The 72,089-nt window shown below is 39.8% G+C and overlaps 1 protein-coding gene across 2 annotated transcripts; it reads left to right on the top strand.

Moving 5' to 3' along the window:
• Positions 1-11,757: 11,757 nt before the first annotated feature.
• GALC (galactosylceramidase) lies at positions 11,758-70,729 on the top strand. 2 transcript variants are annotated; one of them, XM_045807699.2, is made up of 17 exons: positions 11,758-11,967; positions 19,750-19,818; positions 20,054-20,117; positions 21,674-21,787; positions 23,922-24,061; positions 26,112-26,150; positions 28,850-28,980; positions 38,829-38,984; positions 42,203-42,327; positions 44,254-44,381; positions 53,588-53,677; positions 54,479-54,565; positions 56,660-56,810; positions 59,003-59,183; positions 63,306-63,469; positions 64,838-64,914; positions 68,913-70,729. In XM_045807699.2, exons 1-17 carry the CDS (start codon positions 11,773-11,775, stop codon positions 69,057-69,059), a joined length of 2,058 nt encoding a protein of 685 aa, XP_045663655.2. In that variant the 5' UTR covers positions 11,758-11,772; the 3' UTR covers positions 69,060-70,729. The 2 variants fall into 2 exon arrangements, with proteins under 2 accessions (XP_045663655.2, XP_045663656.1); XM_045807700.2 differs by lacking the exon at positions 11,758-11,967 and adding an exon at positions 12,033-12,473.
• The last annotated feature ends 1,360 nt before the right edge of the window (positions 70,730-72,089 follow it).

The following is a 72,089-nucleotide window of genomic DNA, read 5'->3' as shown; positions in this document are numbered from 1 at the left end:
ACTAGGGAGAGTCCCTGTGGGGACGAAGCGGAGCTCTCCACCCGCAAGAGCAGAGAAAGGGTTTTTCTGCCTGGTGGGGGTGGGACGCGCAGGATTGTGAGAGAGGAAGTTATGAGAGCTCAGATGTGGCATCTGAGACAGGGACTTGGCATCCTGACTGCTTGCACCCCCCTCCCCAGCGAGCCCTGCGGTGAGGTGGGGCGGCAGTTACTCCAGATGAGGTGTCAGATCTGGGGAGGAGGGTGGACCCGTGGTTCGGGTCCAGGGTGAAGGCCAGGTGGTAAGACCCAAGGGTGTGTGTGGGAGAGGCCAGAGACAGCCTCAGCAAGCTCCCCTGTGCCTAGCACAGCACAGGGGGAGTAGAATCATTTCTGGAAGGCCACAGAGGGCACACAGAAGTGGTTGAGATCCAAGGGTTGAGCTATTACCCTCCAGCATTGACAACATGAAAAGTCCCTGGATCTTTTTTTTTCCATTTTATTTATTTATTTATTTATTTATTTATTTATTTATTTATTTATTTATAAATATTTTTACCTTTTGCCCTGAATCTTTTTTTTCCATTTTATTTATTTATTTATTTATTTATTTATTTATTTATTTATTTATTTATTTTTAAATATTTTTACTTTTTGCCCCTAGATTATACATTTACATTTCAAGTTTATTTTATTTGTTAGTAATCTCTACACCCAACGTGGGTCTTGAATCCACAAACCTGAGATGAAGAGTCACATGCTCTTCCAACTGAGCCAGACAGGTATCTGGCTGTTTTCATTTTCTTTTATTTGTTTTTCTTTTCTTTCTTTTTTTAAAATTTAAATTCAATTCGCCTACATATAGTACATCATTTGTTTCAGACGTAGAGTTCAATAGTTCCTCAGTTGGATATAACACCCAGTGCTCATCACAAGTGCCCTCCCTCATGTCCATCACCCAGTTACCTCACCCACCTCCCCTCCAGCAACCCTCGGTTTCTTTCCTAGAGGTAAGAGCCTCTCATGGTTTGTCTCCCTCTCTGCTGACGTCCCATTCAGCTTTCCCTCCGTTACCCTATGATCCTCTGGGCTGTTTCTTATATTCCACACATGAGTGAAACCATATGATAACTGTCTTTCTCTGATTGACTTGTTTCACTCAGCATAATATTCTCCAGTTCTAGCCACGTTGATGTAAACGGTAAGTATCCATCCTTTCTGATGGCTGAGGAATATCCCATTGTATATATAAACCACATCTTCTTTATCCATTCATCTGTTGATGGCGATCTGGGCTCTTTCCATAGCTTGGCTATTGTGGACGTTGCTGCTATGAACATTGGGGTGTAGGTGCCCCTTCAGATCACTACATTTGTATCTTTGAAAACTCCCTGGATCTTAGCTGGTATTGTGAGCTGAATTGTGTCCCTTCACTCCTCCGCCAAAGCTCGTAGGCTGAAGTCCTAACCCCCAGTACCTCAGGATGTGATTGTATTTGGAGATGGGGCCCTTAAAGAGGCAATTAAGTTAAAATGAAGGGCCTTAATCCAGTATGACTGGCGTCCTTATCAGGAGAGGATATTTGGACACATAGAGATACCAGGGAAGCACGCACACCCGGGAAAGACCACATGAGGACCTAGGGAGAAGCTGGCCACGTGTGACCCACAGAGAGAAGCCTCAGAAGAAGCTAAGCCTGCCAACACTTTGGTCTTAGACTACACAGTCTCCAGAACTGTGAGAAATTTAATTTCTGTTGTTCAAGCCACCAGTCTGGGCACTTTGTTGTGGCAGCCCTAGCATACGAATGCAGGCAGAACCCAGGGGAAGGTGAGTTTGGACCCCAAATGAACTGGGATTAAGTTTCCACCACCATGGCAGAATGAGAGATTGAAACACGATTTTAGCTGAGTTACAGAAAGATAAAGAATGTTCTATTTCTTGCATCTGTGGTTCTGGCCTGAGATTGGAATCACCTACATCCATGGTTCTCCAGGTGTGGGTCTCGAATTAGCAGCATCGATGTCACGTGACTGATGTCATGTTCGAGAGCTACAATTACCCATCCGTCTCCAAGCGTAGGGTGTCAGAAGCTCAGGTGGGAGTCTGGCGATGTGTGTGTTCTAACAAGCCCTCCGAGAAGTTCTGATGTTCCCAAGTTTGAGAACAACGGTGTCTGGGATGGGTGCCTGGCTAAGAGACTGTGACGAGGAAAACAGAACCCCTGAAAAGAGAGGAGTGAGGAAACACCTTCTTTTTGAATTCTTGCCCTTGGTTGCTTTTCCCACTGTCCCTTCCTCAGTGATTAAATTCCATTTTGCACCGTTGTACCATTAGTTTATTTGACTCCAGCATTTTTCAAAATCTTGAGCTAATACAGCCTGTCATTTCAGACTTGTAAATACCGTTGACTCAAAGTCAAGTCAGATCACCTTAAGTAGAGTAATAGTCAAAAGGGAGATATGTTATCAAACTAAAGACTAGAGGCTTTAATACACTAAATACCTTTTTAGGAGACCTAATATGTATTTCTTGATGTCTATAAATTACATAAATAACTTTAATGGCCTTTATTATATGCACAAATGTTAAGAAGGATATTAACTCCAAATTCGTTTCCTCTGATGTATTGTAGGTGTACAGACTGATGATTAACTTAATTTTTGATGTCAGGATAGTAAGTGTACATCTCTCTCTAAAATAAATAAAAATACAAATCTTTAAAAAAAAAAGAAGAAATAGCTGCAATTTTATGGAAAATAATGCTAGTCTTTATTCTCCCTGGCACTTTTTTAGAGGTTGCTAAAATATCTTTGCAAATGTGCAGTAATTGAGCACATTTCTTATGGTGTTTTATAATACTCATTTCTTTAAATTAATTCACCAAATATTAGTTACTGCAGTATTTAATACTGTATTGTACGAGTGTTTGCTGAAATCCGTCATGAGTGTGTGTAGCGATTTTAAAATATGTTCACACATTCTTTGACACTCTTCCTTTCGAGACGTAAAGCCTATTTCCCCACCCCTTGAGTGTGGGCTAGACTTGGGAACTCACTCCTAGTGAATAGAATAAAGCAGAAGTGATGGTGTGCTATTTTGGAGATGAGGTCAGAAAGATCCCGTGACTTCCTCCTCGCTCTCTGTCTTTGGTCTGAGGGATGCCAGCTGCCGTGCCATGAGAAAAGGTCCACATGCTGAGTCTCTGAGTGCGCCATCTTGGAAGTGGATTGTCAAGCCTTCAGATGATTACAGTTCCTCCTAACAAAATTACTGTGACACCATGACAAACCCTGAGCTGGAACCACCCAGCTAAGGGGCTCCTAAATTCCTGACTCACGGAAACTGAGAGACACTAAATATTTGTTGTTTTAAGCTAGGATTTTCAGATAATCTGTTACACAATAACAGATAATTAATTCAGTATATATATTGTTGAGTCCCTCTGAACATTGTGACATGGAGAATGGGTGCCAGTAGTCCGATGTAGGAGGAAATTATGAAATCAGGGTTAATTCAGGCAAGTGTCAATATTCAAGAAACGTTCTCTTTTTATAACCTAAATATTCTGTTAATGCTCTGGGTTTATGGCATATTTTAAGTCATTTGAAACTGAAGTTTCTAATAATCATGGTTACTTATTGTTGATTTAAAAAAATTATATGTTAAAAAAGAAGAAATTTCGATTCCATGGTTTGGGCATGCAAGAAGCATAGATGGTAGGTGTTTTAGTCATCTCAGGCTGCTGTGACAACATACCATAGACTAGGAGGCTTAAACTGATTTTCTCATAGCAGGGGAGGCTGGGAGTCCAAGAGCAAGGTGTCTGTTATTCCGTTTCTGGTAGGGGCTCTTTTTCTGTCTTGTAGACAGCTCTGTCTTTATGTGTTCGGGGTGGGGAATAGAAGGGTGGGGAGAGAGAGAGAGAGAGAAGGCTTGTGTGCACACAAGTGTGCTAGCATAAGCACTCTGGTCTCTTCTTACCAGGGCACTAATCTGATTGTATCAGGGCCCTACCCTTATGATCACATTTAACCTTAATTACCTCCTGATAGGTCCTGTCTCTAAATACAGTGACCATGGGGGGCTAGGGCTTCAACATATGAATTTTGGGGGAAACAATTCAGTCCATAGTATTAGGCAATAAAGTCTGAGATGGGACTGGGAAAGCATGTTGTTGTCCAAATTCTCCTTTCCTGATGTTGGGGAGTGGGGCAGTAAGGGGTAATAGGAACCCAAACAGTGTTTGAGGCTTCTATTTGGCTTCCATTATCCAAAACTGTTGGTGTCAAAATCAACTAAGTGAAATAGGGAACCAGGGCTGCTGAAGTAGCCTCTAAGTGGAGGTGGAAAGCCAAAAAACAATATTGACAACAGGAGTATGGAGCCAGGGATCGAAAATCTAGAGAGCAAGATCAGAGAGCAGGAAGACGAAACGAATGCGGCAGGTAGTTCTTGCAAACAGGCATAAGTACAAATGCTGGGCTTGTGTTTGCTGCAGGCTGGTGCGTGGGAGGACCGGCTACTATTATGGTCTGTTTCTACCCACGTTGAACACTTCTGATACCACATATGTGGGATTTCCCATTACAACAACAAATAATTGTCCAACACTCAGACGCCAGCTACATGTCCTACAATTTAATTCAATTTTGTTACTAATTACCTGGAGTGAGAATTAGATCCCACAAGTTAAGGGCTCAGTCCCACAAGACTACCCTCCCTTCAGATGCCAGTCAAAAGTCCTGGGCCTCCACTACTTCTGACCAACCAGCAATAAAGGGGTCCTACAACCGCTTCCTCAGATTCGATAATTACCTGGAATGGCTCCCTGAACTCAAGAAAGCATTTTACTCACATTTATCAGTTTATTATGAGGGATAGTTATATAAAAGATTATGTAAGGATATTTTGAATGGATACAGATGAATGGCCAGATGAAAAGGTATATAGGAGAAGTCTACAAGTGTCCTGAGCTCGGGAGCTTCTGTCCTGTGGAATTGGGGCACTCTACTTTCCCAGTATGTGGTTGTATTTACTAACCCAGAAGTTCTCCAAACCCAATAGTTTACTTTTTTTTTCATGGAGATTTCATTACATAGGTATAATGATTAAGTAAGTCATTGGGAACTTGGTGATTAACTCAATCTCCATCCCCTCTCCTCTCCTAGGAGGTCAGGAAGTTGGACTAAAAGTTCTAATCCTCTTGGCATGCCTTTGTCTTTCTAGTGATCACCCCTCATCCTGAAGCTCTCCAGGGGCGATAAGCCACCAGTCATCTCATTAGGATAAAAAAGGGATTCTCATCACTCTGCTGATTCCAAGAGTCTTTAAGCTCTATCAGGAACCAGGGACTAAGGCCAAATGTTATAACCAAAGATGCTTCTACCACCTCGCTCACTCATGAAATGATGAGGGTTTTAGGAACTCTGTACCAGAACTGGGGGCCAAATATATATTTCTTACTATATCACAATACCCCAACCACATTAAATGGGATAGAGATGAGGTGGACAGTTGCGGGTTCCAGGTAGTCAAACCATTGAGAGCAGGACTCTAGGTGGCAGGCAGAGAAAGAAGTTTCTGGCCTGGTTCCTGGGGAGTAGGCAACAACTAGGGAACATGTCAGGTCCAGGTGAATGCCCTGAGGTTGGGCTAAACTCTAATCCTGGCTCCCAGAATTACAAATAAAAAAGAGACAGAAACCCAGGCCGAGGCCAACCCAGTAGAATTAGGCTAGAGTCATTTCCAATAGTTCATTTTTCCATAGGGTCTTTGTTCTGACCAGGGTCCGCTCTGAGTCCAGTGATAAAATTGGTTAAGCCTCTCAGTTCTGTTCTGTCTTCCACTCCTTCCCTGCTTCTCTCAGATGCTCTCGACCTGCTCGTTTTATTCCTTCCTACTGTGCCCCAAATGTGATCTCTTGAAAGATTCTGTGGCTGATGTATTTTAGCAACATCTTGAACACGTGGGCTGACTCCCCCAGGGTGGAGTTTTGGCAGCAGGTAAAAGAGGTATTATTTTGAGCCTTCAGATTAAATATTATTTCAGCAAATCTTTCCACAAATATTTATCAACACTTACTAGGCGTCTATTATAAATGAACACTGTCTGTGCCATAGCATAACACTGTGATGCTGTAATAGAAATTATAATGAATCATACATAGGACTTAACCTTTGTCCAACTTTAGAGTCTTATACAGAAGATGCATGAGACGTTAGAGGGAGGGAAGTTTGCTTTAAACATACATCAAGGGAAACATAAGAAGGAGGCAGCATTCAGATGTATCTTTAAAAATGAGAAGACTTTAGACATTTAGATACGGAAGAAAGGATATTTCCAAAGCACAACAGCATGAGGTAAGTCATACAGAAGAGCACCTGTCAGCTGTGTCCTGGGAAGAGCAAGTGATTACCTTTAACACAGTCTGTAAGAAGAAATCGGGAACTAGGATTTCCTCCTTGGAAGGAAAATATAGTTCCCGACTTATGTGTGCACAGTTGTGAATTCTCAAAACAAACAGAAGTATGTTGTTTATGCAACAGATTTTCCCTCGGACACCAAAGTGTACATTTAAGTTTTCTGAGAAAATTCTGAGTTCTGTTGACTTTGGCTGGAAGTTTATTGATCAGAGATCAACCATATACTCAATATGAGTGTGTTATGGTTGAGCAATGGGGTGATACTTATCCACGGTGAGAGATTGTACGGGCTGAATTGTGTCCCCCTCAAATTTGTGTATTGAAGCCCCAACACCCAGTGCTTCAGAATGTGACTGTATTTGCAGACAGGGCCTTTAAAGAGGTGATTAAGTTATAATGAAGCTGTTAGCATGGGCCCTCCTCCCATCTGACTGATGTTCTTATAAGAAAAGATTTGGACCCACAAAGAGACACTGTTGACTTGCAAGCACGGAGGAAAGATCATGTGAGGACACAGAGAGATGTAGCCACCTGCAACCCAAGGAGAGAAGTCTCAGAAGTAACCAAATCTCCTGTCACCTTGATCTTGAACTTCAGAACTGGGAGAAAGTAGATTTGTGTTGTTTAAACCACAGTTTTGTTGTATTTTGTTAGGGTGGCTCTAGCAAAGAGTGGAAATTCTTCAGCCTCATCCTTAGCCACAGAGGTAGACATTTACTGAGTGCGCCCAGCCCAGGGCCCACCATCCACCAGATCTGGTCTGTCCAATACAGGAGCTGCTGACCACCCGTGGCTATTGCGCACTTGAAATGTAGCTAATACAAACTGAGATGTGCCGTATGTGTAAAATACACTCTAGGTTTTTGAAGGCAGTATGATAAAAAGAACACAAAGAATTTTATTAATACATTTTATATTGATTACATATTTGATCATACATAGATATTTGGGATTAAATAGAATATATCATTAAAATTGATCTCATCTGCTTTAAAAAAAAAACGTGTACTAGAAAATTTCAAATTACATGTGTTGGACAGCATTGCACCAGATGTTTAAAAAAAAATCTTTCGGGTGGTGGAAACCTCTTGCACTGTCATTTTCTTCATGCTTAGGATTTGGGATTAGGTGGATTCTAAAATTCTTCCCTTGGCAGGAGTGCAGAAAACGGTATTGACAATCCAAAGAACAGACACATCAAGGGTGAAACGTAGGAGGAGTGCAAAACTTCCTGGAGTTCTCTTAGTTGAGCAAACCACACAGCCCCAATGACCGGGGGAAGAACGAGTGGTGGCAAAGAGAGTGTTTTAAAGCCGAGTGGTGGCAAAGAGAGTGTTTTAAAGTCGGGGAGTGAGGGTGGGGGTGGGGGGTGTGGGTGGGGAATGCAGATAGAGGTTGAGAATTCTTTTGGATGACTGCCTCCGCTCTGGATCGCAGCCTGGTTCTCTGCTGAGGGCAACAGCACCATCTGTGGCTAACTTGAGCAGAAAATGAATGACTTCGAAATCAGGATGGGGTGCAGAAAAGCTGCCGAACCAGCCTTGTGAAACAGGCCGGAGCCAGAGGACCAGAAAGACAGCCCAGGTCACCGTGCCTGAGCCATAGATTAGGATGGCACTTCTGACCCTGCTGTTCCAGGCACTCAGGGCTCCTCTGATGGAGCCTCCTGCCGGTGCCTCCTCTGGACTCTGACATGGCTCCAGGGTGCTTTCTTGGCAGCCCTGACTTACATCTAGCTAGTTTCCCTTACAGGATCGAAGTCGCAGGTTCAAGGAACTGGCTGAGGGAGGCTGGTCGCTGCCAGAGCCTCTGCTGCTGGGGGCAGGAAGAAGGATGATCTGGCTCCTTCCCTCCTGAAAGAGTGGAACCTGCCTCCTACCAAGACTCCCCTGGGGAATCAGCCAGAGGGGGCAAGGGTTTGAATGACTGTAGATTACACTAACGGGGGAGGGGGGAAATATTCAGATTAGTATGAAGACAGGAATTGTCTTAGTTTTGTGGCGAGCCGTGAAGTAGGCTGGGACTCCAGGGCTGATTCTAATGACTACACCACCTTGTTCTCTGCTCTAGCAGTTTTTATCTGAATTCTGCTTAAGAAAATGTTTAGTAAGCAATATATAATTTATTCCATTATGTGGGTTCTGTCCTCTGAACTATTGTTATTGTCTTTATATAAAGTCCTGAATTAACAGAATTCCTACACATATTTTAGAAGTCACTGAACAGAGGGACATTATTAGCAAGTGCAATCAAGCAACGTACGTCAAAGTCGAAAAAATCAGATAAACAGCAGATGTTACAGGATAGTTCATGAAGGAAATATACTTTGTGCTCTTTCATGCCCCAGGAGATTCTACTTTAAGAAATGTTTCCACTTTCTTTTGTAAATAATCCTTCTTCCTTATCCCCTAATATGATTATTCGGTGAATTTATTAGTATTTTTTAAAAATTTAAACAAGATTTTATTTATTTATTGGAGAGAGCACGTGCTCGAGTGCACAAGTGGGGAGGGGCAGAGGGAGAGGGAGAAGCAGACTCCACACTGAGTGGGGGAGTCCAACCCCACCTGGGCTCCATTGGCTCCATCCGATTGATCCCAGGACCCTGAGATCGTGACCTGAGCTGGAGGTGGGTGCTTAACTGACTGAGTCACCCTGGCGCCCCATATTCAGTGATTTTTTTTCAATTAAACTTTTATTTTTTTATATTGAAATATTAAATCATATTTAGACCCCCAAGTTATTCAGGAATTTACCCGTGTTTGTATTAGAAGTAAGTTTTCATATTTTACATTTAGAGCTCTGTCCATTTGTAGTTTATGTGTGGTGTGAAGCATAAATCTAAAAATTTACCCGTGTTTGTATTAGAAGTAAGTTTTCATATTTTACATTTAGAGCTCTGTCCATTTGTAGTTTATGTGTGGTGTGAAGCATAAATCTAAAAATTCCAAATAGTTATCCAGATGTCTCCACATGTTTCAAAAGTTCCATACTTACCCCAGTAATTTGAGGCATCATTTTTACAGTGATTTTTTTTTTTTAAGTTCAATTTCACTAATACATATTGAGTACCTACTGCAGTTTGGATATTGCCCTTGGGAAGTACAAAGAGGAAAAAGACTTGGCTTCTGCCCTTGAATTTGAGGGCTGACTTCAGATTTCTAAAAGTAGAGCCATTTTCTAGAGACAACAGACTACTATCAGACTTTATCAGTAACTTTGCATTAAAAGGCAAGATCTCTCATCTTTCTCAAGAGACCATATGATTTTAATCACACTTTTCACGTTGGAAAAATGAGAAATTTGCTGTGGGTGATGTGCAGATGAGATACCCAGAAACGCTGCTCCTTGAAGACAAAGACAGTCTTTACTTTCAAAACTCATCTGAAATTTGAGAACTGAGAGGCACTTCTTTTCTTGTTTATCTCAAGCCCTAGACCGCAGGAGCAAGGGAAGCTGAACACATGATTACTTGTCTCATAACTGCTATTTTCTTTTATCTCACCTCTTGAGCAGATCTGACTCCTGCGTCCAGCTGTCCATGGATCTCTCTTCCTCCGTTTATATTTAATTGCCTTTTTACTAGAAGCTTTCTTTTCTAATGGTTTCCTGAACATAGATTAGAAATTTGAAACAAGAGATATTTTTCTGTGTAAGGAATTACTTTGATATAGGAACTAATAAGAACTAGTGATGTAAACTGGGGATGAGAACTTTTTTTCTGTCAAATATTCTGTGTTTCCTCTTCTATAGAAATCACAAAGTATACAAATACTTGTGATGCGCCTTTCAAATACAGGTGCAATGGTGTGTTACGGGATCATGTATGGTGGGTACTGGTTTCAGCTTCTCAGTTTCTTGTGTATGGTATTTTCTTCTATTTTCACCCTGGTACTTCCTTTCTAGTTGCATTATTATGTGTATGTTATATACACATCACAGATACAAAATCTCAGAATTGGTAGGGAGCTTAACATTCATTTTCTTTATCATCTGTGGCTTGCATCCACTGATGCTCAAATTCTGGCTTAAAAGATTATATTAGAAGGGATGGATCAGCATGAGTTCTGGGAAGGTAAATCTATGGAACCCGCATAGTTCCTGACTTGTATCATAGAATGGTGGTGGTGGTAGAGAAGATACAGTTCAGACATGTGCTGTACCTACTGGGAAAAGAAGAAATGGAAGAAAAAATGACCCATATGTAGGGAGCTATATAACTTATCATTCAAGCTAGAACACTTTTGAGGGCGAAAGGGGCACTATTAATAATTATACTAGAACAATAGACATAAGCTGGGACTGTTCCTGGCAAACCAAAATAGATCTACAGTAATTTAAGAGGAGAAAAAGCAATTCTGTTCAGAATGCAGGGATAGCAGAAGGACCTGACAACTTCCTTCTTGGGACTGCACAGATAACTTTTCTTCCTAGTATAACTGTGATTCTGAAACTTAAATTTAGGTTTGTAGTTAAGGGGCAAAACAACCTGACTCCGAATAGGACCCTGAAGATAAAGACTTGTGTGTCCAATAGCTTTTGGGTCTTCTCTTTGCCATTTTGGGTCTCCAGGGCTTGTGCAGACACTGTAAACCAATTCCATGGATCTACAAAGGGAGATTTTGGGATGAGAAATGCTTTCTCTGCAGCCACTCAGTCTCTTCAGTTTGCTCTGATAAGAAGAAAATCAGAAATCTCTGACGCTGAATGTGGCAAAATCCCATGAACACAACTTTCCTACCAGTGTAGGGTTATCTGCCTGGAACCATGTCAACCGGCAACGGAGGGTAGCTGATGAAGCTGAAAGCTAAATAAACATGGTGGTTACCAGAATGGAGAACCTTGGCCGCTAACGTTTGCCAAGTGTGTAATGCACTCAGCGCAGATTTACTGAAGGCCTATTACCCTGTATTTCGTTTAATCACATGTTCCCCTCTGGCTGCTCTTGTTTCATCTTCCACACAAAGAAACTCAGGCTCAGAAAGCTGAAAAGACTCAACCAGGGCCACACCTGAACTGGGACCTAGTTAAGGGCTGCAAGCTGGGTCTTCTTACTTGCTCTGCCACAGAACGGCACGTGGTAAATGCTCTCTGAGATGCTGAGGGAGGTTCAGTTCCCTAAGGCGGCCTTGGACATCCACCTCCCCTTCGTTAACAGATGGGGCGGGAAGAGAAGCAGGGAAGTGAGTACACTTGAAGGCCCCACCCCGAAAAAGTCAGGACCAGAAAAAGCTCGCTCGGCTACTCCACAACACTACTGTCGCCCGCACTCAAGATGGCGGCTTCGGCGTCAGCGCCCTATTGCCCTTCCCCATCATGGCGACGGCCGGACCCACCTCCCTGAGCGCCGAAGTCATGTGACCCACACAATGGCTGAGCGCCTACTCCAGGCTTCCCGGCAACGCCGAGGGAAAGCCATGACGGCCGCCGCGGGTTCGGCGGGCCGCGCCGCGGTGCCCCTACTACTGTGCGCGCTGCTGGTGCCCGGCGGCGCGTACGTGCTGGACGACTCCGACGGGCTGGGCCGGGAGTTCGATGGCATCGGCGCGGTCAGCGGCGGCGGGGTGAGCGGCGGGCAGTGGGATGCGCGGGCGTTGCTAGGGGGCGTCCCACAAGCCCCCGCGGCGCAGCCCCGCGTTTCGATGCGCTCCAGTCGCGGTCTCGCTCCTGGCTGGCGCCCCTCGGCCGGAGGTCGGGGCATCTGTAGTGTTGGAAGCGGCACTTGCTCGTTTTAGATGAACCTATAGAGGCAATTCGTTTTAGTAGAGTAGGATGCGGAGGTCCACCGAATAAGTGACAGGTGTAGATAGTGACAAGGCAGGGGCTCGTACTCTCACCCCTGGCAATGGAGCTTGGGCTCTCTTTGCCGCAGAGAGGGCATTCCTGAGGGTCGCTCCAGAAATGGCCAGGGAGCCTGCGGAGCATTTCTCTTCCCAAAAAGATGCTCCACTGCGGGTCGGAAAGTCGGAAGCCCGGGACCACTAGTGTAGGGTGCGATTGGCTAACTTCAGAGGGGCCAATACGTTTTTGTTTGGAGGTGCGACAGGTGCCTCAAAGCCTCTTTAGGAAGGTAAGAGGCCAGTCTGGGACTGTTTTATTTTTTTAATTGTTTTTTTTTTTGTTTGTTTGTTTTAATGGCAGGCTATGCTACTATCAACTGGTAGTCTAGATTGTTTACTGTTGGGGGGCTGTTTCTTGGGAGTCATCAAGGCCTAAGGTGGGGTGAATTGCCCACCGGAAAGGTTAGTGCCTTCGTTTCTCATTGATGGCTGTTTTTGTGTGCAGGGAGGGGGGCACATTGGGTCAACAGCCAAGGGGGCTCACCGCCTTTTGGGTGTATAAGAATCACCTGGTATGCTTGTTAAAACGCACTCCCCATTCTGACTATAGTTCTGGATTGGGGCCTGAGAATCTGCATTTTAACAAATACACCAGTTGATTCTCAGTATACTAAGTAGTGAGAGCCTTATTCTTTTAAGTATACTTAATTTCAGAATAGTTTTAGATTTCAGAAAAGTTTCCAAGGTAATACAGATTTCTCATAGACTATGCAGCCATTTTTCTGTTATCAGCATCCCACATTGGTATGGTACATTTGTCACAACCAGTATTGATAACATATGAAAATCCACACTTCTTATTTCCTTAGTAGTTATCTAATGCCCATTTTCTGTTCCAGGATCCCATCTAGAATACAAACTGCATTTAACTGGCGTGCCTTAGTCCTCTCTTGGCTGTGGCAGTTGCGATGAATGAGTTCATGTTACGTGGGCATTCCATAAAATTTACGTGATGGGAGACAAGAGGGCCATTCCAGCTTTGTGTAAAATTGTGTGGGCACAGCTGGTAATTGTCTGAGTTTCCTGGTCATGCTGACAGGAGGCCTCTAGGCCTGGGAGCTTTCTTTAGTAGCATAATTCTTCTTGGCTGTAACAAAATTTACTTGCTTCTATCACATGTCCTCTGTAACATTTTTCCTGTCTTTGTTATCCCCTTCCGTTGTACCCCAAATTACAACTAGAGCTGATTTTATTTGATGTTGAGGCCTAACTCTTGAATGGGTGGTTTGTTGGGTTGAGTCAGATGGAGCTTGTATATTCAGATGCATTTCAGAACTAGCTTGACTGCTTGCTTGCTGAATGGATGTTTTGTGCTGATCGCAGTCTACTGATAGCTAGTGTTGTGGCTGGACTGGCCCTAGTGGCTCTTATTATGATAAGATGTCCTCAGCAATAACCATCAGGAAACTTTAAAAAAAAAAAAAAGAGGCTTACTACTCACTGATCTTGGCAAGCACATGGCACACCTGGGGCCACAGAGCACTGTTGTGGGTTGGGGCGGGGAGGTGGGGGGAGAGAGCACTAGAGAGAGCAGTGTGGGAGCCCCTGGGGTCCTGCTTTATAGCAGGCTCACTCATTGTTTGGATTTAAAATTTAGGGGGAATTTAAAGTGCTGGAAGAGAAAAATCAAGCAGCCTAAATGGTCAGTATCCGAAATCAACCAAGATCTTTAAAATAGAGAAGGCTGGGGTCTTCCCTCTGGGCAGCCTGGCTGGTTATCTAGGTGTGTGGCTGGAAATGTGTTTCCTTGAAATAGCTATCTTTGAAGTGGATGCTTCTTTGAAGAGTCTGCCCTCAGGCTCTTGCTTTGCAAAAAAGAAAAAAGAACTGGGTTTACACTACAGTCCACCTTGATGCTGAGGCATTAGTCAGTGGTGACCGTGGATAGCTGATAGATTAAAAGCCAGGGGTAGGGTATGTTGTAATCCAGAAAGTACACATCTAAGTAGGATTATATAGCACTTCGATAATGATTATACAGACAGTAGTCTGAAATCCAGTCTGTTGTCACTGTCCCAAGCTTTAAGAGTCCTGCCATGAAACCAGGTCAGTGATCCTGGGGCTCAGGAATGTGTTCAAAGATTTGGGTAACTTTGTGAAATATTTGAACATCTTTGACTATCTCATGTAAGTAGGTCTGATCAAATAGGCTTTTCTAAGTGTGCTTTGCTGGATTTTTTTTCACAAGGAATCTCAGATTGGACTCTAAAAGTCTCCCAGTGCTGGGCAGTCAAGTCAAGGACTTGCCTTCAGACTTCATCTACAATACCTGTAGATTTGGGTGAATTCTTCTCTTCGCAAAGTCCCCCAAATATCCTGATGTTTTTGGGCTTCCCAAGAAGTGGCCTCCTTACTTACCTGGTGAGGCTGCCAGGAACACTTAAAGGCTTAAAGATAGACCTGTTAAATACCTGATGGGAGTTGATTATAATGCAGTTGGCAAGAAACTTTGGTTATTTCTGTGGCATATAACATTCTCAGATAATAACTAGAATTTTAAGTGACCGCATCATACCAGGACATAGCAGATGTCTAGGAATTTCATATGATTTCTGGAACACTTACATCAATCTCACATACCCATACAAATTTAACCTAAAGAAGGTTTCTCATTATTTATTTGACAATGCTTTCCATGTAGTTTAACATCTCTCTTTTTATAAGGAGAAAGAACACATCATTTGAGATGTTCCAGGACCCCTGGGAAAATCCCACAGTTAGTTCAAGGTTTAAAAAGACTTCATTTAGAATTTGATTCTGGGAAATGTGTCAGGAATGTCAAAAGGTTTTAAAACACTTGATTACATTGGATCATAGATTCCTGTGAAATATGAGTAATCCATTTAAACTTTTACCAGAATTACAGTTAAAGACTTCATAGGCAAATTCAGAAAGCTACATAGTTTATTAAAAAAAAAAAAAAAAAGAACTTTAGCTCTTTAAATAGAGAAGACTTGTTTTCTTAAGTATCAAGGGCATGATAAAGACAACTTGAAACACAGGAAATTATTTTGTAAAATACAGAATCTTTATTTCCTAGGCAGATTACTTAAAAGGTAAAGGAAAACCTTGCACAGTCACCAAGAATAGACCAGTAGTCCAGGAAAACTGTCCTTTTAGTAGATGAAAGAAAATTAAGCTTCAGTTTTCATAAATACACTATTAGAGCTTTTTAAAAAACCTTTATAATAAATTATTTCATTTTTAGCCAGCTTGTCTACACAAGATAAAATCTCACTCCCTCTCTTTTTTTCTTTCTTTTTCCTACTTTCTGTATCCATTCAGTTTGTCTACTTTAGAATATTACTTTCATTTGCCTTAACAAAAAATGCATCTTCATACCTCATACCTTAGCTAAAATACGTCCTACTGTCCTTGCCTGGAGTTCTCTTATTTCTTGTACTTTTAATTACATATATTAGCATTCTTAACTCTTAGAAACCTTAATTTCTAGTGAAAACTAGTGAGTAAGCAGTTGTGAGCTGTTTATTAGCATTCTGTATATTGGCAAATTTATGAATACATTTCATAATTTCTACAGGCATATGCCTCTTTTAAAAAAAGTAGTAAGTTTTTCAGTATAGCACAGGACATGTTTACTAACAGATCCAGATGTCTTTAGCTTCTCTGTTACAAGAAACCAAAAGTAGACAAACCTGTGTTCAGTAATTAATGTTTCAATATTGTATACTTGGCAATGATCTATATATGTAATGAATTTCCATCAGTTGAACTTGGCAAAACTCTAAGGTTTCAAGTTACCAAAGAGATTTGGGTAATGTTTTAAGTACACATACCGTAAAACATAATTCTTGTTGAAAAGTGGATGCCTTGGCAATCAAAGTTGAAGTCATATTTGCATTACAAAAAGAAAAAGCCAACTGTTGTGGCTTACATGAGAATGGATGACCCGGTCTGTAGCTGATCTGACCTGCTTTGTGTGGGGGGGTGGGGGCGTAGGGGCTGTTCAAGTGGGGAGAGACAAACCTTTTCCTTAACCCAACTTACTCGTCTTGATTTTTATGCTTTTATTTTCTGATGTTGCAACCTTCCTCATAGGTGCTAGATCATATTTCGGGGTAACCTGGACTAATGGGTCAATGTGTGTGTTTCACTACAGTCATTCTTCTTTTCATTTTTGTGGTTTAAACCTACAGTAGACTCATCTGTTCTAGTATCTTGTGACATTAAATCCAATATTTGAACTTGCTGAAAAATGGAAGTCTTTGTTATTTTAGATTTATTAACTCAGTTTAAGATTATTAAAATGAGAAGAATGTTGCATAACTCAGAGTAGGATACTCTTATCTATTCGATAGTGTCCCTGTGTATATAGTGTGTTCCTCATCTTAGAAGCTTAATGAATATTGATTGAAGGAGAATGGTTACAACAGTACATTTGCACATCACTTTAGATTTCTGTGCAGAGTCCCTGGTACGTAGCACAGTTTGTGGTAGTAGTTTGGAATGTTCTCACTTGATCTTCCAATCTGATAGGGAAGGCAGTATGGGGCAGTAGTTAAGAATGTGGGTTTAGGTGGGGCGCCTGGGTGGCACAGCGGTTAAAGCGTCTGCCTTCGGCTCAGGGCGTGATCCTGGAGTTCCGGGATCGAGCCCCACATCAGGCTCCTCTGCTATGAGCCTGCTTCTTCCTCTCCCACTCCCCCTGCTTGTGTTCCCTCTCTCACTGGCTGTCTCTATCTCTGTCAAATAAATAAATAAATAAAAATCTTTAAAAAAAAAAAAAAAAAGAATGTGGGTTTAGGAACAGATTGTAATGGGTCCATTCTGGGCCCTGCCGTTCACTGTACGGCCACGGTCAGGTTAATTAACCTCCCAGTGTCTCAGTTTCTTTTCTGGGGAGACCTTGAAACCTGGTGGGAGCATCGTGAGGATAGATGTAGAGTGCCTAGGATGGCATCTGGCACATGATTATTTTGGTTAATATCATCCTGTTTCATTGATTAGGAAGGAGGAAGTTACCTGAAAAACTTAACTTGGGTATCAAATGTCTGCCATTTATTGAGAACTTACTGTGTGTCAGCTCTTGTGCTAAGGCTTCTTTGTGGGCTGGTTAGAAACAGCCCAGACCTTTTTCAGGGAGTGTGACTGGTAATTTGTTATTCCTTGATGGTGCATTTCAACATTTGGCTATACTACTCTGAACTGACTATTGCCATTGACTAATGCTTTTGCATTGAGAATGACATTGGCTTGCAATAGCATAAGGATGTGGTGTGTTTGCTTAAAGTCGGCACTTTCTGTGTTAAGGATAGGATTGCATAGAGGCAAAATAACTGCCAAACAGCCAAACACACTGTTCCAATGACATAATTCAGGGTCGGAAGCATTGTTTCCCTTTGAGCAAGGATGGGTTATTGTGTGTATATACGCTGTTCATTCATTTAAAGAGTGCCTGCTTTAATATTTGAGCCTCCGCCAGTCTGTAAGGTCTTTGAGAACAGTGACTGTATTTTTAAAAATGATTCGTACAATGCCTGTCATTTATTTAGAGCTTACTGTGTGCCATCTACTGCGCTATGTCCTTCACATACATCTTATTTTAGCCTTAGAACGGCTGAAGGAGTTGGAAGGAGTAAGGTAGCCAACAGATTGCCATTGGTCACATAGCTTGTAAATGATGCAATCAGGATGCAAGCTCCTTTTGACTCAGATCCTCCTATATTATGTTGCCTGTGCCAGTGCAACAAACAATACCATAAAAGATACTAAATGTTTACTGAATAAGAGAATAAATGGAGAATAGGAACTGGAGTAAGACATGGTCCTTGCCCTCGAGGAACTCAGAGGTGAGACAGAGAAGTACGGCAATGAGGAAGGTGCAGGATTAGAAGAGTTACAGTAGAGATGTAGACCCAAAGCCAGAGGAGTCCACAGGAGACCGTCTACATCAGACCAGTGGGGAGAGAGCAGGAGGGGTCCTTCCTGAAGAGGATGAATTGGAGTTGGCCAAATGAGGGTGTGGAATGCATTCCAGACAGAAGAAAGAGAAAAAGTAGTTTGATATATCTAGATAGAAGGTGTGAGAGTGGTACTGGGTAAAGTGTCAGAGTTAGGATCCAAATAGTTAAGAGCTTTGGGTATAAAACTGAGCAATTTGAACTTTATCCTGAAAGCTCTTGGCAGAGAGCAGGTCTTGGCGGGGTTTAAACAAAGTACTTTCATGGTTGTGTTTGTGTGTTGGGAAGATTAATGTGGCAAGGAGTGTGGTAGTAACAGCACTAGAACACAAGGAGGCGAACGGGAGGCCCGGAGACCATTTAGGCTATTCTAATGATTGAGGGGGCCTGGATGAAGGAAGTAGGGTTGAAGTGAGGGGATGGATTTGAGAGATACTAAGGAAGTCTTGGTGACTGAAGATGGATGGGACTTGGTGAAAGTTTATGGTTTAGGCGGATGGTGTTCTTTACTAAGATAACACATGCAGGAGAAGGAACAGACTTAGGAAAAAGTGCCACGTTTGATGGGGATATGTTGAACTTGAAGGGATGAGAGGGGAGCTCCATGGGTCTGCGTGGCAGTGGCAGGGGCTGGGAAGACTGTATGTGTGTGAGGGAGATAGGTAAGGGTGCCACTGGAACATCAGTGGTAGCATATGTGAGAGTCCAGAACAGAACATTGAGCCCCGCAAAAGTCAGGTATCTTGCACTTGGTGTCAGTGCTTTGAACCTAGGGCCTGTCTGGCTTCCAAGTCTAGGGACATGCCACTGTTTCATGTTAAAACCTATTTGTTTTATTCCCCTTGTATATATTGCTCCCCAGAAGATAGCTTATTGGTCCACTGTTGGTTTGTGATTTCTTTGTTGAAGTAGTCATTGGCCATGGGTTAGGTGTGACCAGGTGGTGTTCTCTGCACCCTCCACCTCTCTTTTCACCCATTCTGATGCCAGCCTTGGGTGAGGTTTCTTCAGTACAGTTTGGCCTGGGATCATTGTATGGTCATTCCTAATAGTAACAGCACTTATAAATCTCTAGGAAAGAATAGGGGAATAGTGATTCCTTTCAGCATTGCTGCTTGTAATAATTTCTTGCAAGATGTTGAAGGGGAAAATGACCTGATATTCATCCTTTCCATCCTTGCCCCCAGGTGTTGTGGTTGACAAATGGTCTTAAGATAGAGAACATAAGTTTCATTTCTTCTAATAACCACTCTCTGAGTTAAGGTCCTCAAGACAAGTCTGTAATCATGATGTTCATCAGTAGACTTGGTTAGCTTACCTCCCAGCCAACCTTCATCTCAGTAGAAGAGAAAACTGCTGTGGCTTGAAACCTGTGTTTTAGCTATCGGACAAACAACAGGCCTGTTTGCCCAAAGATGGGCAAAACATAGGCAGGTAAACAAATAACCTGGGAAATGACTTTCCGCCACTCAGCTTTGCCCAAGAGTTGGCTAAACATGGGCCTGCCGGGTGGCGTGCCTCAGCACTATGAAAACATGGTCATGACTGGATTTGTTTTTTTCATACTTTCGAACTTTTTTTTTAGGCAACCTCCCGACTTCTAGTAAATTATCCAGAGCCCTATCGTTCTCAAATATTGGATTATCTCTTTAAGGTAATGAGAAAATAATTACTTAATGGCATCTGTGGTATTTTTGAAACTATGGTGAATTTTAGTGGTAGAATTGATTGCCTTCACAATTCTAGCTTTAAAAAAAAAACAAACGGCAAATTGCTTTTGGAATAAGTTGCTATTTTTTGAAATTGGTTTTCTCATCTGTAATTGTCTTAATGTGCTTTGTCCTTCATGCAGTGAATCGCAGTGTTAATACTCCTACTTCTTTCCCCAGCCAAACTTCGGTGCCTCTTTGCATATTCTGAAAGTCGAAATAGGTGGTGATGGGCAGACAACAGGTAGGAGCTTTGGGAAATGGGATTGTTTCCCTTCAACGTTTTAATCTATACTTAAACTTAAGGACTGTGAATCAGAATATAAATGATACTAACATTTTTGATGTTGATTTTGCTTATAGATTGTTTCTTATAGTTCCTTTTTTAGTCTATTAAAAATATATCAAAATACTCATTTTTTTCTCATAAAAATAGCATTTGGACTTTAGATTGTTTATTTAGTTGAATTTATCAGTAGTAAACAAACCCAGAGTTTAAAAAAAAAACTATATTCACTAGATAGAGCATATAGACGGTTTGAAATTTTTATTGAGAAGTTCAAAAAAGAAACCTCAATGTAGAAAACATGTAAAATGTTATTATGTTATTAGCTTTAAATAAAATGACGTGGCAAACATATAAGTCATCAGTATTTCAGAGGTACAGCTTTTTTCTCTTTTAAAAATAAAATTATTTTTAACCATTAAATTTTCTATCTTCACTGTCATCCTTTTGATTGGCTTTGTGTGGTCCATGTAGTCAATTAATGTACAGGAAGAAGAAAAGTCTCTCGGTGATAATGCAGCTTTTTATTTACTGGCCAGATTCCATTATAGTGAACTTTACAGTATTGTCTGTATGTGCGTGTTCCTATTGGTGACTTGGGGGTAATTTTTGTTAAGGAGATATGTCTGTGTGGTGGCATTAGTGTTTAATTAATACTGAAAGAAAAAAATGCAAATCAAAAACAAAAGAAACCTCTGTAACACAAACTTCCCCCAAGCTACCATAAGAGGACATGTATTTTATTGTCCACTCCTTTTATGCAGAATTGGTAATGGCTGGCCATCTACATTTGCTGAAGCAAAATTAGAGGTCGAGATGCAGAAGCCGGTAGTTCTTGTGAATCTGATGTTTATCTTTAAGAAGAAAAGGGCAAGACCGGTCTCCTTGTGAGGCCCTTCCTAACAAGGGCAGATGTTTGTGAAATGTAGTAACACATGAGGACTGATATCAGCCATCTACCTCGACATGCCATGGAGGTTAGGATAGAATTTTCTTATAGAGGGGATATGCAGATGTCTCTTTCCTTTTTTCTCTTAAAGCTCTGTTGTCTTGGTATAACAGGGCATGTTATAGGCTCAAGGCCTGGGGTCTGAGAATGGGAGCCCGGCGATTCACATCTAGCATTGAAAAGCCGGAAGTTGAGGTGATCTGAACCCAGTGTCAAACATGGGGATTTGAAAACCCCAGAAAGACCAGACCAAAGCCCAAGAGAATGTAGTCCAAGGACTTTTCAGTTACGTGAATTGATAACACTTCTCTCAACGCTGCTTATAATAGAAAGTTGTGGTTTTGTTTTTCAAGACCTTTTTGATACTTAGAATAATGAAAAAACATGAAATAGTACGCTTTGATCATCCATCTTCAAATTATATAAGATCATTCTTATTTGCCCCACGTCGGGATTGGAACCAGAATATGTCTTCTCCAAAATGTGCGCATGTATAAGGGAGAGTGGCCCTATGAAACACCATTAATGGGGCAGTTTCCTTTCTCTTCTGCTCTCTCCCATGCAGATGGTACTGAACCCTCCCACATGCACTATGCATTAGATGAGAATTATTTCCGAGGATATGAGTGGTGGTTAATGAAGGAAGCTAAGAGGCGGAACCCTAATATTACACTCATGGGTAAGAAGTGAAGTTTGCCGTGCTTTTGCAGTCTGTTTAACGTTCGAATTCTGAATTCTGTATGTGGAGTCACTGTTAATACTGAAGTACTAATAATGTTGTTAATACTACAGTTATCTTACCAGCAGCAAAGCATGTGCCAGGCTTGATCCTTTCTTTGCCCTTATGTATTATGTCTGCTTTTTATATGTAAGACCTCTTCCCATTTTATAGAAGCAGTAGAGGCTTAGGTTACGCCACTGACTTAAGTTCAGATATTTAGTAAATGGCAAAATCAGATATAGAACCTAATTCCACTCTGGTTGTTTTTGTGATTGCTAAACTATTATCCTCAACAAAATTTCTTATCAAAATTTATTAAAGGGCAATACTATCTAGGAAATTGTATATTAGGTGCAGTCGTATATACCAATTATTTGTAAAATTATGTATTACATGCAGTAGTAGACCCCATTTCTAGAAGAGGTACAGATAAAAGTGTTTATTTTGAACCTCAGCCATGTGGTGGTCACTGTTCTAGGCATTGGCGATGTGGAACAATCCAGCCCCTAATTCCCGTCCTTGTGGATCTTAAGTTCTAGTGGCAGGATCATTGGATTTCTCAAGTAGGACTACTGTGTTCCATTCCACCGTTCCCATGTAGCAGTGCACAGACCTGTAAGATACTGCAAACATACCCAGTGATGGCATACAGTCATCATTGGAAATGAATTTGATTTTTTGAAACAGGCTTCCACATCCAGTCTATGTGAGATCAGTGAGATCCATTTTATAGGCTTGATTTCAGATTATTTTAAAGATCATTTTCAACAATCAAATTAAAGGACAAGCATAAGTTTTTCTAAATTAAAAAATGAGGAGTTGGTGTGTTCTTTCGAAATCGTCTTTTGTAAGAGATTCCAGAAATGTTTGGAGCAGTAAAAAAAAAAAAGAAGCATCATTGACTTCAGCCATTGGGCTGCTTTCAAGGTTAGTTCTCATTTAAATGTAGAAAATCTGGCACATTAACAAAGACTTACACATGCTGGGCCTTTAGAATGTATTTGGCATTTCATTGTTCTAAAATGTTCCAGTATTTTAATGTCACATTTCTTATGGGGTACACACTTAGGTATTTCTCCTGAGTTTAGAAAAATAAGCATTTTGTTCTTTTGTTCATTTTGATTTTTTTCAGTGGTGAACTAGATTGGTGGTATTTACTAACAGTTGAGGAACTTAACTGGTGAGCTTATTTTGATATATTAGTAACAGACTTAGGATTTAGAATTGTAATTAGTGCCTCTCTAGGATTCTCATTTTCTTTTCTTTTCTTTTCTTTTTTTTTAAAGATTTTATTTATTTATTTGGCAGAGAGAGACAGCCAGCAAGAGAGGGAACACAAGCAGGGGGAGTGGGAGAGGAAGAAGCAGGCTCCTAGTGGAGGAGCCTGATGTGGGGCTCGATCCCAGAACGCTGGGATCACGCCCTGAGCCGAAGGCAGACGCTTAAGGACTGCACCACCCAGGCGCCCCCTCTCATTTTCTTACTTAAAAAAAATAATTAGGGTCCTGGGAGAAGGTGGGTTATTTGATGTAAATCATACCACAAAGGCATATTTTCCCATTGAGTCATTGGCATTTATACTGATATGATGACAAACTAGTTTTGTTGAATTTGAGTTTCTGACTAATTAGTATTTTAAGGAGCCTTAAGTTTTAAGAAGTTGTACTAGTGAATGAGGAATTTGTATTATACTTAACCTGTAGGAATGGTTAGATATAAGCCTTTCAGAATTCTTTGATTTGACTTCAGAGGAAAGAAATTGAATATTAAATATCCCTATAGCAGGCAGTGGGGCAGGTTAAGTTAAATTGCATGTTACATTTCTTTCTGTTGGTAAGTATCTTTGAGAGGTGTTTGCTTTTATTTCTTTTTCTTGAAAGAGCATTTGGAATTATGGAAGCTGATTCTAGGGATCAGTAAGAAGTTGCTTCATAAACTGGAAGGCATTTTGAGAATTTGTGCATGGTATATAATCTTTAGTAAGATCGGGATTGGCTCTTTGCTTAGCCTGTGTTCTTGGTTTCTTTTGCCTTGTTTCTGATGGTACCAGCACTGGTATACCCACTCCACCTTGACCTTTTCCTTGCTGCAGGGTTGCCGTGGTCGTTCCCTGGATGGCTGGGAAAACATTTCAACTGGCCTTATGTGAATCTTCAGCTGACTGCCTACTATGTCATGACCTGGATTGTGGGCGCCAAGCATTATCATGATTTGGATATTGATTATATTGGGGTTAGTGATATATTTAAAACTTGATTAACTTAGAACATTTATTTGTAATTTCTTAAAGTAATTTGATTCTGTGGCATTTTGTTGACTAACCATTTTGTGTCACGAGACTAATTTGTTCTATTGGCATCTGATAACAAATTAACTACATGTGACCTTTTATTCCTCCTCTTTGCCCATCCAAATTCTAACCCCTTTTCAAAACTACTAAGTGTATAATACCTTCTCTGAACTACCTTTTTCTTTTTTTTAATTTTGATTTTGGTATCACCCCAGCTCACGTTTTCCTTCTTAAAAGCTTTCCCTAGTTTCTCTAGTCATACAAGAATACTATATTTACCATACAGTTTAATGATTAATCTCATTTTGCTCTATGAGTCTTCTATTGTCCTAAACCAGGGGGTGGCAAACTTTTTCTTAGTGTGTCAGAGAGTAAATATTTTAGGTTTTGTGAGTCAAAAGGCAGTATTAAGGATATTATGTAGGTAATTATATAGCCATTTAAAATGTAGCCATTTAAAACTGTAAAAACCATTTTTAGCTCTCAGGTTGTAAAAAATACAAATGGTGGGTGGGCTGGATTTGGCAGGCTGGCTATAATCTGCCTACCCTTATCTTAAACTGTTATTTAACACCTTTTAATGATTGAAAAAATGTAAAAATAATGTCTTTCCAACTGATCTGGTGGCAGGCTGGGCATGTACCTCACAGAGCCTCACACATACACACAGTGGTCTCTGTATGTGTTTGCTTATTAATATGCCACCTGTCAGAACTGATTTTAAAAGCATTCATGCAATTGGCAAGCAATTATTGAGCTCCTGCTATGTTGCAGGCACTGTGACTATTACGTTCTAGGGATACCAAGATGAATAAGCCCTTAAGGAGTGTTAGTGAGAGACCCAGAAACTGGACAGGAGGAGAGAGGACATGAGGATGGGCCAAGGGCTGTAGGGAGCCAGAAGCAAGAATATATTTGTTTTTTGTTATTTTTCTGCAAATTATAATCGAAAATTAGTTTGTATTTGAGAACTTTCAGATGTCAGGGTATTTTTAACCTGTAGTGAAACTAAATATAGGTTTTGATCTAAATAGCATTTTATTTTGGTGAAGTCACACTTAGAAAATGTTTCTGGTAAAGAATGGGTAGTTCACATCTCTTTTAGACTCATAGGCTGTGGTGAGGAGCCGCTTTGATAAGAAGTACTTTCCTGTATCACTGGAGTAAAATGAGTTATAGTGCCTAGACTGTAGGCCTTCTCTGTTGTTAATATTTTTCTCAGCTGCAAAATGAATGTCATGGAAATTCTGTTTCAGTTCTAAAACCTCATCCCTCCAATTCTAAACCAACGAGAGCTGTGCATCTTCCTTTTATCTGTCCTCATTAAGAATTTGCCTTTGTGATGTAGCACGTCATGTGGGCTAAAAAAAATTACTTCTACAGTATACTTATTAATACTTGGCTTTAGGTGTGCTGGTAAGATCTTGTAAGATTTATTATAACTCTCTCCCCATGTCTGCTGGGTCTCCGGGGTCTAATAGAATCCCTGGCACACATTACATTGTTAATGGTGGTTAAATGATTGAAGGGATATTCCAGTTTTGGAAATCCTTGGAAGGGGGCGCCTGGGTGGCTCAGTCAGTTAAGCGTCAGACTCTTGATTTTAGCTCACGTCGTGATCTCGGTCATGGGATTGAGCCCCATGTCAGGCTCCATGCTCAGCGGGGAGTCTGCTTGAGGATTTCTCTCCCTCCCCTTCTCCCTCTGCTTGCCCTCTCTCTCTTTATCTAAAATAAATAAAAATAGAAAAAGAAATCACTGGAATAAGTGACTATTTAAAAACACCCACCAAATATTCAAGGTTTTAAAAGAAAAAGTTATGTTGTTTTCTAAATATCTATAAATTCAAGAATGGGACATTCCATAAAGGAAGAAACATTGCTTTTTAGATGATATGAAAGATGATGAGAGCAGTGGCTCTCTCATTAACGGAAATGTCTACTTTCTGACCTTTAACTTTCAATTCAGACTGTTTAACTTTCTGTTTTGCAGATTTGGAACGAGAGGTCATTTGACATCAATTATATCAAGGTCTGTACAACTTTAAAATCTTTTTGTCTTAAAGTTATTAGTAAATGATCCCCTTATGGTTCCATGGAAATTAATGGTAGGAACACTGTTTTTACAGCACAGATACTTGTTTTGCTAGTTGTGACATAAAATTCAAGCAAAAGCTTAATCCTATTTAAATTCCTGATTAAAGCACAGGGAATTCCTTGTGAACGCCAAATTTCCTTTGTCTGAAGACTTGTGTCGAATTTTCCTATTTTAAAATTCATGATTTGTGGAATTATGATCATCATTATAAAAACAACTGCATCATGTTAGGCTTTTAGGACTTAAAGAAATGTAGCTTTTTTTTTTTTTTTCCCCGTTGTCAACTGAGAAAAGGAGGCAAACCTAAAAAAGAACAAAGACCTTTATTTGGGGTGTCAGAATTGCCACTTGGGGAGCACAGATTCTGGAGTAACCAAAAAACTGTCCTGCTCGGTGGGGAGGGCAAGGGGTTTTTATGACCAACAAGGAAGGGCTAATTCATAAGGTAGATAAAGAAGAGAAAAGAGAACACTGCTAATTTGGGGCTGACCAATTGAGCCATTTCTGATAACTCTGTCATTGATTATTCTGTTGGTGCTATCACAAACAAAACTGTCCCTGGAAGGTATCAATTAACTTTACTATCCTGACTGCCTGTTGTTCTGTTGAAATGTTGTGAGTAATTACCTGTAAAACTGTTGCCACTTTGGGCCCAGGTCAAGAGTTCACCCACTGGAAAGGAAAATGGAGCTTGAAAATGGAGTCTCTTCTGGCCAGAAATTTTATACAGTTCCACATCTTATATCAAAATTTCTCATATATAGTCTCATTGTTATTTTCTTTGGAATGCCTGCTATTTTGGAATGTTCTAGATGTTTCTATCTGTGATTAGCAAATGGGTAGCAACTAACCTTTGCCAAGTGTGTGTTTTGGGGCCGCTTTTCCTAGTTATTTATCTCCATTTCATTCTCACTAGCTCCCTTATTAGGTAATTACTATTATTGCTGTTTTTTAGGAAAGGAAAAACTGAGAATAATAACTCCTCTGTCACTGGGAAACTAATGGCAGTTTAACTTTTCAGGTGGAGGTAGTCTCTGGTTTACTTTCCAGTAAACTGTCCTGTGTTTCCTCCAAAAAACCTAGTTTTGTGGTTGTATTTTGTTTTCGGTTTTTAAAAAAATTTCTTTACGTGTCTTATGTTTTTCAGCAGGTAATATCCACTAAATTTCTTTCATTTATTTATTCATTTATTCCATCAGCAAGCATTGACTCAACACTGGGTTTGTCAGGCATTCCATACATGCTTAGAAGACAAGGACACAAAATACTCTTGCTGCCTAGAAGGAGTTCACATTTGAGGCCTATAGAGTCCCGGATGGACAACTAAAATATCCGTTATAATTTCTGTAGCAGAATAATGCCCATGCAGGGTTGTCAGAAGGTACAAAGCGGAGATGATACTTCTCCCTGGGTGGATTAGGGAATGCTGTTAGAGAAGGTGACGTGTGGTTGGACTCTTCAAGGTGGGATGGATAGGAACTCCCCTGGTTGCTAGGGCAGGGGCAGGACACTGCCAAGAAATGATGATTGAGAGTAAAGGGATTTGGGGGAAGAGCAAGGGTAAAAGATGGAGTAGACAAGTGGGGACTCTGAGCCTCGAGGAGTCTTCTGTGATCGCCGGGGGAACGGCAAACTTTAATCTGTAGCTCTGGGGTTTGATGGGGTGGCTTGCAGCCAGGGCCGTGTAAGTCAGGGTCACCTCCAGGCTGCAGGCATTATCAATGAAGTGGTGAGAATGTGGTGGAGGGGGTGTTGTGGGGCTGTGGGAGGTGGGGCAGTGGAGCTAGTATAAGATGGAAGCACAGGGTTGTTCGTGGAAAGTTGTGGCTTCTGTGAGCACAGGGCTGATGAGAGCAGCAGGAGCCCAGAGCGGAAGTCACGCTCATGCATGTATTCTGCGTGACCCTGCAGTTGGGGGCGGCTTCATGGCAGGGTTCCAGTAGTGAAGGTGAGGAACTTTTTTATCTACCCAGATTTGACATTTCACAGCTTATGTTTTTCCTTGTGATTATACATGTGCCTCTCTAGTTGTGTTCATTTTATTTGAGGGAAGCATTGGAAACATTAGAATCTGGTTTCCTTTTTCTTTTAAACTAATGATCTCCAGCTATGGTGGCAGTTTATTTTATTTTTTTTTACTATTACGAGTCTGTTGTTGATTCCATTAAAGTCAGAGGCAGAATCCCTCTAAAGCATTTTTACCTCTTGGTTTTTTTTCTTTTTACGTTCCCATGAAGTAGGTTATCTTAACGATAATGCTTTATATTTTCCATAGGAGGCACATTTCTATCGAGAAATAATATATATATATATTTTTAGATTTTATTTATTTATTAGACAGAGATAGAGACAGCCAGCGAGAGAGGGAACACAAGCAGGGGGAGTGGGAGAGGAAGAAGCAGGCTCATAGCGGAGGAGCCTGACGTGGGGCTCGATCCCATAACGCCGGGATCACGCCCTGAGCCGAAGGCAGACGCTTAACCGCTGTGCCACCCAGGCGCCCCTCGAGAAATAATATTGATACTATTAGCCAGGATGCTGATTTTCGAAGATACTTCAGCTATTGTGGTTGTAATTCAACAGCTGAAAACTCATTTGTAAACTTCCCTGCATTCTGTTTCTCTCTCCAAAAGGTGTTAAGAAGAATGTTGAACTATCAAGGTCTCGATCGAGTGAAAATCATAGCGAGTGACAATCTCTGGGAGCCGATTTCTGCTTCTATGTTGCTTGACTCTGAGCTCATGGAGGTGATTGATGTTATAGGGTAAGGAAGGTGTTGCTCTGAAAGCTTAACAGTTTCTAATTGCTTGCTTTCGATACTTGACTGTACCTTTATTTTTGCTTTTCCTTCCCACTTGGTTTCATTTTCAGAGGGAGCTTTCTTGTATTTACTTGACTAACGATATGTGAGTGATGTTTCATTCCTTTCTCTTTGAAATGTACGTACAGTTGACCCTTGAACAGCACAGGTAGGAACTGTGCCAGTCCACTTTGTGTGGAATTTTTATGATACTGTAAATGTATTTTCTCTTCCTTGTGATTTTCTTAATAGCATTTTCTTTTCTCTAGCTTCCTTTATTATAAGAATACAGTATATAATACATAGAACATATAAAATATGTGTTAATTGTTTATGTTATTGGTTTTCTGGTCAACAGGCTATTAGTAGTTAAGTTTTGGGGGAGACCAAGATTATATTTGGATTTCCAGATGTCCATGGTTGAGGGGGTTGGCATGTTGTTCAAGGGTCAGCTGTACTTTGGGATCTTTCTGTGACAAATGTATTGGTACTTTTCAGAAATTGTGTTAACATTTGGAGTAATGAAACATGGCTTTGTTTTGATTAAGGGACAGAGTAGTATTTAAATTTTAGAAATTACAAGAGGCAGACTTCCCGTGGTTGGGAGTTCTTCCATGAATGAACACTTATGTAAATGACACTGCTGATCACTGACCATGGCTCTTGTCATGTTTCCTTAGCAGGCTGGCTTTGACCCTGCTCTTTAGTCCAGCTCTGCCAGTCAGTCCTCTGACTTGGCCTTGACCTCCCTGAGTTCTAGTAATTTTTTTTCTTATTTTTTTCCAGTTTTATTGAGGAATAATTGATATACATCACTGTATAAGTTTAAGGTGTAGAGCATGATGATTTGATTTACATCTATGTGAGATAATTACCATGATAGGTTTAGTTAACATCCATCATCTCATATACATACAGTCAAAAGAAAAGGAAAAATAATCTCTCCTTATGATGAGAGCTCTTAGGATCTACTTTTTTTTTTTTTTTTAACATTTTATTTATTTATTTGACAGAGAGAGATAGCTAGAGGGAACACAAGCAAGGGGAGTGTGAGAGGGAGAAGAAGCCTGAGCAGGGAGCCGGATGTGGGGCTCGATCCCAGGACTCTCGGATCATGACCTGAGCCGAAGGCAGACGCTTAATGGCTGAGCCACCCAGGCGCCCCAAGGATCTGCTTTCTTAATGACTTTACTATGTATCACATAGCAGTGTTAATTATAGTTACAATTAATTATAGTCCTCATGCTGTACATTATATCCCTAGTACTTATTTATCTTATAACTGGAATTTTGTGCCTTTTGACCACCTTCCTCCAAATCTCCCTTCTTCTACCCCTCACCTAGCAGTATTTTTTTAAGTGTATTTGAATTCAAGTGATAACATACATAAGCGTTTGAAAAATAGAATACACATGTATGTGGAATGTGTTCTTTATTCAGTGTGAAGACTGCTTGATCTACATGTGTCTTTTTTTTTTTTTAATGAAGTATCTTGAATGTACACGAACTAGGCAGAATAATATCATGACTCTCCATGTGCCTGTCACTCAGCCTCCATAACTATGCCCCATGCCTAGTTCTCCATCCACATCTTGTCCATTCTGTTAACTGAAACTGGGTTTGCCTCTTGGCGCGTGTGGGGCCAAAATTCACAGCCAGGCCAAAGAATAAAAAAATAAGGGTTTTACTTGCAACAAGTAAAGGAGAGCAGCGGGAATGTTTCCCAAAGCAGTGTCTCCTCAAAAAACAAAACTGGGGAAGTTTTAGGCGAAGGGGCTTTCACAATGGGGTATTCAGCATGGGATGGGGACAGAAGTCATCTTAAAGTGACAGAGTCCAAGTCACAAGGGTCAGCATCATCAGTTCCTGGTATTTGAGTGCTCAAAATGGTTCAGATCCTACAAAGATAGCTCAAGAATGTGCGTCAGGTCAGTCTTTATTTTTGAACCAGCACTGGAAGATTTACCACTGATGTATTGTCCCTGATATGATTAGGTTATCTCCTGGCCTGATAGTGGCTGTTTGTGCTTACGTTTTTTGGTTCCCTTAAAATTGTTATCTACTGGGATCTATTGTTCTGCAGTTTCAACATACCTCAGGAAGTTCTGCAAAAAATGTGCTTTGGGCAAGTAGTGCCAATCAGGCATAGATGACAAGATGGCTGGGGGCCTAGGATGACTTTTCTCCTGTCGAGAAATCTTGTCTTGTTTCTTTTTCCGGGGACTCCTAGCTCTTTCTGCTTACAGTTTCTCTTCTTCCTCGCACATTATTCTGAAGCAAATCCCACACATTATGTTATTTCTTCCATAAGAATTTTACCATGCATCTTTGAGATAAAAATTCTTTTTCTTTTTACTATAAACAATACCATTATTACATCTAAAAATGTTAACAGTTTTTTGGTAACAAATATTTGTTACTGTTATTTTATAGTTTTAATTGAATCTGGACCCAATTTAGATTCATACATTGTGATTGGTTGGTATTTAAGTCTCTTCTGATTATTTTGGTTCCTGCCCCATCTTTGTTTTGTTTTGTTTTGAAGATTTTAACTATTTATTTGACACAGAGAGAGAGAGTACAAGCAGGGGGAGTGGCAGAGAGAGGGAGAAGCAGGCTCCCGCTGGGCAGAGAGCCTGATGTGGGGCTTGATCCCAGGAGTGTGAGATTATGACCTGAGCCAAAGGCAGGCGCTGAACCTACTGAGCCACCCGGGCGCTCAGCTGCCCCCTCTTTTTATTCCCTTTCATTTGTCAAAGAAACTGGATCATTTGTCCTTTGAAGTGTCTCACAGTCTGGGACTTAATAGTTCCATCCTTGCAGTTTGTTTAACCTGCCCGTCTGCCCTTGTTTCTTGCTGGAAATTGACATGAGGCATGATTAGGTTAGCTTTAGGCTTATTTATTTATTTGTTTATGTATTTATTTATTTCTTTATTTATGGCAAGAAAAGTAAGATGTATGTAAACATTTCATGCATTGAAATTAGAATATAATTTTTGCCTTTATTGTTAAAACTTTCTAAGTAACTCAAGTCTTGAGGGGGAAAACAAAGTTGTATTGATATTGAATCTATTTGGCTAGGAAAAAATGAATGAAGGTCTGGGTTTTGTTGTGTCTTCATGAAGTTGTTGGATGTTTAATACATTTATCTTATTGATACGGGCATCTAATGCAGCAAATACTCCTTTGAGCACTGCTTTAGCTCTTTTATTTCCTCATTTCATCACACTGTGGTTATTTAATGATGAACGTATTTAAACATTTTTTTTTCAAAAACGTTCCCAGGACCTTCTTTTTGTCTTATTATATTAGAATATATTTTTTATCGGGATATAAGGGTTGAGTGTGTATTATCTACCTTAGCGATTGCATTGTTTAGGTATTCTGTATCCTGATTATTTTGTTCACTTGCCCTGTCCAGGGTTTCCCAGAGCGTTAGTTTCCTCTCACTGGTGGGTTTCAGTTTCATGCAGTTTATGCTTTCGAAAGTTCCTCTGTGTTATGTCACAGGTATTAATGTCTTATCTTATATTCTTTTCTTTGTAACTGTTGACATTAGAAAATGTCATTCTTTGGGGTGCTGGCTCAGGAGGAAGAACATGTGACTCTTGATCTTAGGGTCATGAGTTTGAGCCCCACATTGGTTGTAGAGATGACAAAAAAAACCCTGAAAAAAAGAAAGAAAATGTCATTCTTTGCCTCATTATGCTTCTTGGTATGAATTTTGCTTTGTCTGTGATTAAGGAAGAGATCACTGTTTTCTTTATATTTGCCTGAAATGTCTTGCCCATACTTTCATTCTTTAACTCTTGAGGTCATTTTGTTTCGTGTATGTTGCTCACATAAAGCATAGATTTAGATTTTGCTTTTCTCGCTGCTCTAAAAATCTTCAGATTTTAATGCTTGGTTTAAACTCGTTTATACTTCATGATATAATTGAAACCATATATACTTAATGATATAGTGATGTACTCTAGTCTATGTTGTCTTGTTAATTGTTTATACTATGTATATACTAATACAAAATCTTGCTATGTGATTTGCTTTCTTTGCTCTTTTTGAAGGAGGTATCTTTTTTGTTATTTAGCAACGTTTGATTTTTGGTTCTATGGATTGCATTTATGCTGATACATTTATACCAGTGGTTCTCAGCCAGGGGTAATGTGTCTCCCAGGGAACTTTTGGTAACGCCTGGAAATATTTGTGATTGGTACTGGCATGATGGGCAGAGGCCATAGATATTTCTAAATATCCTCCCAAGCACAGGGTAACTTCCCCACAGCAAAGAATTATCCGGCCAAAATGTCAATAGTGCTGAAGTTGAGAAAACGTTTAATACTCTTAGTTCCTTTTCTATATAGTTATTATGTATCGGTTTACTATAAGCAATTGGAAACTTATTTCATAACTTCCTCTTTCTCCCCTTCTCACTCCTACAATGGAATTTTAATTACCAGAATTTCTTAATCTTTGTACTGTTACCTGAGCTTAAGCTTCTTCTGTCTTGATTTGTCAGCTGCAAGCCGGCACCTTTAACTCCCAGCCAATGGGCAAACTTTGTTTACATTTCATTTTCTTTCCTCCTCCTGTTTTGCATCTGCTATGTTATACATTATCAGAACATGTAACATTTATGTACTAAATTACCCTTTCTTTTAATCTGGTTCTGCCATTAAGCCTATGCAGTGTTCACTTTCAAGTCTTTTTGCTGAAGTTTCTTCCTTAGATTCTTGGGTGTCAGGAGCTTAATATTTGTCATGTTTTTTGGGAAGTTCTAATGGAAACAATATTTCTTGATCTCTTACATGTTTATTAACTCTTTATCTGTGGCCTTTCTACCTGAAGGACAGTTTGGCTAGATATTAATTCCCTGACTCACATTTTCGTAATCCTTGAACGTCATAAAATTTACTCTGTTGGTTACTTACATAAAATGTTGCTGTTTAGAATTCTGATGCTAGGCTTCTTTTATTTCTTCTTTTTTTGTTGTTGTTGCCCCCCTCTCTTGGACGTTTTACTTACCCTAATGCAGAAGAAGCTGCTGGTCTACCAAAACCTATCCTATTCTTCCTGGGCCCAAGGCAAGACTCCCAGCATTCTTTGCAGTTAAGAAATGACAATATGGTTGAGTTTCTGGTGATGAAAGGAGAGCACAGTTGATAAGTAACACCTGAGGGTCTATACTCTAGGATATTGGATACATTCTATTCTACCCCTTTTCCTTCCTACTGGCTGGAATGTGAGGCAGCCATTTGACCAAGGAGAAGGTCTAAGAGCTGCTTCCACCAACCTTGACTCTCAATTTGGGATGATTATATGGAAATAAAATAAACTCTTTAAGCCACTACATTCTTTGTGGTCTGAGGTGTCTGTATTATCCTTATTTAGACTTACTTTTTCTTCCTTATAAATAACTTGGCACAATTCCCATATATCCAAAGAATATTTTTCCTTAACTTTAAAGTCTAGTGGTTGTACACGATTTACCATTTCCAGGTCTATAGTATATATGGCTTTTCAGTATCTGTATTTAAGTATTTTTTTTATTTCAATAAGATTTACTTAAATTTTCCTACTCCATTGCTTTGGTTTTCTTTTTAGAAGACTCAGTTATGCGTTTTGGATCTAGTTTGTACGTTGCCTTTGTTCTCTGTTTCTCTCCAACCATTGCTGTCTGTTCATTTCTGTTTGATTCTCTATAATTTTATCCTTGCTATCTTCTATTTTCCTTACTGTGTTTTCCACAGCGTCTATTCTGTCTTGTGTTTCTTTTTCTAGTCTTCATTTCTAAAATGTGTTTTTTGTAATCTATAATTCTCTCATTTTAGTTTCCTATACATTTGTTGTCTAATAATCTCATCCTCCTTAAAATTTTTTTAACAAAGTATAACATACATACACACACATACCGACGTCCATACATAAAAGTACATAAATCATAAGAATATGGCATAGTGAATTGTCACAAAGTGAACATACCTGCGTCATCACCACCCGGGTCAAGAAATAGAAGATTATCGGTATCTACGCAGCTCTTCCCTTGGAAATCTTTCCAGTCATTAGCCTCTCCTTTGCTCCCAGAGGCAATTACTAATATTAGCCCTAACACCATTAACTAATTTTGCCTGTTTAAAACTTTATTTAGAGGGCGCGTGATGTCATGAGCACTGGGTGTTGTATGCAGCTGATGAAATACTGAACTTTACATCTGAAACTCATGATGTACTATATGTTGGCTAATTGATTTTAAAGAAAAAACTTTATTTAAATGGCATCTTAAGAGTATCTATTATTTTGGTCAACATTATATTTTTGAGATTAACTCATATTGCCAGGTATAGACGTGGTTCATTTTAATTGCTATTTTGCATTCAGCTGAAGTAATATGTCACGATTTACCCATCTTAATTCTTTGTTAATGGCCATTTGGATTCTTTCCAAATTCAGGTTATTGTGGTATAATGAGGTTTTGTTCAGGAGTTCTTCATTCTCTGGCTGCCCCCTCCATAGGAAGTGTAGATCTCCCTGCCCCCTTCACGTTGTACTTGGCGGGCACTGTGGAAGCTCTTGTTTTGCAGCCATAGTGCCTTCTGGGGTCTGCTGCTCCCGGGCCCCATTCTCCCTACTGCCTGAATGTTGTCTCTCCCTCACCGTGAGTGTTCCTGCCTTACTGTGGATTCTCGTCAAGCAGCTTATCCTCATAGTGAGGCTCTCCCATTCCAGTTAAGATTGTTGGCTACCTATTCCTGAAATTGTGAAGGGTTTGAACCTGTGTTGTCCAATAAGGTAGCCACTAGCCACAGTTAGCTAGGGGGCACTTGAAGCGTGGCTAGTCTGAATTTAGGTGTGTTTTAAGTGTAAAGAAGACACTGGATTTTAAAGATTTGATATTTTCAAAAATGTAAAATGTTATTAATTTTTTACATTGACTATGTTGAATGATAATATTTTGGATACATGGGGTTAAACAAAGTATATTAGGAACTTTTCCCTTTTGCTTTGTTTAAATGCAGCTGCTACAAAATTTAAAATTATACATGTATTGCTTACTTCGTATATCTCTTGGTTTAAACTGTCAACTGTGTCGTGTTTGGATCTCTTAGTGAATTCACTGTTTTCCATTCACCCCCAACAGAATGACTCCAGCCTTTGAAGACATTCCCAGTTTTACCAACTTGTTCTCTGATGCTCCCACTGAGGGTAGGGCCTGCTCCTTGGGGAGTGATGCCTGCTGGTCCCCTCTCCTCCCAGTTTCCATGTTGTATCTGCTGATTCTGGGCCAGTCCTGATGCTGCAAGACTCCTGGGCATTCCCGTCACCTAGTTTTGATGAGGACATTGTCTGTGGGTTTTCCCTTTCTCATTTCTGATTGATGTGTTTGGTTTCAGGAGGAGTACTGGGCACTGGGGAGCTACCATGATCCACCTTGTCCTTAAGTTATAATTTTCTTTTAATACAAATATGTTCCTCTGTTAGGATAACTTTGGTTTACTTTCAGTAATCTTAGTTTTATTTGTCGTTTGAATTTCGGAAAATCATGCTGTGAAATGATAGAGAGGTTTTGCCTAGTTATATACATTTAAAAATTATATTCTCACAGGACCTTTCCATTTTGTTAAATTAATGGTGGGACTGGATTTTGGAAGAGACCCAGATTTTACTACCAGTTCTGCCCTTCTTTGCTCAGATCATTTAATAAATCACTCAGTTTTAACATAACAGTTTATGTTGTTTTCTGAATGAGGGATATAATACCTATTTCTATAACTTTAACAGAGATACTTTTTCAGATTATAAAAATAATTCATGATCATAGAAAATTTGGAAAACCTAGAAACCTGTAAAGATAGACTTCGAACTTACTCAGAATCTAACATCTAGAGATCATTAGTAACACAATAGCATATTACTTTCCAGGCTTTTACTTTTTTATTTTTATTTTTTAAGATTTATTTATTTATTTGAGAGAGAGAAAGAGAGAGTGTGCGAGAGAGAACACAGCGGGGAGGAGCAGAAGGAGAGGGAGAGAGTCTCAAGCAGACTCCAAGCTGAGCTGAGCGTGGAGCCCATTGCCGGGCTCGATACCGTGACCTGAGATCTGAGATCACGACCTGAGCTGAAACCAAGAGTTGGATGCTTATCTGACTCTGCCACCCAGGCGGCCCCAGGCTTTTCCTTTTTTTCTACAAGGATATTTTGACCAGAGATGCACCAAGCATACATGTGGCTGAGTAACAACGGGATGAGCCTTAGTATTAATATGTGGCTGAACATCATGATCATAGAATGATTTTAACAATTTGTTAAAATTATTACAGAGATTAGTAACAGACTTCACGTGTTGGGCATCATCGTGCCAGCATAATTTCTTAACCCTGTTAGGGGCTGGCTCGCTCGCAAGGTCTCTGTACTGTACGTTGACACTACTGAGTCAGATACCTGTTTGCAGCGGAGTTCAGCGATGCCACAGCATCCTGCTGGTACCTCATCGTTCTCAAATACTTCTTTTTAGGTCCTCATTCTCTGTTTCATGTTCTTTTCTTCCTCATGAAATCCTAAAATGCCACATTGATGCTGTGCCCTAATTCATCTTCATGAGGTAGAATGAATTCCTAAGTAGGACTTTTTCTTGAGAGATTCATGACCTAAATGGGATTAAATAACTAAAAACCAAACAGGTCTTCATAATCTTTTTTTTAATGTAATGCATACTGCGACACCAAGCTGCAAAGGTTAGAATTACGATATAATCCAGTCCCCATTATTCTGCTTGCATCGTTATTAAATTTTCTGTAAATAATTGTTGTCCTAGAAAGTATACACTCATGTCCCTAAAGTTACTTAGCTCATGTGCGCTCTCATTCTTGTGTTAACTCTCTGTTTTCTGTTTTACATTTGAAATTTCTTAATTGTTTTTATTCACTGATCAGTAACTTCCAAAATCATCAAGGTAGTTTTTTACTCTTAGAATAATAGATACGCATTTACTTTGACTTTTCTTAAATAGAAATAAGGGAGAGGTTCTCAACCTCTGTACTTTTGAGGTTTTCACTGGATAGTTGTTTGTCGTGAGGACGTGCCCTGTGCACTGTATGATGTTCGGAAACCCCTCTGGCTTCTACCCACTGGATGCCAGCAGCAAATCCTGCTTGGCCATGCCTTCTCCACCAGGCAAAATCACCCGGGTTAAGAACCACCACTGCTTTGGGATGATAATTTGTAGTTTACTCAAGGTAGTTTCTTCTTTTTATTCAAGGAATAACCCTGTGGGTTTTTGTTGTTTTTGACTTTTTGTTTCTGCCTGGCAGTAAATACCAGGCTGTCTTTCTCGCTCTACTCAGGGGTAGGTGGGAGTGGGGGAGGAGGTACGGCAATATAATAGACTCATTAATCTTGTCTGGCTTCCTTCATGCCCCTTCCTTTCTACTGTTCTGAGCTCTCTGCTTCCCCTGGGAAGTCTGAATACTCTCTCCATCTCATTCATCTCCTGGAGTGTTCTAGGCCGTGGCCTCCTCTGCTATTTCTGTCTGTCCACGTGCTTCCATCCATTTTATGGTTTCTAGAAACAGAAATCTCTCATCCACTGGTAATCTTCCTTCCTGTTCTGTGTGTTGGTATCGGCTTATCCCATTTTAAGGGCATCTTGGACTCAAGAACGGGACGCAGAAGCTTCTAGTTGGTGTGACTTCTACCCACAAGCTGCCCATTGTTTTAAAATAGAAAACACTGGTGAAGATGTTTTTATTCATTCAACAAATAGATATAAGTGACGTGTTCTGCCTTTTCCAATTTCCACCCTTTCTTTTCTAGAGCTCATTATCCTGGGACCCATACAGTAAAGGATGCGAAGTTGACTAACAAGAAGCTTTGGTCTTCTGAAGATTTTAGCACTTTAAACAGTGATGTGGGTGCAGGCTGCTTGGGCCGCATATTGAATCAGAATTATATCAATGGCTACATGACTGCGTAAGTTATTGAAAACTTCTAAAGGTTTTTATTTTGAAAAATTTCAAAAACAAAATAAGTAGAAAAAAGTACAATACAGCGGGCTTCCATATTCTCACAACCTAGATTCAATGATTGTAAACATTTTGCCTTATTAGCTTCCTCTGTACCTACATCTACACCTAAGCTTATCTATTTTTTGTATTTGAATATCATCTGTATTGAATAAGGTCAGGCTTATTGAGATATAGTTTATCTATATTAAAATTTATGCAGTTCTATGATTTTTGATAACTTATCTATACCTTATAATGAACAATTGTAAATTATAGATGTCATAACACTTTACCCCTAAGTATTTTAGCATGTGGCCCCAAAACATAAAGGATATTCTCCTACATGATCACTATATCATTTTGATACATAAGAGCATGAGAGCACTTTAAAAAATATCTGATACTTAGTCTATATTAAAATTTTCCTAATTATTCCTCAAAGTGTCATTTATAGCCTTTTTTAAAAAAAAACACTAAGAGCCAATCAAGCATGCATTGCATTTAGATGTCATGCCCCTACAATCTCTTTTAATCTAGAATAGTTTCCTTCCTTCCCTATTTTTTTTAAGAATTTATTTATTTGAGAGGGAGAGAGAGAGAGAGAGCATGAGTTAGGGGGGGGCACAGAGGGAGAGGAAGAAGCAGACCCCCTGCTGAGCAGGGAGCCTGACTGACATGCTCAGTCTCAGGACCCTGGAATCCTGACCTGAGCCAAAGGCAGATGCTTAACTGACTGAGCCACCCAGGCGCCCCTCTTTCTGTTCCTGTTTTTTGTGACTGAAGCCTTTTAAAAAGACCAGGCCAATAGTTTTATAAACTATCCACTTCCCAGTCTGCCTGTTTGATTCCTCATAGCATCACTTAATTTGTATAACTGTTTACAAAACAGAGGTTCTTAAGAAAGAACACAGCTTTTTTTTTTTTTTTTTTAAGCGAGAGCATGCATACGTGAATGCGTGGGGGTAGGCAGAGAGAGAGGGTAGAGAGAGAATTTTAAGCAGGCTCCATGCCCAGCATGGAGCCCAAAGTGGGGCTTGATCTCGCAACCCTGAGATCATGACCTGAGTCAAAATCAAGAGTCTGACGCTCAACCCACTGAGCCACCACGCGCCCCAGAACACAACTCTTTTTATTTTTCAGGGAAGCATTTCTTAAATGCTTTGAGAAGCTTTCACTGTAATTAGATTCAAATTTGCTTTCTAACACAATAATAAATAGAACAAAAGTAAGCCAATACATATTTTTGTGATGTTAATGTGAGCTGATATATTATTTTTACAGCCTTTGTTCTTTTTTTTCCCTTTTTAAAAGAAAAGGTGCTTATCATGGAGATTTTGGTTCTGATAACTTAATTTGGTATTAAGAGTAATGCACGCTCATGACAGAGAATTTAGTAACTTCACATAAGTATAAAGAAGGAAACAAAATCACCCATATTTTTGCCATCTAGAGGTAACCATCCTTAAAAATGTTGGTGTATGTCCTCCCATTTATATTTATATTTGTATGTATAAAATTTTAATATAGAGTTAAGATCATACTATATAATGTTTAGTAAATAAGCTGCTTTTCACTTAACAAAGCATTATGAACTTCTTTTCATATTTAAGTGTACTTCTGTTTCATCATTTTTAATGCTTATGTATATTCTGTTACATAGTACATGGCTTCCCAAACTTGCCTTGTCTCAAGAAGCACCTGAGACCCTTGTTACATTGATTCCAGATCTGCTGAATCATAATGCCTCCGGAAGTCTTCGGAGACTCTGTTGGTGTCATCAGTGCCCCAGCTGATTCTGATGCCCCACAAGTTTGGGAAGCACTGATGTAGAAAATGTATTATACCCCATTGAATGTTCTTCCCTTCCAGAAATGGAAGTTGTTTCTATTTTAACAGCTTTGTACACATTGAAATGATCAATTGTATACAGATATCTTTGTTCACATCTATAGTTATTATTTCCTTAGGGTATATTCCTAGAAAGGGAATAAATATCTGGGTCAGAGGTACATAGATTTTAAAGACTTTTGTGTATGTAACAAAATGCTCGTGGGGTAGTTTTTGGTTTACACTTTTATTAGTAGCCAGACAAGATACTATGCATCTTGCAATCCAGGGGTAAAATCATGGGAACCCTTAAAGTTTTCACTTGTAGTAAGTATTTTTGAAAATTGGAGCTATCATTTCTACTTTGTGTTGACAGAATTAGAAAGCTTTGATTTCCTTAGAAAGTCATTTTATGATGGGTGAGGATTTGGTAAGAAAAATGAAATTCTGTGGGTAAGCTGTGGGTTTTTTATTGTTGTTATTGTTTTTTTTTGTTGTTGTTTTGTTATTTATTTATTTTTTTTGAGCTGTGAGAAACCCAGCAGTACCAGGGGCCACAGCCTCCCTTTTCCCCTTGGATTTTCCTGAAAACCACAGAGTCACTATTTCAGGATTCAGTACCAGCTATCGAATTCTGAAAGAATAGGCCAAAATGCAGACCAGCAAGCTGACCTATTAGTACTTGCAGATGAGACAGAATCATCGCAGTTTTAGACCCCAGACCTTGTTCTAGACACTTTACAGGCATTAGGACAGGGACTCCTCCCTGAGCAATCACATGAGCTAGGTACAGTTATTATCCTCATTTTACAGATGAGGAAACTGAGGTCCAGAGAGGTTAAGTGGTGGAACCATGATTTGAACCCAGGCAGTCTGACTGTAAGAGTTCTCAGTTGTAAAACTTTGCAGCAGCTCAGAGTCAGGTTTATAAACTTATGTCTTGAAACTGGGGCATTAAGAAGGCTGACTGTTGAAGGGAAGGCAGGTATGGCTAAAGCCTTTATTTGTATTTGACTCAAATCTGTGATATGTCTGGTACTGGTAGGGCATGATTCATCTTCTGGCTACACCACTGTTCAGCAAAATTATATACCCAATATACATTTGTGTTTTTTAATTATGCAATTCACCATTAACAATACCTAGATGGATCCAGCTCTGGAGTTTTCAAAATGTGATTGAACTTAGGTGACTGATACTTTCTTGTTTTGGGTGGTCATTTTTCGGTCCTTCACGTGTATTTAAATTCTAATAAGGTTTCTTTTTTTTTTTTTTTTTTTACTATAGTCTTCTAGACATTTACATTTTGATCACAAGCTGTTTTGGCATTTCTCTTTTACCCAACAAACCTTTTAGCACAATTGCTTGGAACTTGGTGGCCAGTTACTATGAACAGTTGCCCTATGGACGGTGTGGATTGATGACTGCTCAGGAGCCATGGAGCGGGCATTATGTAGTAGAGTCTCCTATCTGGGTATCAGGTATGGCTCAGAGTCCCTCGCTCACTCCTCAGCTTTCTCTCTGGGAGTAAAGGAAGAAAACAGAGGGGGTTACACTGATTGTGCGTGCCTGTGTGTGCGTGCATGTATGTGCGTGTTGTGTGTAAGTTCTCAGTTGGTGTCTGTTGTAAGCAAGATCTGCCATAGTGTTCTGTAAGAGCCTTAGGGTAACTAGACTACTGTTTGTATTCCATTCTTGGTTATCCTAAGACCAGGCTCTTAGAAAAGAAAAGGAAAGGGGGAAGAGAGGAGGAAGAAGGTTTATCATCTGGTGATGGAGACAAATACCTGAAATAGTTGATAAATGTATAATTATAAATTAGGATAATTGCTAATAAAATGATGTATTTGTAAAGATTTATTACAACTCAAGAGTATCTAAAAGTCTTAAAATTAGTCTTGGAGACATTTTATTGTTTTATATTAATATAGTTATTTTGATGAGAATAGTGTGCTAACAAAATCAAGTGAATTCTTAAATGAATAAGTAAATGTAAAGGCTATGTGAGATATTGTGGCTTTATACTGATGAGTATTGTTACAGATAATTTTAAGAAAAAAGTAAAATCATGACTCCTGCACATAAAAACGAACACATGTTAAAGATTTTATACTACTCACGATACTAGGAACCAGGCAGATGAATCAGTCGATTCAAAGGAAAAGTCAAAACAGTACAAATTTATTTAGAGTGAAGGAATTTGAGATAAATTGCAAATGGAGACAGGTTGGGTTTTTTGTAGCAGGGAGGGGAGGAAATCCATTAAGTCCTTGGCAGGCAGGAGATAATTTACACATCCATCCGTTACCTACAATTAGGTAAGTTTCGAAATAGTTTGAAGACAGTCAACAGGGCTGTAGGAACAGAATTTTTGTTGCAGTATCAGTTATTAGTTACGAGGGACGTTGAGATCACGCAGAAGTGGATGGCACTGTGCCACTTTTTCATGAATGATGTAATACTAAAAATGAATATAATTTAAAGAGAATAAAAATCCTGTTGTCGAATAATATTCAAGTTCTTTCTATAGTTTTTTTTTGGTAAAAAAAAATTAAGCATTTATGACCATTTTGTTTTAACATCGTAACTACTTTAAAACTTCTTTTAAAAAAATCCATTTCTTCAAAGACAGGATGCTTTCATAGGAAAATTCTGAATTCGAAGTGAAGTTGTTTTCATTTTAAACCTTTATTTTGGGGATTTTGTTTTTTATTTGATGTGTTTTCCTCAGATTTGTAGTTATGATGTTAGCCATGAAATCATGACATTATTCTAAACTCTGAGTTGTACTTTCAAAAATACACTTGTATGTCCTCATTAGTTAACCCCCTAAATGTTGTAATTGTTGGTCCCATATTATCTAGGTAAACTAACGTGCTCTTCTAGTATTGTCGCTGTGTTTGGGGGTGGGATGGGAACATGAAATATTGCTCAGTACATTTTCAGAGTCAGCTTTGGAGGTACCCAGTTAACATATATTCTGCAAATAAAACTTGTTCGAAACCATAAAGCTTAGTTTTTGAAATGCAATATTACCTTTTTTTTAGTCTTATTTTTTTGTAGTTATATTAGAATGAGTTAAATAGAGAGGAACAAAAGTTCGTAAGAGAGAACTTTATCTTATTCTCTTATTCTTGGGAAAGAAAGACTTAATACTCTTAACAGTGTGGTTCATTTATTTTTAGTGGTAATTCTAACTATAGTTAATTCTTACTACAATTGTACCATTTAACTGTACTAATTATTTCAAAAGTTGAAACACGAGGTTGGCAAGTGTTTTCCTCTAAAATAGAAAATTGCTTGTTAGACTCAGTCAGACTCAAAGCCAGTAGACAGCTTTATTTTTTAATTTTTTAAAGAAACCTTTCCATCGCTATTTTATTGGATCTTTCTCTGCTTTTCTATAGCTCATACCACTCAGTTTACTCAACCGGGTTGGTATTACCTGAAGACAGTTGGTCACTTAGAGAAAGGAGGAAGCTACGTGGCCCTGACTGATGGCCTAGGTAACCTCACCATCATCGTTGAAACTATGGTAATTCTTTGTTGTTTTAATGGAATTAACTCACTCTCTTAGTATTGGAAAAACAATAGAAAACGCAACTAAACACTTCTTTTTAAAAAAACCCTAGCTTTACCAAAGTATAATTGACATGTGATAAACAATATGTAGGGGAGGAAGAAACTTCTTCCTATACCCTCTTAGGGTCAGAAGCTGAGGCCCCACAAATTAAACTGACAAAAAAAATCCCAGATTCACAGGAGAAAAGAAAAGTTTTATTTGTGCAAGCAGTATGCATACACGTGGGAGACGCTCAGTGATGAGTAACTCTGAAGGGTGATTAGAATCTGGGTTTATATACCTAGAGGAGTAAGTAATGGAGAAGGGGAGAAAGGGCACTTAATGGAAAATAAATGACTTTTTGGGAAGATAAATGGGTTTTCCGGAGAACAAACAGGAATGATTATGACACTGTGTGTCTGTACTGGAGAGTGGTCTTTCCCTCACCTTCAGGGCTATAAAAGCCCTCTGTAGAAGGGATTTGGGGGAGGTTTTAGTCCCATTTCTTCTTTCTGGGAGTAAATCCATCCTAAAGAGTAGATCGATTTGTGGCAGTCTTATTTCGCAGAAGTTGGTGCTCTGAGGAAGCTAAGGGAAGCTCAGAGAAGACTTTTTCCTGGCATCTTTTGAATCTCAAATACCTTCAACTTTACATAATCTTTATACCAGAGTGGCCTGTTTTTTAGGAGCATATTCTGATCCCCTTCAAACACATACTTAAAGTGCACAGTTTTATAACTTTTCGTAGGTAAATGCTCAATAAACCATTGTCACAATAAAGATAGTGAATGTATCTATGAGCCCCCCAAAGAATCCTCATGTCCCTTGTTAAATATTCCCTCTGTTCTGCTCCTCCTCATATCCTGGGAGTTCTCTGATCATTACTTTTGGTCACTGTAGATTAGTTTGCATTTTCTAGAGTTTTGTATCCATGGAATCAGTATGGAGTCAGTACAGTGTGTACTGTTTTTGTCGTGCTGCTTTCAGTCAGGGTAATTATTTTGAGCTTCATCCCTGTTGTGAACACCTGTTGCTAAGTCATATTCCACTGTAAGGACCATAGTTTGTTTCTCTATGCACTTGGTGGTGGGTGTTTGGCTTGTTTCTACTTTCCGGCGATTACACATAAAGCTGTGAACATTTGTGCACAGGCTTTATATGGGCATGCATTTCTTTTCTCCCGTGTAAATACATAGGAATGGAATGGCTGGATAATACGATATGCTTCTGTTTAACTTTTTAGGAAGCTGCCAAACTGTTCTTGTGTTGTTTTCAGTTTCCATCAGCAGCATAATTGGAGTTCCAGTTTTTCTTTATCATTGTGAACACCTGCTGTGATCAGTTACAAAAATTTTAGCACTTAGTCTGTATGATATAGTACTTCATTTTGGTTTTAGCTTGCATTTCCCTAATAACTGATGATGTTGAGCTTTTCATGTGCTTGGGCTTCATGTATCTTTTTAAAAGAATTTTTTAAAAGAATTTATTTATTTATTTGACAGAGACAGCGAGAGAGGGAACACAAGCAAGGGGAGTGTGAGAGGGAGAAGCAGGCTTCCCGCTGAGCAGGGAGCCCGATGCGGGGCTCGATCCCAGGACCCTGGGATCATGACCTGAGCCGAAGGCAGACGCTTAACGGCTGAGCCACCCAGGCGCCCCTTCGTGTATCTTTTTTGGTGAAGTGTGTGTTTAAGTCTTTTGCCTATTTTTTGTTGGCTTTTTCTTATTGTTGGTTTTTGAGAGTTCTTTACATATTACATATTCCGGGTCCAAGTCCTTTACAGATACGTGCTTTGTAAAGATAATTTCCCAGTCTGTAGCTTTTTTTTTCCATTTTGTTAACAGTGTCTTTTGAGGAGCAGGAGTTTTTTAATTTTTCTGAAGTCCAGTTTATTCATTTGTACTTTCATGGAACATGCTCTTGCTATGGTATCTAAGAAGTTTTTGAATATGGATATCCATCTGTTCTAGCACCATTTGCTGGAAAGTCTATTTTTCCCATTGCATTGCCTTTACCCCTTTGTAGAAAATCAATTATCCATGTGTATGTAGGATTATTTCTGGACTCTATTCTGTTTCTTTGACCTATTTATGTATCTTTACACCATTAACTATGATTACTGTGTGCATGTGTGTATAAAACAATTCCTAGGAACAGGTAGCGTTAGCCCTTCAAATTTGTTCTTTTTCAAAGTTGTTTTGGTTCTTCTAGGTCACTTGTACTTCCATGTGAATCTTAGAATCAGCTTGTCAGTTTCAACCAAAAAAAAAAAAAAAAAGCCTGCTCAGATTTTGATTGGGATTGCCTTGCATCTATAGATCAATTTAAGGAGAACTAATATTTGAGCAACATCAAGTCTTCCAGCCCTTTAACAAGACATAGCCTCGAATTTACTTAGGTTTTTAAAAATTTCTCTGAATAGTATTTTATAGTTTTCAGTGTACAGGTATTTCATATCTTTTGTCAAATTTTGGCTAAGCATTTCACATTTTCAATTTGATTGTAAATAGTTTTTAAATTTTTAATTCAATTAGTACCTGGTATGTTGTAATACAGTAGATCTTTGTACGAAGATCTTGTTTTCTGCAACATCGCTCAACTCACCTGTAGTTCCAGTAGCTTTTTAGTGGGTTCTGTTGGATTTTCTTTGTAAATAATCCCAAATAGAAACAATTTTACATCTTTCTGACCAACGATTCTTATTGCCTGTCTCTTTGTTGTAGCCATTTTGGAGGCGTGAAGGATCTTTAGTTTTGATTTGTATTTTACTAGTGACTAATGATGTTGGGCATCATTTCATGTGTGTGTTGGCCATCTGCATTTCTTCTTTGGAGAAACGCCCATATAGACCCTTTGCCCATTTTTAAATTGGGATGTTCGTCTTCTTATTATTGAAATATAAGAGTTCTTCACATATTCTAGATAAAAGTCCTGTATCAGATATACGACTTGCAGACATTTTCTCCCATTCTGTGGGTTGTTTTTCACTTCCTTTTTTAAAATTTAAACTTAATTTTTAAAAAATTACAGTATAGTTGATATTCAATATTATATTTGTTGTTTTCCCCCTTTTTAATGATGCCCTTTCAAGTCATATATGACTTCATCAAAATTTATAACTTTTGTACTTGAAAGGGCATCATTAAAAAGGGATATATATATATATATATATATATACACATATATACACATATATACACATATATACACATATATACACATATATATATGTATTTCTTTTTGTGTGTGTTTTTGTGTCAGATTTAAGAAATTACTGCTTATTACTTATAGAGTAATTCATAACTGTAAATACCCATATTAAAAAAAGAAATATCTCTATGCTAAGCAAAATAAGTCAGTCAGAGAAAGACAATATATATATATATATATATATATATGTATTTCTTTTTGTGTGTGTTTTTGTGTCAGATTTAAGAAATTACTGCTTAATCCAAGGTCATGAAATTTATACCTATGCTTTCTTCTAAGAGTTTTATAGTTTCAGTTCTCACATTTAAGTCTTTGATCCATTTTATTTTTTCAATACAGGGTTAGATATGTATCGAACTTCATCATTTACAGGTGGATATCATCTAATTGTTCCTGCCTCATTTGTTGGTTCATTCCTTATTGAATTGTCTTGGCTTCCTTGTTGAAAATCGACTGGCAAAAAATGCGAGGGTTTTTTCCTGGACTCTCAGTTCTATCCTTATGGGAGCATTATGCTGTCTTAGTTACCATAGCTCTATAATATGTTTTGAAGTTAGGAAGCATGAGTCCTCCAGCTCTGTTATTTTTCAACACTGTATGGCTATTAGGGGTCCCTTGCATTTCCATAGAAATTTTGGGATCAGTTTGTCAACTTCTGCAATGAGGCTAGTTTGGATTTTGATAGAGGTTACATTTAATCTGTAGATCAGTTGGGTAGTATTGCCATTATAACAGTATCAAATCTTCCAGTGCATGAGCACGGATACCTTTTCATATATTTACATTTTTACTTCTTTTAAAGATGTTTATAGTTTGCAGGGTATAAGTCTTGTGCTTCTTTTCGTTGCAGTTATTATTTCTGAGTATTATTTTGGTATAACGTTAAATGAATTGTGTTCTTAATATCATTTTCAGATTTTTCATTCCTAGTGTATAGAAATATAGTTAATTTTTACATATTGATCTTGTATCCCACAAGCTTTCTGTACTTATTTCTTAGTTCTCATAGTTTTTTAATTGATTCTTAGAGGATTTTCTATATATAAGATTATGTCATCTGCAAATAGAGATAGTTTTGCTTCTTTCTTTTCAATCTAGATACCTTTCATTTTTTTCCCTTGATTAATTGTCCTTTAGTAAATATTGAATAGAAATGGTGAGAATGTACATTCTTATCCTGTACCTGATCTTAGGGGAAACAGTTTCAGTCTTAAGTGTAATGTTAGCTGTGGTTTTTTGGTTAATATTTTTTATAAGATTGAAGACCTTCCCTTATATTCCCAGTATGTAGAGTGCTTTTATTATGAAAGGGTATTGGATTTTATCGGATACGTTCTGTATATATTGAGATGATCATGTGGTTTTTGTTTTTTATTTTATTGATATGGTGTATTACGTGGACTGATTTTTGTCTGCTAAACTAGCTTTGCATTTCTGGGATAAATTCCACTTCATCATCATGTATAATTCTTATTTATTGCTGGATTTGATTTGCTAGTATTTTGTTGAGGATTTTTGTGTCCAAATTCGTAAGAATACTGGTATGTAGTTTTCTTGTAGTGTCTTTGTTTTTGTTTTTTTTTTAAAGATTTTATTTATTTATGTGACAGAGAGACAGCCAGCGAGAGAGGGAACACAGCAGGGGAGTGGGAGAGGAAGAAGCAGGCTCCCAGCGGAGGAGCCCGATGTGGGACTCGATCCCCGAACACCGGGATCACGCCCTGAGCCGAAGGCAGACGCTTAACAACTGCGCTACCCAGGCGCCCCTGTTTTTTTAATATTTTATTTTATTTTGTTTTATTTTTTTATTTAAATGCAATTAGCCAACATATAGTACATCATTCATTTTGATATAATGTTCAGTGATTCATTAATTGCATATAACACCCAGTGCTCATCACATTACACACCCTCCTTAATGCCCATCACCCAGTTACCCCATCCCCCTCACCCACCTCTCTTTCCACAACCCTCAGTTTGTTTCTGGAGTCAAGAGTCTCTCATCGTTTTTCTCCCTCTCTGATTGCTTCCCATTCAGCTTTCCCTCCCTTCCCTTATTGTCCTCTGCACTATTACTTATATTCTACATATGAGAGAAACCGTTTGATAATTGTCTTTCATGATTGACTTATTTCACTCAATACTGCCCTCATACACCGAGTTCGGAAATGTTCCTTCCTCTTAACGTTGTTTAAGATAATCTGTGAAGGATTGGTATTAATTTTATAAGTGTGGGAGAATTCATCAATGAAGCTATCTGATTTTGTGATTTTCCTACAAGAAAGTTTTGGTTTACGGACTCAATCTCTTCCGTATAGGTCTCCTCAGATTTTACATTACCTTTTGAGTCAGTTTTGGTAGTTTGTAAAAGGGAATTTGTCTCTTTTATTTATGTTACCTAATTTGTTTGCATATGTTTGTGTATAGTATTTCCTTACATATTACCTTTTAACTTCTGTAAGGTTTGTAGAAGTGTTCCTCTTTCATTCCTGATTTTAGTAATTTGTCTTCCCTTTTTTTCTCGGTTAGAAAACCTAAAGGTTTGGGGCGCCTGGGCGGCACAGCAGTTAAGCACCTGCCTTCAGCTCAGGGCGTGATCCCGGCGTTCTGGGATCGGGCCCCAGTCAGGCTCTTCCGCTATGAGCCTGCTTCTTCCTCTCCCACTCCCCCTGCTTGTGTTCCCTCTCTCACTGGCTGTCTCTCTCTCTGTCAAATAAATAAATAAAATCTTTAAAGAAAAAAAAAAAGAAAACCTAAAGGTTTGTCAGTTTTGTTCATCTTTTCAAATAAACAACTTTTGTTGATTTTTCTCTGTTTTCTTCTTTATTTCAGTAATTTCCACTATAATCTTTTTTCCCTTCCGTTACCTTTGAGTTTAGTTTGCTCTTTAAAGATTGTTTTTTATATTTTCTTAACGTAGAAGATTAGGTTATTTTTTGAGATATTTCTTTCTTTAAATTTTTTATTTTAATTTAGTTAACATGTAGCGTATTATTAGTTTCAGGGGTAAAATTTAGTGATTCATCTGTTGCATATAGCACCCAGGACTTATCACATTACGTGTTCTCCTTAATGCAGTTACCCCATCATGCAGTTACCCCATCCCCCCCCCACCTCCCCTCTAGCATCCCTCAGTTTGTTTCCTATAGTTAAGAGTCTCTTATGGTTTGCCTCCCTCTCTGTTTTTATCTTATTTTATTTTTCCTTCCCTTCCCCTATGTTCCATCTGTTTTGTTTCTTAAATTCCACATATGAGTGAAATCATATGGTATTTGTCTTTCTCTGACTGACTTATTTTGCTTAGCATAGAGATATTTCTTTTTTTAATATGGGTATTTACAGTTATGAATTACTCTATAAGTAGTACTGTATCTGTATCTCTTTAGGTTTTGTTATGTTATATTTTCATTTTTATTCATCTTATTTTCTAATTTCTTTTGTGATTTCTTCTTTGACCCATTGCTTATTTAGGAGTGCATTATTTAATTTGTATATTTTTGTGAGTTTTCCAATTTTTTGTTACTGATTTTTAATCTCATTCTATTAAGATTAGAGAATATACTTTGATTTTAATCCTTTTAAATTTATGGAGTTTTATTTTATTTACCTTGCACATGATCTCTCTTGAATATTGCATATGTACTTGAGAAGAATGTATGTTCTGTTATTGTTGGGTAGAGTGCTATTTTGTAGATGTTTGTTAGATCTTGTTGGTTTATAGTGTTCAGGTCTTCTATTTCCTTGTTGTTCTCTCTGTTGTTGATAGTGGCTAATTGAAGTCTTCAACTACTTTTGTTGAATCATCTGTCCTCCTTTCTCTTATTCTGTTGTTTTATGTATTTTGAGTCTTTCTTATTAGGTGCCTATGTGTTTATAATTCTTAAGAATTTTTCTGATGGATTGATCCTTATATAATTATAAAATGTCTCTCTTTACCTCTAGTAACAATTTACTCTTTATTGTTGTTGTTTATTTGCTTAGTGACTTTCTTGAACAAATTCCGTACTTTGTCAGCTTTATTATATCTGACCTACTGAAGCCTCTGCTTAGTTACCTTAGTGGTCAGCTCATGACTGTACAATGGTTTCCTTATGTTTGGAACTGCCAAGTCTCCTGGCCTTAGCTGATGGGCTATGTGTGCATGTTGGAGTATGTGTCAGTGCTCAAGCAGGCAGTGTACAATTTTTATAGTAGTTTTACTTCATTTTTGAGCAAAGCTTCAAGGTCAACCTGAATTTCCCAGTACAGCATCAGGACTATTTGGGTTATCCATTATCTTCTTCATTGAGCTTTGGGTTTTTGTATCTTTTCTTTTTTTTTTCTTTTTAGAGTGGAAGAGTGAGGGTGGGGTGAGTGGGACAGAGGGAGAGGGATAATCCCAAGCAGGTGCCATACTCAGTGTAGAGCGTGATGCAGGGCTCAATCTCACAACCGTGAGATCATGACCTGAGCTGAAATCAAGAGTCAGAAGCATAACTGACTGAGCCACCCAGGTGCCCCTAGTTTTTGTGTCTTTCAAGAATTTTTTCTGTTTCATTCAAGTTGTTCAATTTCTGGACATAAAGTTACTGGTGTTATTCCCTATTATTCCTCTAATATCTATATAATTTGTACTGATGTCACCATTCTTACTGTTGACAATGGCAAGTTGTATTTTCTTTCTTTTTATCCTGATTTCCTGATTAGTCTAGCTAGAAGTTTATCAATTTTATTGATCCATTCAATCAGCTTGTGGTTTCTTTATTCTTTATTATTCTCATTTTTCTGGGTTTTGTTTAATTGATTTCTCCTTTGATCTTTAGTGTTTTCCTTCTGCTTACTTTGGTTTTAAATTTGCTCTTCTTGTCCTAGTAGCTCTAGGTGGAAGCTGAGGTCTCACATCCTTCTCCTCTAATCGGTGTTCATTGCTATAAATTTGCTCCTAAGTACTGCTTTCATGGCATCCTACAAATCGTATTGTCATTTTTATTTTGATACAACTCAGAATTCTTTCTCATTTTCCTTTTTATTTCCATTTTTTCTTTGAGCCATGGATTATTTAGAAATTTGTTATTTAGTTTCTAAATATTTTGGAATTTTCTAGAGGTTTTTCTATTATTTATCTCTCTCAATTATCTTGTGGTCAGGGGACATACATTGTGTGATTCGAATCTTTTTGAATGCATTGAAAGTTCTTTTATGGCTAAGAATATAGTGTTCCTTGGTGAATGTTGCTTGTGTACTTGGAAAGAATGTGCATCTGCTGTTGCTGGGTGAGGTGATCTATAGATGTCAATCCAGGCAAGCTTTGTGGTAGCATTGTGCAAATTGTCTCTGTCCTTGTCGATTTACCGTCTAGTTATGCATCATTTACTGAGGATGAGGTATCGGAATATCTAACTACAATTGTAATTTTTTTAGTGTCCACAAAGCCTGGCGCACAACCTTATGCTTAAGTGCTCTGGGATCTTTGAATCCCCTGAAGTAGGGATTATGTCTCATAATTCTTTTGATCCCAGTCCTTAGGAGTGACTACTTAGTAAAAAATGATGTTGTCAGCGTGAGAACTATTTGTTATATGTACTTACTGACTTTAGTTGTATATGAAGGTTATATTTAGATGAGCTGCCTTTTCAGTGAAAACATATAAGCATTTGCATTTTATTTGATGTGTTTTACATGTAAAAGGGTTATAATATAAAAATTAATCTGTGTGCCACAAAATGACCCTGTAGTGTAGGCATGGATTCAGTTTAATTCAGTCAAAATGCCATAGAGCTTTACTTGGACATACTTGACTAGGCATCCTCAGTAGACTTTCAATACAGGTTATATTAGAAAAAAAGTCTTTAAAAATTTGGAATAAATTTTTGGTTACCTAATATGTGCCATTTCTGTTAATCTTGGGACATTAAATATTTAATTTTCTTTTCCTAAGGTGGCTTGTGTATCATTTGGATAACTTCCGTGATTTTTTTTTTTCTCTTAGAGCCATAAATATTCTACATGTATACGGCCGTTTCTGCCTTACTACAATGTGTCACATCAGTTTGCTACCTTTGTTCTTAAAGGTTCTTTTGTAAGTAAATATGTGGGACTTTTATTTTGGTTTGATTTGCGAATTTATATATTGTATCACAGGCTGTCAGTTTATAAGTGCAGTCTTCTATTAGGAGCTGTTAAGTACTTATATATCCATATAAATGGATACAGGCACTGGTGTCTTCTCTCTACTGACTGGTCTTAGTCAAACAGTACAGAAGCCACGAGGAGGCAAAACTCTGTGTGGCTAAAACTCTCTGTGGCTTTGAAGAACACTTAACAAAAGTCAGTTGTAACAAAGTTGTTCCTGTTGGTAGAAGCATCAGTTATGTAGTCTAGGGAATTTTCAAGTGTTCACCTTTCAGTACTCTACAAAAAACCCAACAACATAAAAAAGACCAGATTCTTGCTATTTCTACCTATTGTTAGTTTTGAACACAGAAAATACAGTGCCTTTTCTGACTACTAATTTCTACTAAGTTTTGACTACAGTGCCTTTTCTGACTACTAATTGCATAAAAATTGTTTTTTAATACTAGAAAATTCCTAAAAAGTGTTTTACACAGGTACAGTAGTGAATATTTTTGAAGCAAAGGCACTAAAATCTTCTTGAACATTTGCCAGAGTCTGTGGTATTTACAGGAAATAAAGTATTTGCTTGAACAATATCTTCCTACTTTCAGAATGTTACTACTTAAGATTTGAAGTGGGTCTTTTGGCAAATAGGAATAGAGTGCACATTATCAATGGTTCATTCTTGCTGGTACTAATTTTGGAAATCCTCAGAGGATATGATGAGCCACTTAACTATGCCTTTTTATGTGTGTTTTCTCCTCAGAGTGAAATACCAGAGCTACAGGTGTGGTATACGAAGCTTGGAAAACCATCTACGAGATTTCTTTTTAAACAACTGGATTCTCTATGGGTAGTTTTAAAATAAATTCCTGTATTTTGAGCATTGCGAATAGTAAAGGAGGACAGACATTTGATTAATGAAGAATTTTTAATTTTATAATTGATTTTATGACTGAAGTATAATAGAGCTAAAGTCCCCAGCTGTTTTTTTGTTTTTTGTTTTTTAATAGAAATCCTCCTCAAGGCATAATAGAAGTGTGTGTGTTTATAGGTGTGTTTGTTTGCTGTGATGAATGGTGCCACCATCCCCTGGCTGCCCAAGTAAGAAAATTGAGTCTCACCTGAGACTGTCTTTCCCACCGACCCTATCTTTGTATACCACTATTGGTCTAGTTCAGAGCATTCTATCTCTGACGTGTTTTTCTTACACATTCCTTATTCTCCTTTCCCACTGCTACTGCTTATTTCAGTACCTTATTATCTCTCTCCTGGGTTTTGGAAACGACTTCCTCTTTTCCCAGCCTCCAATCTGACTCTGTCCAGCCACCCATCACACTGCTACCAGAATAATGTGTCTAAAATGCAGATCTGAGTTTTGTCAGTCCATTGCTCAAAGTCCTTCAGTGATTTTTCCTGTGAGTTCACATCCCTTAGCATAGCACACGACCCTTGTTACCACCTCACGAGGTAAAAGACTGCTTTCATTTCTCGATGCTTGTTCTACTAACGTGGCCTGTACTTACAGACCAGACTTCTCTGCCACTTTACTCACGTCTGTGACTTTGCACTTGCTTCTTCCCCCTCCTGAAGGCCTTCTCCTCATGTCTTTGTTGTCCTTCAAGACTCAGCTCAGGTGCGGCTTCCTCTGAAGCTTTCCCCACCAGTCCTAGCTCAGAGCCACCTAGGAGCAGGTGCTTACCTGGTTAAGCACTTTCCCCACTACACTGGGCACCTTGAGGATTGGGGCCCTGCATTATTTAGCTTTTTACCCCAGGCCCCTGCTATCATGCTTACTTAGCACATGGTTGTTCCTCAGGAAATGTTTCAAAGAATGTGATTTGGTCCAAGTGAACACATTACTTCACCTAATTGACACAAATCTACTTTTCCTGAAAATTATAAATGTTCTGTGAATCAACTAGTCGCTATCAGTGATTGAACACCATTTCTGTATAAAATTCTAAAAAAAAAAAAGAGCAGTCTGCTTTTTGCACAACAAATTGCAAGAAATGCATATTAAAATCAATTTTCCCCATAAGAAAAATAATATCATTTGGGGTATTACCTGAGCCAGAATATGGTGTTACATATTTCATAGATCTGACCAATAATTTATTATTAAAGCAAAGATATGGTATAAGCCCCCAGAATTGAAAGTAGAAAAAAAAAACAACTGCTGAAATTTCCTAAAATGGGCATACATCTAATGCCTACGTTAATTATGTAAAGGTTTCTAGTGTCTTCAGAGGTCTACATGTAGCATAGAATAGCTGCGATATAGGGAGTGTTTCTATAGGGAAGGTCGTGCACTGAGCGAAGTACTTTCTAAAACAGTGTTATTTGATTCTTGCAGCAGCCCTAGGAGGTCTGTATTTTTTCCCCTCATTTTGTGGTGAAGTGGCTTAAAAAGAGTAAGCTGCCAGAAGCGTAAAAGTGACACAAACCTAACTTGCTAATTGAAATATATATTGAACATGTCAGAAGTAGGACCTTTTTTTCTTAATAGTAAAAGGTTTTCTGTGATTAACAGCTGAGTCATCAGTGAGATTTTGTGGATTTTTCTCCCTTAGTAAAGTCCTAAAAAGTAAATAAGCAGATCTCTTGCTTATGTGTATTGAATGTACATGGGCTTTGAGGAGCTTACAGTGTAATGGCAAAGAATAGACAAATAGAAATTTTGGTGTCATCTAGTCCTCCTTCCCTCCATGGAGGGAAATTCTTTTAAAATCCTATCTACAAAGTATAATTTTAGAAAGTCTTCTTAATAACTTAAGGAAAAAGATCCCCAAGGCCTTGATCCTGAGTGTGGCCTTCATGAGTGGTTCTGAGGTTTCAGCAGAAGTGAGTCTGGCTTTTCATTAAGTTGATTTTCCAAAAAGTTGATTTTGCCCAGATGAGATGAGCCAAAGCACCTGGCCTTGACCCCCGCGTTTTCGGTTTCCAGCTCCTCGACAGCGGGGGCACTTTCACCCTGGAGCTGCGGGAGGACGAGCTCTTCACGCTCACCACTCTCACCACCGGGGGCAAGGGCAGCTACCCGCTGCCTCCGAAGTCCCAGCCCTTCCCACGGATTTATAAAGACGATTTCGATGTTGGTAAGTTTTGTTTGTTTTTACTAAACCTTACCGTGGTTTCCATTTCCAGCAGTAGTGGGTAGATTTCTACCTGTCAGACGGGTGTGCGAGAAGGCCTGTGCAGAGTGGCTCTGAATGTCCACGTGGTAACTGAGACCTCATTTCTGTGTTACCTCAAGGTGACTCTCAGCTTGAGAGCCCTGTATTTTTCGGTGCCAGAAAAAACAGAATGAAAGCTATAATCGTAAGTTGGTTTCAATGAAGCTTACGGTTTGTGACCCTGCCACTGCCCTGGCATCCACATCTCATGAAAGCCATTCCTGGTTTCCTCCCTGAGTGTGTGGTCAAGGTCCTTCACTTTCCGCGGGGCTAGTGGACTGTGTGCTAAGGGCCGTTATGCTCCCCTTGGGGGCTTCACCTCATTATCTACCTGGGAATTTTATACTTGCACTCTCCTGGTTTTCTAGGAAGATCTGTTCTAAAGCTGTTAGAAAAGCTTTTGATTTTAGGTAATTCAGGAAAACTGCTTGAAAAGTTAGAAGGCAGAGTCATTGTGAGTATAGCCCCAGATCACTCAGTAAGTGACGAACTTGTCGACCAGGAGATGTACAGCTTCTGGATCTCACAGACAGGGTCAGGTGGCGCTCTTCTTTGCTCCTAAAATCTGGAGCTGTAGGAGAGAAGCAGGGAGGGGGACTGCCATTGAGAGTGCATCTTGAACCTCCTGTCTGCAGGGCTGCTCTTTCCAGCCTGGCTGCTTGGAGACTCCTGCTACCCCCTCCCGTCACAGTCAGGCCGCAGGGTCTCAGCTGCCTTTCCCGGGAAGGGATACCCTGGTTAATTGCAGTACAAGGCCCTTTGGACTGTGTACTGGAGTCCTCTCGGTTATTCGCATAACACAGACAACAGGGACCCTCGGGGGGGGCTCTGTGCTTTGTTTTCTTCCAATTCTCTGAAGTGGCCTCTTAGATGAATCCATGAACACGCCACCCGGAACGTCTTTGCACTGTGTTGCTCTCTCCTGCGTTGGCAGAGGTAACTCGTCTTGTCTTCAGTAAAGGAGTCTGTGTGGGGTACGGCCCAGTTAACACGAGGGAAGTTCCCCCGACACCAGAATTTTTTATTCTATGACCTGAAAACCGAAAGGCAATTCTAAACCTACAAATCTAAAGTGTAATGCTTTATTGACTACAAAATAAACTAAAAATTGTAAGTCAGGCTGTAGCACTCCTTTATGTGGTTCTTAATTTCTCAAATGATGAATATGAAAACACTTAGAAAAGCATGAAGTATGAAATTAGCTGTAAGATTATGACTAAAATTGCTCTTCTGTAGCCTTTGTCATTGTAAGACTGTAATTTAATTAAATAAAACTGAAAAAAAATTGATAGATAGCCCAACTGCTTTTGCTCCATATTAGAAATAGAAGAGAATTTGTAATTTGTAAATGCTGTAGTTGATACAGTGAGCCTTTTCTAATCTGTCAGCTGATGACTGTGACCAGGAACTTAGAACCTCATTTGGCAAATACTAGAAATAACAAAATTATCTCTTACTGAGCCTTTGCTGGGTGCTGGTTTATGTACGCACTTTACATGAATTCTTTCATTTAATTCTCTTGTCCTCATGTCCACTAAGAAAGGAGCATGCTTGAGACACAGGGCAGTTAAACAACTTGGCCAGGGGGACGGACTGAGCTGGAATTTAAACCTTGGGTCTGCCTTTCTGTAAAACTCGTGATCTCTCCTCTTATGCAGTTGCATGGATTAAATATGTAAAGTCTGTGTATTAAACTGATTATATTGGTATTGAGTAATAATGATGATATAAAATTAGTCTCTTTATTAACCTAACCCCTAAACTTCCGCTTGTTTTTTTTTTTTTTAAGATTTTATTTATTTATTCGACAGAGATAGAGACAGCCAGCGAGAGAGGGAACACAAGCAGGGGGAGTGGGAGAGGAAGAAGCAGGCTCATAGCGGAGGAGCCTGATGCAGGGCTCGATCCCATAACGCCGGGATCATGCCCTGAGCCAAAGGCAGACGCTTAAAGACTGAGCCACCCAGGCGCCCCTAAACTTCCGCTTGTTATAAGTATCATTTACTTATTTAGGACTTTACAAAAGTGTTTCAAAATGTGCCATAAAATACCAGAGAGGAGAAATTCTGTAAGGATTTTATACTAACCAGAGAATTTAATTGTGTTCTGAACAGATTACCCGTTTTTTAGTGAAGCTCCAAATTTCGCTGATCAGACTGGCGTCTTTGAATACTTTACGAATATTGAAGACCCTGGAGAGCATCGCTTCACACTTCGCCAAGTTCTCAATCAGCGGCCCATTACTTGGGCTGCTGATGCATCCAACACCATCAGTATTATAGGAGATTACAAATGGTATATAACATTGGTGTCCTTAATGTGTATCTAGCTGAAATAACCTCGTAATAGTGTCAGGTACATTCTGAAGTGAAGACTTTCCAACGGTCTTCCTTGTACAGGAGCCTAATGGGTGTGTGGTCATTGTTGAATATCAGGGCCACAAGTCAGCACGTGCAATGCAGCCTCAGTGTCCTCCCGTCCGATTTGTCCGGTTTAATAGTGATTGTTGCAGGAACAGATTGCTTTTAATATAAAAACTGAGGACTTTCGGATCCAGTTATAATTTCATATTTGTTTACAAACAGACTTTGTGATCTGTGTGTGGTTTTTGGCTTTGCTGGAGCGTTGATTTGTTGATCTGGTGTTGCCACCTGCTGGATCCAGTCTAGACTACACTGTTTTAGCCTTCGTAGAAAACCTGTTTACAGGGTGACGGTAGGTGGCAATAGTGAAAAGCAAATCAGCTTTTACTTGGTGAGTGAATTCATCCCTTTCCTTTAGGATTTGTATTTATCCTACACGTAAAACGTAACGACCAAACCAAAACTTCACCTTCTCTGTTAAATCAGTTGTGGGATTGTAAAGTACTGACTTATGTATACCTGTTTTAGGTGTTTCTTTTGTACTTTTTCTTTTAACTAGTATAATTCTGTGAAACAAAACTCAGGCGTTCCAGGTTTAGTGATAGTAACTGTTAATGCCAAGTCACCAGGCAGCCATATCTATTCCTTGGAAATTGGACCCGGCAGGGAAGATAAACCTGAAAAGAGCCTTGACTTGTTTATCTGTGGAATGCTGCAGAAAGTCTTTATCCCTTCTCTATTGCCTACTCCCTATTAGAAATCCCAAATTCTAGTTCCAAGCTCTGCTGTAAGTCTTGAGAAACTTCTGGTTACCTGGTTTCCAGAACCCATACAGTGCCATGGGGAGTTATTGGGGTACAATGAAGAATGCTTGCCTAATTTTGGATAACTTCGGTGGCTTGTCTTTCTATACAACAAGAATGCCATTTATCCCACATCTCTGTAGTAGACAGTTTACCTGGATTTTCTGATCGTGCTAGTGAGGTGTGTAATTTTTTCATTTGCTACCTATGGTCTTATGAGACAGGTGGCTGGGTTATTTTTCTAAGGGAGGGGCCCCATTATTTTGGTTACCAGTTTGGAAGGCAGCCAGTGTAGAAAACCTTTAATTTTTTGCGACAGCTGTTACCCTCCTCTACGGAAGAGTGGCTCTCCCTGAACCCAAACTCTTATTTCTGGTTGGGACTCTAGAAAAATTGAGAAACTCTTTAATTGTAGTAGAGAGATGGGTTAGAGCACCATCCAGAGAGTAACCAAATGTCTTCATAACCTTGAAGAGTTTGCAGTATTGAAATAGCAATACTCATCCTTACTGCTGCAGTGGGTAAGGGAGTTGAGGGGGGAAAGCTGGGAGAGGGAAAGAGTCACGTAGTTTGAATGGGAAAGGATGAGGAAAGGGCAGTGACACCCTTCAAAAAAACTATTTTCATCCTTCTTAGCCCTGCTTCCATTGTACAACAGGAGTATGCTCAGGATTATGAGTCACTCTCTCCAGCAGCCTGCTCAGCTCTACATGTCTGCGCCTCACTTCCAAGACCCTTTCAAATTTGGGCTCATCCTATTTATTATGTGCTATTTCCCAGTATTTCCTCCTGGATTTGAGGTAGCCAGATCTGTTCAGGGAGCCCCACGCGTGCCAGGCTCATTTCTGTTTGTTGGCTGCAGTGCCCCCTTCCTATAGGGAAAGGAGGGAGTGAAAACCCGGTCATACTACACACGGGTATGAGGGGCCCACAACTACCCATTGGAGAGGTGTCATCCTCTCCACCTTATGGATTGGGAAACCAAGGCTTCTGGGTAAGATTTACCCAAGTTCCCATACTTATAAGTTCTAGAACTAGGGCGAGAGGCCAGGACTATCTGTTGCCGTAGCCCATGTTCTTTGGACGACCACCTCACACCCTTGTTTTATGATCGTCTTCTTCCTAAGAGTAGGAGAGGGAGGATGAGTATGGTTTCCCTATAGTGCTATTTTAGAGTCAGTTCTCGGTGTGCACATACTGTCGTCAGTTCTTAGGGTGTGTTTGCAAGGGGGCTTCCTCTGTCATCCTTAGATTTAGTTAAGTACCAGCACAGTAATTGGACTACAGAGCGTAGGCGTTCCCAGAGCTACTCCAGACTTCCGTCTTGTTAGTAAGCTTTGGTTGAGACCTGAGAGCAATCACAAAATTACCTTCACTGCACACATCCAAACTCTGCCTCCCTTTGGTTAAATTTGCTTACTGTGTTGGCCAGTTTTTGTGCCGTTCACAGTACCAAGAGATTATGGCTCTGGAAGGCGAGACCACACTTTTATTCTGTTTCATTCATTGTCTGTAAAATTGCCTGCAAGTTCTGATGTGGGAATCTTTTTTCTGGAATGTGGTGTCTAAAAAGGAGGTTAGATCTTCTCCCACTCTGACTCTAAATAGAGTAAGTTTCTGGTGCTGACACTTTTTATACTTCTGATGAACCAGAACAGAGGGAGGGGATTTGTGGAGCAATGCTGATCCTTCGTGGTTTCCTACTGGGGACAATCTGCGGAGGGAAAACCTCCCTCTACTTGGGAGGATGTACAAGACAAATTGGGCTTTAGTTAAGTTTGCATCTGATTTTCCTGTAAAGTAGCCCAGCTTTGATTAGATGATTCACTGTGGATTTTCTGGATTGTTGCGTGCCCATTGTAGCTACTTCTTTTTTTATATTTTTCTTTACAAAGTAAAATTTCATTGTGCAAAATTCACTGATAAGAAACTGAGAAATATAAAAGCCACATAATTCTAGATCTAATTTCCCCCCATTTCCAAAATATATTTCTTGGTGTTCTTAGTTTTATTTTAGGCAGATTGCTTGCCTTATTACTTGGCTTTGTTCAGGCTTTCTTTCCTGTTTGCAGTTAGAATTTGAGTAGGAGGTAAGTTATTTTCAGAGATCATGTAGGTTTGGGGTGGTTGTATCATTGCAGAAGGCATCTAGTAGCATTTATAAAAGACGCCTGGAGCGGAGCTCACTATTAAAGGTCTAGTAGTTCCTGACTGGAGTTTCCCCCTCCTTTGATACCCCTGTCGATGAGTAATGGCAGGCAGGGATTTACTGTCCCTGTATGGACAGAGACGCTCTGTAGGGGAAAACGGCTCTCAGAGTAGGATTCCTGGACCAGTGGCACCCGGGAATTTGTTAGGCAGATTCAAGAGCCCCATCCCAAACCTACTGAATTGGACACTGTGGGGCGGGGCCAACAGACTGAATTTAACAAGCCCTCCAGGTCATTTCAGTGCTGTTCAAATTCGAAAATCCCTGCTGTAGAGTCAACACAGAGTTGACTCTGCAGAGAAATAATTTGAGATCTTTCTTCTGGAGTTATTACGTCTTGGTAGGGTTAAAGGTAAAAATTAGCCCCAAAGTAGCTTCTTTTATTTTTTAAAAATATTTTATTTATTTATTTGAGAGAGGGTGAGCAAGAGAGAGCAAGCAGACGGGGTGAAGGGCAGAGGGAGAAGCCGATTCCTCCACTGAGCAGGGAACCCGGTGTGGGGCTTGGTCCTGGGATTCCAGGATCATGACCTGAGTTGAAGTAGATGTTTAACTGACTGAGCCGCCCAGGCGCCCCAGCCCCAAAGTAGCTTATGTTCTCCTAGGGGCCCCCAGCTTTGCCTTCACTGATGGAAATTTAATAAACCTTTTTGTTCAGAATTGTATGGATCTTTTATATATTCCTAAGGGGAAAAAAAAGCCTCCTTTTAACATATTCTTAGGATGAGAAGTAGTTTTATTATAGAGAGACAAGAAATGTGTTAAGAGACTTAAAAATTTAAAAACAATAAATATTATTTTCCTGTAACATTAAAAGAGGCAATGAAATGACAACTTTAGGCGCGTAAAACTTAAAACTGTCATCGATGAAGATACTTTTTTTTCATCAATAAAGATTCTTAAAGCCCATCCCTGCTACAAGCGCAGACTTCACAAATCACATACCTCAGTTAGAAGTCTGGGAGCGCGTGGCTGGGAAGTGACACGTGCTGCACCCGTAGAGGCATAATTAAGAGCGCTAACCGACAGTTTCTTTCTGCAGGTCCAATCTGACTGTAACGTGCGATGTTTACATAGAGACTCCTGAGAAGGGAGGTGTGTTCATTGCTGGAAGAGTAAACAAAGGTGGCATCTTGATTAGAAGCGCCAGAGGAGTTTTCTTCTGGATTTTCGCAAATGGAACCTACAGAGTTACAGGTGATCTAGGTAAGTGACTTCCTCCGTAGCACATGGCTTGTTAGGAAATACGCCACGGCGAGCTTGTCACTTACTGTGTAATGAGCGAGCTTTACCTCAAGGGGCTTGGACGTCTAACTGGGAAGAGATTCAACACATGTAAGCAGATACCAAATAATTCAAAATTTGAGAGTTAGAGAGGCAGCTGTGTGAAAGGAAATGGTGCAGAGCTTTTTCAGGTGGAGCTGAGCTAGGCCGTCAGGGTAGGATTTGCATAGACTGGGGTGAGGTGGACGTAGTAGGGAGAGAATGCCCAGGAAACCCCGTAAATAAAAAGCAGGACTACAAGAACGTGCTAGGGTGCTTATGGAGATACAAGGAGAGGGCTTGGTCTGCTTAAAATAGAGAAATTCTGTTTCCAAATTTAGTTAATAATTCGAAAAGAGCTTGACTTTTTTTTTCATTCATGTTAAACAGCCCTTGTCTTACGTAGAACAGTATTTTATCCAGGGTAGGTGCTTAGGGTATGTCCGGGTTGAATTCTGTCTAACTCACTTTGGTGTTGGTGCACCCCGCTCTGTTGAAACAGACCGTATTATGCTGCGTTTTCCTGATTTCCTTGTCTCAACTTCCCCCTGCATTTGTAAAAAATCTTCTCTCCTATAGTTTGCTACTCTTTTCCTAAGGTGGAAAGGGCTGCACAAGTAAAAAAGAGTGGTTATAAGGACACTAGGGTAGGATTGCAAAATCATGGCATGACCCATCTAGAACGTTCCTCGCTGATTGTCCAGTCCAAACCAGAGAGGTTAATTGATTTGCCCAAAGTCTCAGAATGAGTTAGTAGCAGAGCTGGAACTAGCTATTTACATCCAGGCCTTAGTCCCCACTGTTCTTGTGTTTTAAACTGCTCACTCAGCATCTTCGTCTGGTTTCTGTCAGGCATCCAAATATAATCTACCCCCAAACTAACTCATTGTGTTCTCTCATTCTCAGTTCATGCTATTCCATGTAACCAGTTACCCCAGCTGGAAATCTTATGGTGACCTTTGACCACTACTCCTTATTCTTTATATCCAGTCCAGCCGAGTATAAATCTGTGCCTGAACTGTAGAAGCTCCCACGTTAAACTGTGGTTGGTTTGTGAGTTTATTTCACTGGTCCTCCTGTGAGCTCACCGATAATGCGTGGCTCACAGAAGGATCCCAGTACACGCGTGTGGAATGCATGCCTGAATGAAGAATGTTCTGTTCTAAATCAGTGGTAGATCTGGAAATGTAGATCTTTAGTAAGGCTTCTTTGTTATGTACAAATGCTGCCTGAGAACCCCAACTGAGCTATGTGAGTCTGTGATTTCGATTTTAAAAATATGTCAGTCAGGATAATCTTTTTGTGTTGCAGCTGGTTGGATCATATATGCTTTAGGACATGTTGATGTTACAGCAAAGAAATGGTATACGCTCACATTAATTATTAAGGTAAGTATTGCTGATCGGAATGCCTGGAGGTAAAATATTCTTTTCTTGTGCCTTTCTGGCACTTTCTGTCATCAGATGAGAGGGGAAACGTGTGATAAATACAGTAATGGAAATAGGCAGCGAATCTGCCAGGACACCGGCAAACCAGCAGATCCGAGGGGGTAGTGTGTGTCAGGGTAAAGCCGCATGAGAACGACCAGCTGTTGACTTTATCACTCCTCAGTTTTTTCAAATTTTGGTTCTGTTTTTTAAACTCAGGGGTAATTGGTAGATAGTCAGTAATTGAATTATTTTTTCCCAGTTGGCTGAACCAAGATTATAAATTGGAGCCTATACATTTATTTTTGGTGGCTGAGAGTAATTTTCGTGATGAGTACAAATTTTTGGAAGTTGGTTTCCATGAGTACTTTCGTAAAGAAGATACCAGATTAATTGTAGGATCGTGGCATCTAAAAATATTTGTCCAAATCACTGGGTGATCATGAGTTATTGATGGACGTGAGTCCAAGGGATGCTGTGTAGAAACTTCTGTGGAATACACTGCTGTTCTGTGACAGCATGGTTCTGTCATAAGTTGGCTTAGGTTAGAACAGCAGGTAAATATGGAAATCACATAACTTTTTCAATTGTTCTCGTCTCTTACCCAACCACCCAAAATGACAGTACTCATTTTTCGGGTGGTAACAATACGTTTTGAGCATCTGGGTTGGGTGTGGCATTGTTTAACTCTGCCACACTCAGTGGGCGCGGCTTTGTTCCCAGTTCTTCCCTTTGGCGACGAACCAAGGCGGTCCGGGTGGGCTTTACCTGCAGGTGGAGGGAGGGTCTGTTGCGTGGCTCTTGGGGCACATGTGCGGGTATTTGATTAGGCAGATATTTAGAAATGGAATTGCATTTTGAATTTTGGCAGATACTGCCCTATTGCCAGCCTAGCCGTATCCATTTTTATAGCAGTTATAATAATATTTGATATTACCTATTTCTAAGGATTGCTTTTCAGACTAATTCACATGATTTTATATTTTCTTGATAATGAGGGAGCTTGCACCCCTTCTTATGTTTATTGGCTATTTGTATTTTTCTCTCTTTTCTGAAGTTACCTGTTCACATTCTTTCCTCATTTTCTTATTGTGTTTTCTTTTTCTGATGGATTCATATGAATTTATTATATATTCTGAGTGGTGACGCATTATCTGTTACATATGTCACAGATATTTTCTTCTGCCCTGTCATATGTATTTTAATTTTGTTTATGGTATGTTTCATGAATAGAAGTTTTACATTTTGGTTCTGTCAAATATTTCTCTTTTTTTTCATTGCTTTTATTTTTTTTTTAAGAAGACCTTCACCTTTCTCAAGGTGAGGAACATTTTTTTTTCTCTAAGCAAAGTTTAGGATTTTTTTATGTTGAAGTCTTTTTTTTTTTTTAAGATTTTATTTATTTCAGAGAGGGGGAGGGAGGGGCAGAGGCAGAGGGAGAGAGAGAATCCCAAGAAGACTCCCCACTGGGCACGGAGCCCCACATGGGGCTCGATCCCAGGACCCTGAGATCATGACCTGAGCTGAAATCAAAAGTTGGATGCTTAACTGATTGAGCCATCTAGGCGCCCCCATGTTGAAGTCTTTAATACATCTGGAATTTACATATGAATCATAAGGAGGACTGGCCCAGTATAATTTTTTTTAAAACAAATGGATAGCCATCACCATTTATTACATAGACTGTCCTTTTGCCTATGATTTAAAGGCCACCTTTTTGGTGTAACAAATCATCACGTGTGCATAGGTTATTTCTGAACTTTGTTCTTTATATTGCTTTGTGTTTCATTATCTGGTATCACTCTTTAAAGTGTGTTGACTTTCCAGAATCTTTGATTACATAGTTTACTCCCTTACTTCCTTCAGGTTCTTTCCTGACCACGTTCTATAAAACAGCACCCGTTTTCCTTTCTGTCCCTCCTCCCTTAGTGAATGAAATGAGCGTTCTTTATTTTTTTAAATTTTTTTATTATTTATTTACGAGAGAGAATGAGTAGAGGGGAGAGGCAGAGGGAGAGGGAGAAGCAGACTCCCCACTGAGCAGGAAGCCCGAAGCGGGGCTCGATCCCAGGACCCTGAGATCATGACTCGAGCTGAAGGCAGATGGTTAACCAGTTAACCGACTGAGCCACGCAGGCGCCCCTCGAGTGAGCGTTGTTAGCAGTAGGCATGTTGGAGCCAGGCCGACCTGCGTGTCTACTTCCTTGCTGACACCTGCTGACTCCCTGCAAGTTATTTACCTCTTTGGGCTTCTGTTTCCTTATCTATAAAAGGGGGATAATGTCTGTAAAGTTGTTTTAGGGTTAAAGGTTTTTTATGTTTTCATTAATACGTGTCTATTAAGCACCTTTTATGTGTACTTCCCTAGGTGCTAGGGATGCAGCAGCGAACGAGGCACACACGGCTCCTGCTCTGCTAGAGGACACGGGCTGGCAAAGTCTGCGAAGGGCCAGACAGTAGATATTGTAGGCTTTGTGAGCCATCTGGTCTGTGCAACCTTGCTCAACTCTGCTTGTGTCGTGAGAAAGCAGCCACGGACAGTAGATAAATGAATGCACGTGGCTGTGATTCCAGTAACATTTTATTTATAAAAATAGGTGGCTGGCCTGTGGGCCATAGATGGCTGCCTTCTGTTCTAAGACAGTAAAAAAAAAAAAAAAAAAAAGAATCAGTCAGTCAAATTGTGAAGAAAAAAATGGGCGAGGAGATAAAGTAGCTCCCCCGTCTGGATGCTGTAGGTAGGGAGAGGGGAAGGGCTCCTGGAGTTGGTGCTCTTTGAGCCGGACGTGCCTGGTGGGGAGAGCACGCTGCGCAGAGGGCCCGCTGGTGCCTGGCCTGGGGCGAGGAGCGCCCGGAGGCCAGCGGGCGGCGTGGGGCGGGGAGGAAGGGCAGCTGGGCGGTACGACCGTGCCCTGGCTCAGCGTCATAGTCCCTGTCGGCCCCTGGGAGGGCTGCAGAGAGCGGGGCGTGTGTGGCAGCGCGAGCGTGGGTCCCCTGAGCGTGGAGTTGGACAGCTGAGATTCAGCTCTCGCTCTGCTGGTGCGTGTGTGATTTTGACTTACGGCCTCACGTCTCCGTATCTCTGTCCGTAAGATGAAAGAACGAGATTAATGCCCATCGCATTGTCATTCTGTGACTTAAAAACAGATTTTATTTTGGTCCTTAGCCTGGCGCTTTGGATCTTTAGCTCTTCACCCTTTGAAATTAGCTTATTTAAATGTTTAGCTGCAATTGATATGCTGTGAATATGTGCTCAGAAACGTGCTGTAACAATGATAATAAGGGCTAGCTAGCGTTTGTACCCGCTGGGTGCCAGGCGCTTGGCTCTGGAGGATTGGCAGCTGTCTGAGGAAATTATTTTTATCTTTCTCTGCCAGTGGCCAGTAAATCATTTCTGTGGATATTTCCCTTCTTCCCCGACCCCTTTCCCCCCAGTCATCAGTTTAACTGGTGGTTACTATTTTTCTAACCTGAGGGTGGGCTCTTCATGTGACTTTGAAGTGATGTTCTGTACACGGGGACAAAAAGGACTTAAATAAATGGATGCTTTGGCTCCAGTAGCCTCGTCTGAAGAGCTGGTGGCTGTTAGCCAACGTGTGTGCATGCAAGTACTTGGAAATTACGAACGTTTGTTTATTTTAGTGGGCTTTTGTCTAAGACTTTTTGATGCTATGGAAAGTTTTACATTTCTGATGGTTTTACAGCGTCTTGGTGGGGAACAAGGAAATCCTGAGGTCTTCCTTGTGCCTTGGAAACTCTTGACATACGTAGACGAGAATTTCCTCTGCGAGAATTTTTCCCGTGTGTCAAACTTCTGCTCAGACCGTGGAACCGTGTTCTGCCGCGGTCTGACGGGAGAAGCGTGTTGGCCCCACTGCACAGATTGGCCGTACGCAGTACGAAACGAACCTCAGAGAACCTTCTCGCGCGTCTTCACGGTGCCTTTGTCTTTCCTGCAGGGCCGGCTCTGCTCGGGCATGCTCAACGGCACCTACGTCTGGACGAACGTCCCCGTGAGTTTCCCGAAGAACGGCTGGGCCGCCATTGGGACTCACGCTTTTGAGTTTGCGCAGTTCGACAACTTTCGTGTGGAAGCCGCCAGCTGACGCTCACGGAGCAGCACAGAGCCACTGTTTGGATTTTCTTTCTTTTGTTTTGGTTTTGGTTGAGAGCCAGTTCTTCCGATGGATCAATACATGAGCCTCTTGGAGGCTAACCGTAGTGAAGGGAAAATGGGGAGAGAAATCCATGTTTGCTTGATCTGCCGGAAGGTATTTCTAGAACCAGTGCCCAGGGGAAACCGATGACTCCTGCGCGTGACCCGAAACGTCCCCTGCAGTTGCAGCTGTGCGGCGGCCCCGCTGTGAGGCGCGGTTTGGGTCTCGCCTCGCAGCCGCTCTCCGTGGCGCGCGCAGGCGTCGTGCGGACACGCACCTCGGGCGTCGCAGAGACGGACCGTGTGTCGGGGCGACGGCCCGCCACGGGGAGCTGAGGAACACTGCAAGGGCGGCTTCGTGGCAGCCGCTTCCCCGCGTTAATCTTTACACTCTCAAGCGTATTTTTTCTTTTCCTTTTCACGACGATGCTTTTGAATTCTAGATACGATGAGTGGATGATTTGAAAAATGCCTCCCTAATAAACTACCTCTAAAGCGAGTCCTGCAGTGAACCCTATGAGCAGATTAACTGGGCTATCTGCAATTTTTAATTCTTTTAAATCCAACCTTCAGCCTCGTAACCCTTAAAACTCTCTGTGAACATTTTCCCAGGTGGCTGGAAGGAGGAAGAGAATCCCACGTAGCCAGTGCTGTACGTGGGTCTCAAGATGAAGCTGTGGCGGTTTTCTTGTGTCTCATTTCCTGGTGCCTTTCGCGACCTGTCCTCGTGTGCCGCTGGTGACGGACTAACGCAGCGAATGCATTCTTTTATCTATGTGCGTGGAGGAAGGGGAACACGAAGCTTCTGCTAGTTCCTAGAATTGGATCATCCTCTAATATTCTGTGTGATTAGATGCGTTTGTTTCCTGAAAGTGCAAATGTGTTTATATTTAAGTGTGGGGAGCACAGTTCTCATGCAATATAATTTATATCTAAGCATTAGTGGTTCTCCTAGAAACGACTCAGTTGTCATGTCGATAAAGTAAATTCTGGAATTCTCTAACATGAAAGTTGAAAACTTCACTGGACTAATTCTAGAATTTTGGAATTTGTAATGGTTTAACATCGGCTAAACTGACCCGAAGTCTTGTATTTCTATTAAAGACAAGAAGCTAAATATTAGAATACATCAGATCATAGAGAAAAATTTTAAGTTAAACCAAGTCTAAGTGATTTCCACTTCAGGTCTCTCCAGATTTTTTTAAGTTAACTTTATTGTGGTATAATTTACATACAATAAAATGTTCCCATTTTGAGTATAGAGTTCAGTGAGTCTTGATAACTGGATACGCCCACAAAACCAACAACCCAACGAAGATATGGAACATTTCCATTACCCCAGAAAGTTCTCGGTGCACCTGTGTAATAATATCCTCTCACCTGTCCCCAGCTCAGGCAACCATTGATAGGATTTCTGTTGCTACTGATGGAACATTATAGAAGTGGTATCATACACTGTGTACTCTTGGGAATGGTTTCTTTCATTCAGCATAATGCTTTTGAGATTTATCTATGTCGCTATGTAAATTAATGGTTTGCTTCTTATTGTATGGTTATACCACAATTTGTTGTCCTCCTCCCTCACTTTTTGGAATTACGAATAAATCTATTATGAACATAGTCTTTGTGTGGACATTTGTTATCATTTCTTTTTTATTTATTTATTTATTTATTTATTTATTTATTTATTTATTTTTTAAGATTTTATTTATTTATTCGACAGAGATAGAGACAGCCAGCGAGAGGGAACACAAGCAGGGGGAGTGGGAGAGGAAGAAGCAGGCTCACAGCGGAAGAGCCTGATGTGGGACTCGATCCCAGATTGCCGGGATCACGCCCCGAGCCGAAGGCAGACGCTCAACCGCTGTGCCACCCAGGTGCCCCTCATTTCTTTTTTTTTTAAAGACTTATTTATTTTAGAGGGAGAGAGAGCAGGGGGAGGAGCAGAGGGAGGGAGAGAGAGAATCTAAAGCAGACTCCCTGCTGAGCACAGAGCCTCACTTGGCTTGATATCACGACCCTGAGATCATGACCTGAGCTGAAATCAAGAGCTGGACACTTAATCAACCGCCCCACCCATGTGTCCCTGTTTTCATTTCTTAATAAGTATCAAAGAGCGATACTGCTGGCTCTTTAGGGAAGTGTATGTATAACCTTACAAGAAACTGCCAAACTGTTTTCCAAAATGATTATATGATTTTACACTCCTGTTTACAGTGTTGGAGAGTTCCCATTGCTCCACATTCTTGTCAATGCTTCATGTTGTTCACCCCTAATTTTAGGGGTGTGGGTGTGTAGTAGGCACGTGAGAGGTGGAACATTTTTTCATGGACTTATTTATTACTCACATATTTTCTTTTGTGAAATGTCTGGCTCTTTTGCTCATTTAAAAAAATGGCTTTTCTGTCTTATTATTGAGTTGTAAGAGCTCTTTATATATTTCAGATGCATTTTTTAAAAAGATTTTATTTATTTATTTGAAAGAGAGAGCGCATGAGTAAAGCGGACGGAGAGGAAGAGGTAAAGAATCCCAGGCATACTCCGTGCTGAGCGTGGAGTCCCATGTGGGCTCAATGTCATGACCCTGAAACCATGACCCGAGCCAAAACCAAGATTTGGAGGCTTACCTGACTTATCTGGGTGCCCCCAGATGAAATTTTTAAAATCAGATAGATGTTTTATAAATAGTTTTCTCCAAGTCTGTATCCTTTCAAGAATGCAAAATTTTAATTTGGAAGTGCAGTTTATAATTTATTTTCCTTTTATGGTAGGTGTTTTTTTGGTGTTCTAAGAAATCTTTGTCTATCCTAAATTCACAAGGATCTTATTCTTTGTTTTCTTCTAGAAGTGTTATATTTTTAGCTTTTATATTCAGGTCTGTGAACCATTTTGCGTTACTTTCTGTATATGCAGAGAGGTGAGGTTTGAGGTTCATTTTTTTGTCTTAAATGGATATTCAGTTTTTTGAGTATTGCTTGTT

The sequence above is a fragment of the Ursus americanus genome, chromosome 26, assembly GCF_024610735.1.
Source record: "Ursus americanus isolate L20-20 chromosome 26, mUrsAme1.1.p, whole genome shotgun sequence".
NCBI classification, from domain to species: Eukaryota; Metazoa; Chordata; class Mammalia; order Carnivora; family Ursidae; genus Ursus; species Ursus americanus.
This window is presented reverse-complemented; position numbering and strand designations above follow the sequence as displayed.

Bases quoted from the DNA above. Each gene is read 5' to 3' on its own strand.
- GALC (XM_045807699.2), top strand. From the start codon at position 11,773: ATGGCTGAGCGCCTACTCCAGGCTTCCCGGCAACGCCGAGGGAAAGCC. The intron at 19,819-20,053 runs GTAATGAGAAAA...TTCTTTCCCCAG, and splicing joins TATTGGATTATCTCTTTAAG to CCAAACTTCGGTGCCTCTTT. The intron at 20,118-21,673 runs GTAGGAGCTTTG...TCTCCCATGCAG, and splicing joins TGGTGATGGGCAGACAACAG to ATGGTACTGAACCCTCCCAC.